We start from the raw sequence: 68855 nt of genomic DNA, 5'->3' as shown, positions 1-68855 counted from the left end.
CTCCCGGGGCGGGGCCGCCCAGAGTCCTGGCCAGAATCCCCTGGCCGCAGTGGGGGGTGGGGGCCCGGGGCGGTGCTCGCGGTCTGCACCCACCCTGAGACCCTGAGGCGCCCCCTCCCTCCCCCCCTCCCTCCCTCCATCCCTCCCTCTTCCAGGGGCTCTGCGAGCTCTGCAGTTGAGGCCTTGGTCTGAGGCAGGAGTCCTGAGGTCACAGAGCAGAGGAGGCGCGGCCGCGTGCCAGTCGGTTGTCCAGGCGAGGTGGGTGCACCCCGCGTGGGGCCGGGGGCTCGCCCATCCCACCCCAGATGGGACCCCTCGGCCCCCAACCCCCACGCGGCCCCGCTCTCAGGCCTGGGAGCTCGGGGTCTGGGTGGGCTGGGCCTCCCCCTGAGGAGCCACCCCTCTTCTGTCTCCAAGGTCTGGCGACCATCATGTCCCTGGGTGAGAGCAGTATGTTCTGCAAGCTGAAGGAGGAGCCAAGAGAGGTCCCACTGCCATGGGATGCACCGCTGCCAGAGCCTGAGGACAGGGAGGTGGAGGAGGTGGAGTTGAAGAAGGAGGAGTTGGAGTTGAAGAAGGAGGAGTTGGAGGAGGAGAAGGTGGAGGAGGAGGAGGTGGAAGAAGTGCATTTGGAGGTGGAGGTTGAGGTGGAGGAGCTGGAGGTTGAGGTGGAGGAGGTGGAACCCCAGGAAGAGGAGTTGGAGGAGGAGGAGGTGGAGGTGGAGTTGGAGGTGGAGTTGGAGGTGGAGGAGGTGGACTCGGAGGAAGAGGAGGAGTTGGAGGAGGAGGAGGTGGAGTTGGAGGAGGAGAAAGCAGAGGAGGAGGAGGGGGGGGTACCCATCTCCCCCCTCCTCCTCCTCCTCCTCCCCTTCCTCCCCGTCCTCCTCCTGCTCTGTCCTCATTCTGGTCCCCCTGGAGGAGGGGTCTGCTGCTGCCGGGTCCCCGAGTCCTCCCCAGAGCCCTCGGAGCTCCTGCCCCTCCCCCAGTGCCATGGCAGGCGCTTCGGGGAGCCAGTCCCACCAGGGCTCCAGCAGCCCCGATGAGGAGGGGTCGAGCACCTGGGGGGCCCCGGCAGGGGCCCAGGCCTCGCTCCCAGATGCGCTCCGCGTGAAGGTGGCCGGCCTGGTGCTGCTTCTGCTCCTCAAGTATCGCACCAATCAGCCGACCACACGGGCGGAGATGCTGGCGGCGGTTAGCCAAGATGACCAGGACCGCTTCCCCGTGATCTTCCGCCGAGCCTGCGAGTATCTGCAGCTGGTCTTTGGAGTCGACGTGAAGGAAGTGGACCCCCGCGAGCGCTCCTACGTCCTGGTCAGCATCCTGGGCCTCAGCTGCGATGGGACGCCGAGTGGTAGGCACGGCATGCCCAAGACCAGCCTCCTGGTGCTGGTCCTGTGGGTGATCCTCCTGGAGGAGGACCGTGCCCCTGAGGAGGCGGTGTGGGAAGCGCTGGGGGTCATGGGGGTGTATGCCGGCAGGGAGCACGTATTCTATGGGGAGCCCAGGGAGCTGCTGACCGAAGTCTGGGTGCAGGAAGGGTACCTGGAGTACCGGCAGGTGCCCGGCAGCGAGCCCGCACGCTACGAGTTCCTGTGGGGTCCCAGGGCGCACGCAGAAACCAGCGCCGTGCAAGTGCTGCAGCACATCCTCGCGGTCAACAGCAGGCAGCCCGGGTCTCCGTGTCTGTCCGAAGAGGCTGTGAGCCATGAGGAAGAGCGGGCCTGAGCCCGAGGGGCAGCCGGGCCCGTTCCCACCTGGGGTCGAGCAGCCTCTCCTGCGGGGCACGAAGCCAGGCCACTTCTCCCCTGCGAGTGCGAGCAGAGCGGGCGCTGGGCGTTGTGAGTAGTGGAGGGCCAGGGCGGCTTGGGGGAAAGCGGGGCCAAGCGCACGTTTGGGTGGGTTCTTGTTCTCTGTCTACGTGGCCTCGGAAATCGATCTTTGTTTCGTCGAGGAAGTTTTCAGATGTTGTTCCTTGTCATAGAAGGTTTCGTGAGCCTCGGGCTCAGTGTGGGAGTGGCACCCACGCCACAGGTGTTCAAGAGTCAGAGTTTTGCCGTTTGGTGCAACGAGCTGGGAACCCTTCCGTCCTCGTTCGGGATCCAGAAGGGAATCGCGGTGCCTGGGCTGGGCACAGACAGGGATGTCTTGCAAACGTGAAGACCTTGGCAGTAAACGGATGGCTTCAGGACATGGAGAAATAAAAGATGTTCGTTCTTGCTTCTTGTCCCTTGTCATCTGTCATTCTGGACAAGGGACATAGAGATGTGTGCCTGCCTTTGCTTGGGTCTCCAAGAAAGGAGGAGACACTCGATCTGAGCAGAGGTCCCCAGCTCACTGGGACATTTGTGGCCGGACATTCGCTGAGCTCTGCTCACTCTCGGAAGGGCCCTGTGTTGGCAGTGAGGACACTAGGAGAGGCAGGACACGTCCCACCCATAGGTGACTATCTAGCAGCTGCGGTCCCCATGGGAAGGCAGGGAAAGGTCCCCTAAGAGGAGCAGAAGAAATGAAAGAAGGCTGAGGCGGTGGGGCTCCAGGGGGGGAGCCCCGCAGTGGAGATGCCCTGCCCGAGCCAGGCTGGCCTGGGATCTCTGTTCAGTGCGATGCTTCTGGGCAGCTCATCACAATGTAGCGGGGAGGGGACCGTGGCTGCGGTGTGCTCCCTGCCTCTGTCTCCAGGAAGTCGGGGAGTGAGAGCCTGGATCTGAGGCGCACAGACTCAGCTGTTCAGATGGCGGGGCACGGCCCGAGCCGGTCAGAGTCAAGGTGAAGATCCCGGAAAGGATAGTGACAGAGGTGGGGCCTCGGTCTTGGATGCCTGGTTCGGGCCGGCAGAGAGAAGGGGCCCGGCCGGGCAGCAAGGCGTGCACGTCGACATGTGAGGGAGCACGGCCGGCCCCCCATCCCGGAATCCAGGTCAGTCCAGCCGGCAGCCCGAGAGCCCCCGGCAGGGTGGTCAGGCGGAGCCCTTCTCCCAGCGGGGCTAAGGGTGGTAGACTCGGGGCCCCAGAGGGACGAGCCCAGGCTCTTCCTGGAGCTGGTGTCTGGACCGAGGGAGAGCGGTAGGGCCTAGTACACCCACCCACCCTGGGTAGAGGCGCTCAGGCCCCGCTGAGGCCGGGGTTTCTGGAGAGGGCGGCCGCAGGCTGCGTCCACTCAACTGTACCTCGGGGGTTTGAGGGAGCTGAGGACCTTGGGGTGAGGGACAGGATCCCAGGTCAGAAAGGGCAGGGGCACGGGCCGGGCTAGGGAGTCCAGGCGGGGACATGGGGGGAGGACCGAAGGACTCAGGTCCCTAGGACACACAGAAGGAACCTGCCGGAGCTTGGGCACCCGCGTCCTTCTGTGAAGGGCCAGGGGCAGGATGGGCATTTGGGTGGACGAGTCGGGCCAGACTTCCACAGCGGAGTCTCACAGACACAGGGTGTGTGTGTGTGTGTGTGGGTTGGGGGAGGCGGCTGGGACACCTCAAGTGGGCAGAGGGCAGGGCCTGGGTCCTGTGGCCATTCTTGGCGAGGATGCAGAAGGAGGACAGAGGGAGCCTGGGCCCCTCAACAGAGTCAGTCTGAGCCTTCTGAATGCCTGCCCCTCCCCCGCTGACATGGCAGGTGCTCCGGGGAGCCAGTCCGATGAGGACCCCAGCAGCCCCGATGAGGAGGGGTCCAGCACCAGAGGGGCCCCAGAAGGAGCCCAGCCCTCGCTCCCAGATGCATTCGGCATGAGGCTGGCTGACCTGGTGGCATTCCTGCTCCTCAAGTATCGCACTCAGCAGCCGACCGACCACACAGGCGGAGATGCTGGCGGCGGTCAGCCAAGATGACCAGGACCACGTCTCCGGGATCTTCCGTCAAGCCTGCGAGTATCTGCAGCTGGTCTTTGGTGTTGACGTGAAGGAAGCGGACGCCAGAGACCACTCCTTCTTCCTGGTCACCATCCTTGGCCTGATATGTGATGGGATGCTAAGCAGTAGGCAGGGCATGCCCACGGCCAGCCTCCTGGTGCTGGTCTTGGGGGTGGTCCTCCTGGAGAACAACTGTGCCCCTGAGGAGGAGGTGTGGAACGTGCGGGCTACCAACTGAGACCTACTCTGATGACAACGTGACCTAGGGGCAAGAAATCAGGACGCGTTATCAGGGCATTACGTGAGCAGCACCAACTAACCAGCAGGATCAGTTGGAAGAGACCAAAGTGGGAAGTGTGTGGCCACCGTGGATAAAAGGGGAGCTAACAACTGAAAAGCAACTCTGAGGACAACGTGACTTGGGGGCAAGAAAACAGGACTTTCTTTTGGGGCTTATCTGAGCAGGACCAACTAACCAGATGGAACAGTTGGAAAAGACCAAAGCAGAAAGTGGGGGGGAGGGGCTACCAACTGGGATCCTACTCTGAGGACCACTTGATCTAGAGGACAAGAAAACAGGACTCTTTGCTCGGGCCTAAATGCGCAGGACCAACTAACCAGCAGGAATATGTGGTGGAGACCAAAGGTGGGAGTGTGTGCTGGGGAGGGGTGGCTGGAATAAAATGGGGGCTACCAACTGGAACCCTACTCTGAGGACAACTTGACCTGGGGGAAAGATAAAAGGACTCATTGTTGTGGCCTATTTGAAGAGGACCAACTAACCGGCAGGAGCACGTGGAAGAGACCGAGGCGGAACTTTGTTGGCGGTAGGAATAAACGGGGGGCTACCAACTGAGAAACTACTCTGAGGGCAACTTGAACTGGGGGCAAGAGAACAGGACTCTTTTTGGGGCCTATCTGAGCAGGAACACCTAATCAGCGGGACCAGTAGGAAGAGACCAAAGCAGAAACTGTGAGGGGGGCAGCAGGAATAAAAGGGGGGCAACCACCTGAAACCATTCTCTGAGTAGAACTTTACCTGGGGGCAAGAAAAAAGGACTCTTTGTTGGGGCCTATCTGTGCCGGAGCAACTAACCAGCATTAACATTTTGAAGAGACCAATGCAGGAAGTGGGGGAAACGAATAAAAGGGAAGGCAACCATCTGAGACCCTATCCTGAACACAATTTGACCCGGTGGCAAGAAACCAGGACTACTGGTGCGTGTCTATCTGAGCAGGACCAACTAAGAAGCAGGAACAGTTGGAGGAGACCACAGCGGGAAGAGTGGGGAAGGGAACAAAGGGGGACTAAAAACTGAAACCCTACTTTGAAGACACCTTGACCTGGGGCATGAAAATAGGACTCTTTCTTGGGGCCTATCTGAGCCGGACCATCCAACCAAAAGGAAGAGTTGGAAGAGACCAAAGCAGCAAGTGGAGGCAATAAAGGGGGCCTACCAACTGAGACCCTACTCTGAGGACAACTTGACCTGGGGGCAAGTCAACAGGACTCTTTGCTGGGGCCTATCTGAGTAAGACCAACTAACCAGCAGGAACAGTTGCGAGAGACCAAAGCGGGAAGTAGGGAGGGGCAGGAATAAAAGGGGTGCTGCCAAGTGAGACACTACTCTGAGGACAATTTGACATAGGGGGCAGGAAAACAGGACTCTTGGTGGTGCCTATCTGAGCAGAACCAACTCATCAGGAACATTTGGAGGAGACCAAAGCAGGAAGTGTGTGTGTGTGTGTGTGTGTGTGTGTGTGTGTTGGGGGGTGGCAGGAATGAAAGTGGGGCTACAAACTGAAAACCAACTCTGAGGACAAATTGACCTGGGGGAAGAAAATCAGTCTTTGTCGGGGCCTATCAGAGCAGGTCCAATTAACCAGAAGGAACTGTTGGAAGAGATCAAAGTGGGAATTGGGGGAGGACAAGAATAAAAGGAGGGTACAAACTCAGACACTACTCTGAGGATAACTTGACCGAGGGGGCATGAAAACATAACTCTTTGTTCGCCCTATCTGAGCAGGAACAATTAACCGGCAGGGACATTTGGAAGAGACCAAAGTGGGAAGTGAGGAGGCAGGAATAAAAGACAAGTACCCCCTGAAACCCTACTCTGAGGACTCCTTGACCAGAGAGCAAGAATATAGGACTTGTTGTTGGGGCCTATCTGAGCAGAACCAACTAACAAGCAGGAATACTTGGAAAAGACCAAAGCAAAATGTGTGGGGTGAGGCTGTGAGTATAAAGGGGGGCTACCAACTGAGACCCTACCTTGGGGACAGCTTCATCTAGGCGGCAAGAAAATAGGACTTTTCGTTGGGGCCTAAGCAGAGCAGGGAACCAGCAGGGACATTTGGAGCAGACATAAGCGGGAAGTTGGGATGTGCAGGAATAAAGGCAGGGCTACTGCCTGCAACTCTACTCTGAGGACAACTTGACTTGGGGGCAAAAAACCAGGACTCTGTGTTGGGGCCTATCTGAGCAGGATGCACTCATCAGCAGGAACAATAGGACGAGACCAAAGCAGGAAGTGCGGCGGGGGGGGGGGGGCAGGAATGGGGGGGAGCTACCAACTGAGAGCCTACTCTGAGGGCAACTTAACCTAGGGGGCAAGAAAACAGGACTCTGTGTTGGGACATAGGTGAGCAGGACCAACTAACTAGAAGGAACAGTTAGAAGAGACCAAATAGGGAAGTGTGTGGGGGGTGGGAATAAAAGGGGAGCAACCAACTGAGACCCGACTCTGAGGACAACTTGACTCAGGAGGCAAGAAAACAGGACTCTTTGTTGTGGGCCTACCTGACCAGGAACAACTAACCAACAGGAGCAGTTGGAAGAGACCAAAGCGAGAAGTGAGGGAGGGGCAGGAATAAAAGGGGGACTACCAACTGAGAACTTACTCTGAGGACAAGTCGTCCTGGGGCAAGGAAACAGGACTCTTGGTTGGGGCCTATCTAAGCAGGACCAGCTAACCAGCAGGAACAGTTGGAAGAGAGCAAGCGGGAAGTGGGGGTGGGGCAGTTATAACAGGGGGGCTAAAAACTGAGACCCGACTCTGACGACAACTTGACCTATGGGACAAGAAATCAGGACTCTAAGTTGGGGCCTATGTGAGCAGGACCACCTAAGCAGCAGGAACATTTGGAAGAGACCAATGCAGGAAATGTGGGGGGGGGGGTGCGGGAATAAAAGCAGGGCTACCAACTGAGACCCTACTCTGAGGACAACTTGACCTAGGGAGTAAGAAAACAGGACTCTTCTTTGGGGCCTATCTGAGCAGGACCAACTAAGCAGCAGGAACTGTTGGAAGAGACCAAAGCAGGAAGTAGGGGGTGCAGGAATAAAAGGGGGCTAACAACTAAGACCTTACTCTGGGGACAACTTGACCTAGGGGGCAAGTAAAGAGGACTCTTTGTTGGGCCCTATCTGAGCAAGACCAAGTAACCAGTAGGAATAGTTGGAAGAGATCAAAGTGGGAAGTGGGGGAGAGAGAATAAAAGGGGGGCTACAAACTGAAACACTACTCTGAGGACATCTTGATCTGGAAAAACAGATCTTGATCAAGAAAACAGGACTCTTTGTTGGGACTATCTGAGGAGGGCCAGCTCACCAGGAGGAACAGTTGTTAGACAGCCCAGCAGAACGTGTGCAGAAGGGTTAGGAATAAAAGGGGAGGCTACCAACTGAGACCATACCCTGAGGACAACTAGACCTAGGGGGCAAGGAAACAGGACTCTTTGCTGCGGCCTATCTAACCAGGCCCAACTAATCAGCAGGAACAGTTGGAGAAGACAGAAGCTTGAAGCAGGGTGGCAGCGTTAAGGTGGGGCTACCAAGTAAGGCCTTACTCTGAGGACCATGTAACCTGGGGCCAAGAAAACAGGACTCTTTGTTGGGGCCTATCTGAGCAGGACCAGCTCACTAACAGGAACAGTTGGAAGAGGCCAAAGTGTGAATTGCAGGGGCAGGAATAAAAGGGGGGCCACCGACTGAGACCCTACTCTGAAGACAACTCGATATAGGGGACAAGAAAACAGGACTATTGGTTCTGGCCTATCTGAGTAGGACCAACTAACTAACAGGAACAGCTGGAAGAGACCAAAGCAGGATTGGGGTCAGGAAAAAAGGGGCTGCCAACTGAGAACCTGTTCTTCAGACAAGTTGACATTGGGGGCAAGAAACAGGGCTCTTTGTTGGGACCTACCTGAGCAGGACCAACTAACCAGCAGGACCGGCTGGAAGAGACCAAAGCGGGAAGCGTGGGGGGAGAAAACAATAGGGGGGCCACAAACTGAAACCCTACTCGGAGGAGAACTTGACCTGGGGCAAGAAGAAAACAGGACACTTTTTGGGGGCCTATCTGAGCAGGAGTAACCAACCAGCAGGAAAAATTGGATTAAACCAAAGGCGGAAGCGGGGGGGGGGCAGGAATAAATGGGGAAGCTACAAACTGAGACCCTACTCTGCAGAAAACTTGACGTAGAGGGCAAGAAAATAGGACATCTTCTTGGGGCCTATCTGAAGACAACCAACTAACCAGCAGATACAGTTGGAACATACCAAAGCAGGCAGAGGGGGGTGGCAGGAATAGAAGGGGTACAACCAACTGAGACCAAACTCTGAGGATAACTTCATCTAGGGGTCATGGGAAATGGACTCTTTGTTGCGGCCCATCTGAGAAGAACCAACTAACCAGCAGATACAGTTGGAACAGACCAACGCGGCAAGTGTTTGGTGGAGGCAATCAAAGGGGGTCTACCAACTGAGGTCCTACTGTGAGATCAACTTGACCTAGTGGGAAAAAAAAAACAGGACTCTTTTTTGGGCCCATCTGAGCAGGACCAACTAACCAGCAGGAAGAGTTGGAAGAGACCAAAGCTGGAAGTGTGTGAGGGGGTGCAGGAATAAAAAGGGGCTACCAGCTGAAACCCTACTCTGAGGACAAACTGACATGGGGGCAAGAAAACAAGACTCCTTGTTGGAGTCTATCTGAACAGGACCAACTAACCAGCAGGAACCTTTGGAGCAGATCAAAGCTGGAAGTGAGGGGAGGCATCAATAAAAGTAGGGCTACCAACTGAGACCCTACTCTGAGGACCATTTGACCTGGAGCAAGAAAACAGAACTCTTTGTTGGGGCTTATCTGACCAGGAACAACTAACCGGCAGGAGCAGTTGGAAGAGACCAGGAAGTGGGGAGGGCAGGTATAAAAGAGGGCCTACCAACTGAGACCCTGCTCTGAGGACAAGTTGATCTGGGGGCGTGAAAACAGGACTCTTTGTTGGGGCCTATCTTAGCAGGACCAATGAACCAATAGCAGCAGTTGTGAGAGACCAAAGCAGGATGTGGGGAGGCGGGAGAAAAAGGGAGGCAACCAACTGAGACCCTACTCTGAGGACAAATTGACCTAGGGGGCAAGAAAACAGGACTCTTGTTTCGGGCCTACATGAGCAGGACCAACTCACCAGCAGGAACCATTACGAGAGAAGAAATGAGGAAGTGTGTGTAAGGGGGTGGCAGGAATAAAAAGGGGGCTACCGACAGAAACCCTACTTTGAGGACAACATGACATAAGGACATGAAAATAGGACTGATTGTTGCGGCCTACCTGAGTAGGACCAACTAACCAGCAAGAACTGTTGGCCCAGGAATAAAGGGGGGGCTAACAACTAAGACCTTACTCTGGGGACAACTTGGCCTAGGGGGCAGGTAAAGAGGACTCTTTGTTGGGCCCTATCTGAGCAAGACCAACTAACCAGCAGGAATAGGTGGAAGAGACCAAAGCAGGAAGTGGGGGAGAGAGAATAAAAGGGGGGCTACAAACTGAAACGCTACTCTGAAGACAACTTGACATGGGGGTAAGAAAACGGGACTCTCTGTTGGGACTATCTGAGGAGGACCAGCTCACCAGTAGGAACAGTTGTTAGACAGCTAAGCAGAAAGTGTGCAGAGGGGGTAGGAATAAAAGGGGTCTACAAACTGAGACCCTACTCTGAGGACAACTTGGCCTAGGGGGCAAGGAAACCGGACTCTGCTGCAGCCTATCTAACAAGGCCCAACTAATCAGCAGGAACAGTTGGAGGAGACAAGAGCTTGAAGCGGGGGTGGCAGCATTAAAGTGGGGCTACCAGCTAAGGCCCTACTCTGAGGACCATGTAACCTGGGGCCAAGAAAACAGGACTCTTTGTTGGGGCCTATCTGAGCAGGACCAAGTTACCAAAGTAGTTGGAAGAGGCCAAAGGGGGAAGTGTGTGGGGGCAGGAATAAAAGGGGGACTACCAACGGAAACACACCTGTGAGGAAAACATGCCCTGGGGGCAAGGAAACAGGAATTTGGGGGGGGGGTTCTGAGTAGGACCAACTACCTGGAGGGAACAGTTGGAAGGGACCAAAGCAGGCATTGTGTGGGTGAGGCAGCAGGAATAAAAGTGGGGCTGCCAACTGAAACCCTACTTTGAGGACAAATTGACCAGGGGGCAAGAAAATAGGAGTCTTTACTGGGGTCTACCTGAGCAGGACCAAGTAAGCAGCAGGAACTGTTGGAAGAGACCAGAGCAGGAAGTAGGGGGTGCAGGAATAAAAGGGGACGCCAACAACTAAGACCTTACTCTGGGGACAATTTGACCTAGGGGACAAGTAATTAGGACTCTTTGTTGGGCATATCTGCGCAGGACCAACCAAGCAGCAGGAATAGTTGGAAGGGACGGAAGCGGGAAGTGTGGGAGAGGGAATAAAAGAGGGCCTACCAACTGAAACCCTACTCCGAGGACAACTTGACTTGGGGGCAAGAAAATAGGACACTTTGTAGGGACTATCTGAGGAGGACCAACTCACCAGTAGGAACAGGTGTTAGACAGCTAAGCAGAAAGTGTGCGGAGGGGGTAGGAATAAAACGGGGGCTACCTACTGATATGCTTCTCTGAAGACAATGTGACCTAGGGGGCAAGAAAACAGGGCTCTTTCCTGGGGCCTATCTTAGAAAGATCAACTAACCAGCCTGAGCAGTTGAAGAGACCACCTAGGGAAGTGTTGGGTGGAACAGGAATAAAACTGGGGCACCCAAAGGAAACCCTACTCTGAGGGAAACTGGGCCTCGGGGGCAAGAAAAGAGGACTCTTTTTTGGGGGCCTATCTGAGCAGGACCAACTAAGCAGCAGGAACTGTTGGAAGAGACCAAAGTGGGAATTGGGTGGGGGCAGGAATAACGGGGGGCTAACAACTGAGACCCTACTCTGGGGACAACTTGACCTAGGGAGCAATGAAACAAACAATACTCTTGGTGGGACCTATGTGAGCAGGACCAACTAACTCGCAGTAACAGTTGGAAGAGACCAAACCTGGAAGAGCGTTGGGGTCAGGGAAAAAAGTGGGGCTAACAGTTGAAACCCGACTCTGGACAATTTGACCTGGTGGCAAGAAAATGACTCTTTGTTGGGGCCTATCTGAGCAGGACCAACTAACCAGGAGGAACAGTAGGAAGAGTCGGAAGCAGGAAGTGTGTGTGTGGGGGGGGAGAAGCAGGAATAAAAGGGGGGTACCAACTGAAACCCTAGTCTGAGGACAACTTGACCCGGAGGCAAGAAAACAGGACTCTTTGTTGAGCGCTATGTAAGCAGGACCAAGCAACCAGCAGGAACAGAGGGAAGAGACCAAAGCGGAAAGTACGTGGGGGGCAGGAATAAAAGGGGTACTACCACCTGAGCCCCAACTCAGAGGACAACTTGTCCTGGGCACAAAAAAACACAGGATTTTTTGTTGGGGCCTATCTGAGCAAGACCAACTAACAAGCAGGAACATTTGGAAGAGACCCAAGCAGAAAGTGTGTGTGTGGGTGGGGGGCAGAAGTCAAAGAGGAGGCTACCAACTAGGACCCTCCTCTGGCGACAACTTGATCTAGGCCGCAGGAAAATAGGATTTTTGTTGAGGCCTATCTAGGTAGAACAAGTAACCAGCAGGAACAGTTGGAAGAGACCAAACCAGAAAGTGTGGGCGGGCAGGAATAAAAGGGGAGGCTACCATCTGAGACCCTACCCTGGGGACAACTTGACCTAGGGAGCAAAACAAAACAAAACAAAACAAAACAAAACAGGAATCTTGGTGGGGCCTCTCTGAGCAAGACCAACTAACCAGCAGGAACAGTTGAAAGAGACCAAAGAGGGAAGTATGTGGGAAACAGGAATAACGGCGGGGGGGGGGGGGATACAAACTGAAACTCAACTCTGAGGACAACTTGAACTCGGGGCAAGAAAACAGGAGTATTGTTGGGGCCTGAGAAGGAACATCTAACGAGTAGGAACAGTTGAAAGACACCAAATCAGGAAGTGTGTGTCGGGGGGTGGCAGTAGTAAAAGGGGGACTACCAACTGAAGTCATACTCTGAGGAGAACTTGATTTGAGGGCAGGAAAACAGCACTTTTTGTTGGGGCCTATCTAAGCAGGACAAACTATCCACCCGGAACAGTTGGAAGAGACCAAAGCAGGAAGTGTGTGGGGGTTGGGGGGGGCGGAATAAAGGGAGGGGGCGACAAACTAAGACCCTACTCTGGGGACAACCTGACCTGGGGGCAAGAAAACAAGACTCTTTCTTTGGGCGTATCTGAGCAGGACCAAGTAACCACAAGGAGAATTTTGGAAGAAACCAAGGAGGGAATTGTGTGTGGTGCAGGAATAAAAGGGGTGCTACCATCTTAAACCCAACTCTGAGGACAACTTACTTTGGGGCAAGAAAACATGACTTATTCTTGGGGCCTATCTGAGCAGGACCAACTAAACAGCAGGAAGTGTTGGAAGAGAACAAAGCAGGAATGGGGGGAGCAGGAATAAAAAGGGAGGCTACAAATGAGAACCAACTCTGGGGACAACATGACCTAGGGGAGAGAAAATAGGACTCTTTGTGGGGCCCTATACGAGCAGGACAAACTTCCCAACAGGAGCGGTTGGACGAGACCAAGGAGGGAAGCGTGTGGGGTGCAGGAAACAAGGTGGGCTACGAACTTAAACCCAACTCTGAGGACAATTTACCTGGGGGCAAGAAAACATGACTTATTCTTTGGGCCTATCTGAGCAAGACCAACTAACCAGCAGGAACAGTTGGAAGAGATAGGAATTGGAGGGGGGACAGGAATGAAAAGGACGCTACAAATGAGACCCTACTCTGGGGACAACATTTTCTAGGGGGCAACAAAATAGGACACTTTGTTGGGCCCTACCTGAGTAGGACAAACTAACCAACAGAAGAGGTTGGAAGAGACCAAGGAGGGAAGCGTGTGGGGTGCCGGAATAAAAGGGGGGCTACCAACTTAAATCCAACTCTAAGGACACCTTGACCTGGGGACAAGAAAATAGGACTCTTTGTTGGGACCTATCTGAAAGGGAACAACTCACCGCCAGGAACACTTGGAACAGACCAAAGTGGGAAGTGGCAGTTGGGAGGGGCATTAATAAAAGGAGGGCTCCCAACTGACACACTACTCTGAGGACAACATGACCTTGGGGGCAAGTAAACAGGACTCTTTTGCGGGGCCTATCTAAGCAGGACCAGCTAACCAGCAGGAACAGTTGTTAGAGACCCAAGCAGAAAGTGTGGGGAGGAAGGAATGAAACGGGAGGCTACCAACTGAGACCATACTCTGGGGAAAACTTGACCTCGAGGGCAAGAACAGGACTCTTTGTGGAGGACTATCTAAGCAGGACCGACAAACCAGCAGGAACAGTTGGAGCAGACCAAAGTGGGAAATGTGGGGGGGACAGCAATAAAAGTGGGGCTACCAATTTACACCCTACTCTGAGGACAACGTGGAACAAGAGAACAGGACTCTTTGTTAGGGCCTATCTGACCAGGACCAACTAACCAGCAGGAGAATTTGGAAGAGACCAAAGAGGGGTGTTGGCTTCAAAGGGGCCTACGGACTGAGCCCCTACTCTGAGGACAATGTGACCTGGAGCAGGAAAATAGGACTCTTTACTGGGGCCTATCTGAGAAGTACCAACTAAGCAGCAGCAGGAGTAGTTGGTAGGGATCAAAGCGGGAAGTGGTGGGGGAGGGAATAAAAGGGGGGCTTCAAACTGAGACACTACCCTGGGGACAATTTGAACTAGGGATCAAGAAAACAGGACTCTTGGTGGGGCCTATCTGAGCAGGACCAAGCAACCAGCGGGTACAGTTGGAGCACACCGATGTGGGAAGTGTGCGTGGGGGGAGCAGGAATCAAAGGGGGTCTACCAACTCAGATCCTACTCTGAGGACAACTTGACCTAGGGGCAATAAATCAGGACTCTTGGGGGGCCTATCTGAGCAGGACCGACTAACCCACAAGAACAGTTGGAAGAGGCCAAAGTGGGAATTGGGGGGGAAGAAATAAAATGGTGGCAACCAACTGAGACCCTACTCTGAGGACAACTTGACCTGGGGGGCAACAAAACAGGAAACTTGGTCTGGGCCTCTCTGAGCAGGATCAACTAATCAGCAGGAAGAGTTGGAAGAGACCAAAGCGAGAAGTGTGGGGGTTCAGACATAAAACAGGGGCAACCAAGTCAGACCCTACTCTGAGGACAACTTGACCTTGGGGGCAAGAAACGGGACTCTTTCTTCGGGGCTATCTGAGAAGACGCACTCACCAGCAGGAACAGTTGGAAGAGACCAGAGCAAGAAGCGTTGTGGGACAGGAATAAAAAGGGGGCTACCAATGGAGACAGTACTCTGAGGGCAAGTTAATCTGGGCGTAAGAAAACAGGACTTTTTGTTGGGGCCTATCTGAGCAGGACCAACTAACTAACAGGAGAAGTTGGAAGAGGCCAAGAAGGGAAGTGTGTGAGGTACAGGAATAAAAGCGGGGGCTACCACCTTATACCCAACTCTGAGAACAACTTGACCTGGGGGCAAGGAAACACGATTATTTTGGGGCCTATCTGAGCAGTACCGACTAACCAGTAGTAAGAGTTGGAAGAGAACAAAGCAGGAACTGTGTGTTGCGGCTGGTGGTGGCAGGAATAAAAAGGGGGCTACCAATTAAACCCTACTCTGAGGACAGCTTGACCTAGGGGCATGAAAATAGGACTCTTTGTTGGGGCCTATCTGAGCAGGATAAAGGAACAGTTGCAAGAGACCAAATTGAGAAGTGGTGGCGGGGGGGGGGAGCTATAAAAGGAGTGCTACCAACTAAGACCCTACTCTGGAAACAACTTTAGCTAGGAGTCAGAAAATATGTTTCTTTGATGGGGCCTATCTGAGCAGTACCAACTATACCAGCAGGAAGGGTTGGAACAGTCCAAAGCGGGAAGTGTCGGGGGGCAGCAATAAAAATGGTGCTCCCAACTGAGACCGTACTCTGAGGACAGCTTGACTCTGGGGGCCATAAAACAGGACAATGTTGGGGGGGCCTATCTGAGATTGATGTCTAACCAGCAGGAACAGTTGCAAGAGACTAATGCAGGAAGTGTGTGGGGCAGGAATAAAAGGGGGGGCTAGTAACTGAGACCATACTCTGAGGGCAACTTGATCTAGGGGGCAAGAAAACAGGGCTCTTTGTTGGGACCTATCTGATAAGGACGAACTAACCAGCAGGAACAGTTGGAAGAGACCAAAGCAGGAAGTGGGGTGGGGAGGGAATAAAAGGGGGACTACAAACTGAAATCCTACTCTGAGGACAAGTTGACTTGGTGGCAAGAAAATAGGACTTTTTGTTGTGGCCTATCTGAGCAGGACCAACCAACCAGCAGTAAACTCTGGAAGGACCGAACCAGGAAGGTGGGGGGGGCAGGAACAAATGGGGGGCTACAAATTGAGATGCTACCCTGTGGACAACTTGACACACGAGGCAAGAAAACATGACTCTTATTGGGGCCTATCTGAGTCGGACCAACTAACGAGCAGGAACAGTAGGACGAGATCAAAGCAGGAAATGGGGAGGCAGGAACAATAGTGGACACCAACTGAGATCCTACTCTATGGACAACGTGACCTGGGGGGGCAAGAAACCAGGGTTCTTCCTTCTGGCCTATCTGAGCAGTACTACCTAATCAGCAGGAAGAGCTGGAAGACACCAAAGCAGGAAGTGTGGGAGGCATGAGTAAAAGGGGGGCTACCAACGAAGACCCTACTCTGAGGACAACTTGAAGTGGGGCAAGTAAACAGGGCTCTTTGATGGGACCTATCTGACCAGGACCAACTAGCCACCAGGAGTACTTGAAGAGACCAAAGCGAGAAGTTTGCCGGGGCAGGTATAAACGGGGGCTACCAACTGAGACCCTAATCTGAGGACGACTTGGCCTGGGGGCAAGAAAACAGGACTCCCTTTTGTGGCCCATGGGAGCAGGACCAAGTAACCAATAGAGCAGTTGGAATGGACCAAAGCAGGAAGTGGGGGGGGGCAGGACAAAAGGGAGGCAACCAACACACACCCTACTCTGAGGACAACGTGACCTCGGGGGCAAGAAAACAGGACTCTTGGTTCGTGCCTATGTGAGCTGGACCAACTAACCAGCAGGAACAGTTGGAAGAGACCAAACCAGGAAGTGTGTTTGGAGGAGTGGCAGGAATCTAAAGGGGACTACCAAATTAAACCAGATGCTGAGAACAATGTGACCTAGGGGCATGAAATTAGGACTGTTTCTTGCAGCCTACTTGAGAAGGAACAATTAACCAGCAGGAACACTTGGAAGATACCAAAGCAGGAACTGGTGGATCGGGAATAAAAGGGGGCTGCCAACTAAGACCCTACTCTGGAGACAACTTGACCTGGGGGGAAAGAAAACAGGAATCATGGTGCAGCCTATCTGAGCAGGGCCAACTAACCAGCAGGAAGAGATGAAAGAGACCAAAGTGAGAAGTATGGGGGGGGGGAGCAATAAAAGGGGGCCTACAAACTTAAACCCAACTCTGAGGACAACTTGACCTGGGGCCAAGAAAACAGGACTTTGTGTTGGGCCTTACCTGAACAAGACCAACTAATCAGCAGGAGCAGTTGAAAGAGACCAAACCAGGAAGTGTGTGTGTGGGGGGGGCGTGGTCAGCAGGTACAAAAGGGGGGTGCCAAATTAAACACAACTGTGAGGACAACTTGTCCTAGGGGCAGGAAAATAGGATTCTTTGTTGAGACATATACAAGCAGGACAAACTAACCTATAGGAACAGTTGGAAGAGACCAAAGCAGGAAGGGGGAGGCAGGAATAAAAGGGGAGGCTACCACCTGAAATCCCACTCTGAGGTCAACTTGACCTAGTGGAATAAAAATAGGACTCGTAGTTGGGGCCTATCTGAGCAGGACCAATTAACCAGCAGGAACAGGTTGAAAAGACCGAAGCAGGAAGTGTGGGGTGGGCAATAGGAATAAAAGGGGGGGCACCAACCGACTCCCTACTCTGATGACCACTTGACCTGGGGGAAAGAACATAGGACTCTTTGTTGGGCCCTATCTGAGCAGGACCAAGTAACAAGCAGGAACCGTTGGAAGAGACCAAAGTAGACAGAGTGGGAGGGCAGGCAAAAAAAAGGGGGGCTACCAAGTAAGACCCTACTCTGGGGACAACTTGATCTAGACGGTAAGAAAACAAGACTGTTTGTTCGGTCCTATCTGAGCAGGAGCAAATAACCAGCAGGAGCCTTTGGAAGGGAACCAAACGGGAATGGGGGGGGGGATAAGAGGGGGGCTGCCAAATGGGACCCAATTCTGAGGGCAACTTAACCTGGCGGCAAGATAATAGGACTCTTTGGGGGCCAATCTGAGTAGGACCAACTAACCAGTGGGAACAGTTGGAAGAGGCCAAAGCAGGAATTGGGGGGCAGGAATAAAAGGGGGGCTACCAGCTGAGACCATACTCTGAGAACAACTGGACAAAGCGGGCAAGTAAATTAAGACTCTTTTTTGGAGCCAATCTGAGTAGGACCATCTAACCAGCAGGAAGAGTTGGAAGAGACCAAAGCAGGAAGTGTGGTGAGCAGGAATGAAAGGGGCCTAGTAACTGAGACCCTACTCGGAACACTACTTGACCCAGGGGGCAAGAAAACAGGACTCTTTATTGGGGCCTGTTGAGCAGGACCAACTACACATCAGGAATCGTTGGAAGAGACCAAACCGGTAAGTGGGAGGGAGCAGGAGTAATAGGGGGGCTGCCAACTGAGTCCCTACTCTGAGGACAACTTGTGTTGGGGACAAGGCAACAGGACTCTTTGCTGGGACATAGCTGAGCATGACCAACAAACCAGTGATTACAGTTGGGAGAGACCAAAGCAAGAAATGTGTGTGGGGGGGGGTGCGGCAGGAATAAAGGGGGGGGGGCTACCAACTACAACAGTACTCTGAGCACAACTTGACATGGGGTCAAGAAAACAGAACACTTTGTTGGGGCCCTGTCGGAGCAGAACCAACCAACCAGCAAGAACAGCTAGAAGAGACCAAAGCAAGAAGAGAGGGGGGAGGAATAGAAGGGGGGCTACCAACTGAGACCCTCCTCTGAGGACAACTTGTCCGAGGAGCAAGAAAACAGGAGGCTTTGTTCAGGCCTATCTGAGCAGGACCAAGTAACCAGCAGGAACAGTTGGAAGAGAGAAAAGTCGGAAGCGTGTGTGGCGGGGCGGCAGGAATAATAGGGGGGACGGGCCCAGGCTCTTCTGCAGCAGGTGTCGGGACTTCATGGAGATCCGCAGGGCCCATCCCGCCCCGGGGAGAGGAGATCAGCCTGGGCCGCGGTGCCGGGGTACGTGTAGAGGGTGGCCGCAGGCCCCGTCCACTCAACTGTGCCTCGGGGATCTGAGGAAGCTGAGGACCTTGGGGTGAGGGACAGGATCCTAGGTCAGGAAAGGGCAGGGACACAGGACGGGGCCACGGTGTCCAGGTGGGGGTCAGAGGGAGGACTGAGGGACTCGGGTCCCCAGGACAGAGGGGACGTCCCAAAGTTCAAGACCTCAGGCCTTCTGAGAAGGGCCCTTGGGAGGCATGGGGACTCGCGGAGGAGAGTCGGGCCAGACTTCCGCAGCAGCCGGGTCTCAGAGACACCGGAGGAGGCGCAGGGGGCGGGGGGGGGGGGTGGCTGGGCCACCTCAGGTGGGCAGAGGGCAGGGCCCGTGTCCCGGGGCGATTCCTAATGAGGAACAGAGGGACCTGCAGGCAAAGGAGCCTGGACCCCACAACAGAGTCAGTCCGCGCAGGCCCCCGGGAGGGATGGGGACACTGGGCGAGGCTGGACTTGGGCATCCGGGTCTCGGATCACCTGGACGGGGGAGTGGGGGTCGGATGGGTGAGCTGGGCAGAACCTAGGACCCGCTGTCTGTCGGGAGCAGCCGCTCCGGTGGGCAGACGGGAGGAGGGCCCAGGTGCTGTCAGGAGACCAGGTCCACCCCAGCCCAGAGCTACGAAGTCAGTCCGTGCCGCAGGCCCGGGGAGCCCCTGCATCGGGTGGCCAGAGGTGGCGGGCACCCCGTCACTGAGCCTGGGCGGTGCGTCCCAGAGACCTTCGGACCCCGGTCTGAGGGGCACGAGTTCCCATCGTCAGGGGCCACGCGCACAGGCCAACCCCGGGGTGCAGGAGGCCACCTAGGGAACACCGAGAGAGGGACTCTGGCCCCCAGAACGCAGGCCCTGGCCGGAAGGCGACCCCTAGCGGCAGCCTAGGGAAGCCCCTAGTGGGAATGAGGCCCCGCGGGGTGTCTGGACTTCCGCATCCGGGTCTCAAGAGACTGGCGGGGCGGGGCGGGGCGGGGCGGGGCGGGGCGAGGGGGGGCTCGGCGTGGGCGCCGGCGAGGGCGTCGGCGTGGGCGTCGGCGTCGGCGTCTTCCGGCCGCGCCTCGAATCCCGTCAGGCGCGGCAAGGGCGCAGAGCCTCGTGGGCTTCGAGGTGAGGCCCAGAGGGACGAGCGAGGGAGCCGGGACCCAGAGGGGAAGGAGTCCGGCGGGTGGCGGCGGCGGTGGAGGCCGCAGGGTGGCGCGACCACGACGACTGTGACCAGGGCGTGAGGCGTGGGCGGACTCGGGCTCTGGGTCCCAGCCCGACTGAGAGCTGGTTGCGCGCGAGGAGCCGGCGTCAGGCGGCAGAGCCCGAGGCCCAGGCCGCCCAGGGAGTCCGGATGGGGTCGAGAGGATAGGGCTGAGGGACCCCAAGGAAGCCACGTGAGCCCCCCGCCATCGGCCCCGGGCCTCCCCGGACTTGGTCGCCTCGTGCGACGCCAGCCGCCTTGGCCCGGACCTCGCCGGGCCGTGAGGGTTCTGGTGGGAGGCAGCGGGCCCGGGGCTCCCCGGGAGAGCCCTGCGGGAGGACGGCCGGAGGCCCCTTGGACCCCAGCCCCGGGGCCGCCCTCGGAAAGCCGCCCCCGCGGTGGGTCTGGGCGAGGGGAGGGCCTTGGTGTGCGGGGCTGGACCCCGGTCAGCCGAGGCAGGATCCCGGGCCCTGGCCGGGGTGCAGGGGAGAGAGGAGGCGCTGCGTCCCAGCCCAGGACACCTGCGTAGGGCCCAGGCCTGCCCTGCCGCTCGGGTCCGCTCTGGCTGTCAGCGGAGGCCCAGAAGGGGCAGGCCCAGGCCTGATGGGGGGTGGGGGGGGTGGGGGCTCCCGGGGCGGGGCCGCCCAGAGTCCTGGCCAGAATCCCCTGGCCGCAGTGGGGGGTGGGGGCCCGGGGCGGTGCTCGCGGTCTGCACCCACCCTGAGACCCTGAGGCGCCCCCTCCCTCCCCCCCTCCCTCCCTCCATCCCTCCCTCTTCCAGGGGCTCTGCGAGCTCTGCAGTTGAGGCCTTGGTCTGAGGCAGGAGTCCTGAGGTCACAGAGCAGAGGAGGCGCGGCCGCGTGCCAGTCGGTTGTCCAGGCGAGGTGGGTGCACCCCGCGTGGGGCCGGGGGCTCGCCCATCCCACCCCAGATGGGACCCCTCGGCCCCCAACCCCCACGCGGGCCCCGCTCTCAGGCCTGGGAGCTCGGGGTCTGGGTGGGCTGGGCCTCCCCCTGAGGAGCCACCCCTCTTCTGTCTTCAAGGTCTGGCGACCATCATGTCCCTGGGTGAGAGCAGTATGTTCTGCAAGCTGAAGGAGGAGCCAAGAGAGGTCCCACTGCCATGGGATGCACCGCTGCCAGAGCCTGAGGACAGGGAGGTGGAGGAGGTGGAGTTGAAGAAGGAGGAGTTGGAGTTGAAGAAGGAGGAGTTGGAGGAGGAGAAGGTGGAGGAGGAGGAGGTGGAAGAAGTGCATTTGGAGGTGGAGGTTGAGGTGGAGGAGCTGGAGGTTGAGGTGGAGGAGGTGGAACCCCAGGAAGAGGAGTTGGAGGAGGAGGAGGTGGAGGTGGAGTTGGAGGTGGAGTTGGAGGTGGAGGAGGTGGACTCGGAGGAAGAGGAGGAGTTGGAGGAGGAGGAGGTGGAGTTGGAGGAGGAGAAAGCAGAGGAGGAGGAGGGGGGGTACCCATCTCCCCCCTCCTCCTCCTCCTCCTCCCCTTCCTCCCCGTCCTCCTCCTGCTCTGTCCTCATTCTGGTCCCCCTGGAGGAGGGGTCTGCTGCTGCCGGGTCCCCGAGTCCTCCCCAGAGCCCTCGGAGCTCCTGCCCCTCCCCCAGTGCCATGGCAGGCGCTTCGGGGAGCCAGTCCCACCAGGGCTCCAGCAGCCCCGATGAGGAGGGGTCGAGCACCTGGGGGGCCCCGGCAGGGGCCCAGGCCTCGCTCCCAGATGCGCTCCGCGTGAAGGTGGCCGGCCTGGTGCTGCTTCTGCTCCTCAAGTATCGCACCAATCAGCCGACCACACGGGCGGAGATGCTGGCGGCGGTTAGCCAAGATGACCAGGACCGCTTCCCCGTGATCTTCCGCCGAGCCTGCGAGTATCTGCAGCTGGTCTTTGGAGTCGACGTGAAGGAAGTGGACCCCCGCGAGCGCTCCTACGTCCTGGTCAGCATCCTGGGCCTCAGCTGCGATGGGACGCCGAGTGGTAGGCACGGCATGCCCAAGACCAGCCTCCTGGTGCTGGTCCTGTGGGTGATCCTCCTGGAGGAGGACCGTGCCCCTGAGGAGGCGGTGTGGGAAGCGCTGGGGGTCATGGGGGTGTATGCCGGCAGGGAGCACGTATTCTATGGGGAGCCCAGGGAGCTGCTGACCGAAGTCTGGGTGCAGGAAGGGTACCTGGAGTACCGGCAGGTGCCCGGCAGCGAGCCCGCACGCTACGAGTTCCTGTGGGGTCCCAGGGCGCACGCAGAAACCAGCGCCGTGCAAGTGCTGCAGCACATCCTCGCGGTCAACAGCAGGCAGCCCGGGTCTCCGTGTCTGTCCGAAGAGGCTGTGAGCCATGAGGAAGAGCGGGCCTGAGCCCGAGGGGCAGCCGGGCCCGTTCCCACCTGGGGTCGAGCAGCCTCTCCTGCGGGGCACGAAGCCAGGCCACTTCTCCCCTGCGAGTGCGAGCAGAGCGGGCGCTGGGCGTTGTGAGTAGTGGAGGGCCAGGGCGGCTTGGGGGAAAGCGGGGCCAAGCGCACGTTTGGGTGGGTTCTTGTTCTCTGTCTACGTGGCCTCGGAAATCGATCTTTGTTTCGTCGAGGAAGTTTTCAGATGTTGTTCCTTGTCATAGAAGGTTTCGTGAGCCTCGGGCTCAGTGTGGGAGTGGCACCCACGCCACAGGTGTTCAAGAGTCAGAGTTTTGCCGTTTGGTGCAACGAGCTGGGAACCCTTCCGTCCTCGTTCGGGATCCAGAAGGGAATCGCGGTGCCTGGGCTGGGCACAGACAGGGATGTCTTGCAAACGTGAAGACCTTGGCAGTAAACGGATGGCTTCAGGACATGGAGAAATAAAAGATGTTCGTTCTTGCTTCTTGTCCCTTGTCATCTGTCATTCTGGACAAGGGACATAGAGATGTGTGCCTGCCTTTGCTTGGGTCTCCAAGAAAGGAGGAGACACTCGATCTGAGCAGAGGTCCCCAGCTCACTGGGACATTTGTGGCCGGACATTCGCTGAGCTCTGCTCACTCTCGGAAGGGCCCTGTGTTGGCAGTGAGGACACTAGGAGAGGCAGGACACGTCCCACCCATAGGTGACTATCTAGCAGCTGCGGTCCCCATGGGAAGGCAGGGAAAGGTCCCCTAAGAGGAGCAGAAGAAATGAAAGAAGGCTGAGGCGGTGGGGCTCCAGGGGGGGAGCCCCGCAGTGGAGATGCCCTGCCCGAGCCAGGCTGGCCTGGGATCTCTGTTCAGTGCGATGCTTCTGGGCAGCTCATCACAATGTAGCGGGGAGGGGGACCGTGGCTGCGGTGTGCTCCCTGCCTCTGTCTCCAGGAAGTCGGGGAGTGAGAGCCTGGATCTGAGGCGCACAGACTCAGCTGTTCAGATGGCGGGGCACGGCCCGAGCCGGTCAGAGTCAAGGTGAAGATCCCGGAAAGGATAGTGACAGAGGTGGGGCCTCGGTCTTGGATGCCTGGTTCGGGCCGGCAGAGAGAAGGGGCCCGGCCGGGCAGCAAGGCGTGCACGTCGACATGTGAGGGAGCACGGCCGGCCCCCCATCCCGGAATCCAGGTCAGTCCAGCCGGCAGCCCGAGAGCCCCCGGCAGGGTGGTCAGGCGGAGCCCTTCTCCCAGCGGGGCTAAGGGTGGTAGACTCGGGGCCCCAGAGGGACGAGCCCAGGCTCTTCCTGGAGCTGGTGTCTGGACCGAGGGAGAGCGGTAGGGCCTAGTACACCCACCCACCCTGGGTAGAGGCGCTCAGGCCCCGCTGAGGCCGGGGTTTCTGGAGAGGGCGGCCGCAGGCTGCGTCCACTCAACTGTACCTCGGGGGTTTGAGGGAGCTGAGGACCTTGGGGTGAGGGACAGGATCCCAGGTCAGAAAGGGCAGGGGCACGGGCCGGGCTAGGGAGTCCAGGCGGGGACATGGGGGGAGGACCGAAGGACTCAGGTCCCTAGGACACACAGAAGGAACCTGCCGGAGCTTGGGCACCCGCGTCCTTCTGTGAAGGGCCAGGGGCAGGATGGGCATTTGGGTGGACGAGTCGGGCCAGACTTCCACAGCGGAGTCTCACAGACACAGGGTGTGTGTGTGTGTGTGTGGGTTGGGGGAGGCGGCTGGGACACCTCAAGTGGGCAGAGGGCAGGGCCTGGGTCCTGTGGCCATTCTTGGCGAGGATGCAGAAGGAGGACAGAGGGAGCCTGGGCCCCTCAACAGAGTCAGTCTGAGCCTTCCGAATGCCTGCCCCTCCCCCGCTGACATGGCAGGTGCTCCGGGGAGCCAGTCCGATGAGGACCCCAGCAGCCCCGATGAGGAGGGGTCCAGCACCAGAGGGGCCCCAGAAGGAGCCCAGCCCTCGCTCCCAGATGCATTCGGCATGAGGCTGGCTGACCTGGTGGCATTCCTGCTCCTCAAGTATCGCACTCAGCAGCCGACCGACCACACAGGCGGAGATGCTGGCGGCGGTCAGCCAAGATGACCAGGACCACGTCTCCGGGATCTTCCGTCAAGCCTGCGAGTATCTGCAGCTGGTCTTTGGTGTTGACGTGAAGGAAGCGGACGCCAGAGACCACTCCTTCTTCCTGGTCACCATCCTTGGCCTGATATGTGATGGGATGCTAAGCAGTAGGCAGGGCATGCCCACGGCCAGCCTCCTGGTGCTGGTCTTGGGGGTGGTCCTCCTGGAGAACAACTGTGCCCCTGAGGAGGAGGTGTGGAACGTGCGGGCTACCAACTGAGACCTACTCTGATGACAACGTGACCTAGGGGCAAGAAATCAGGACGCGTTATCAGGGCATTACGTGAGCAGCACCAACTAACCAGCAGGATCAGTTGGAAGAGACCAAAGTGGGAAGTGTGTGGCCACCGTGGATAAAAGGGGAGCTAACAACTGAAAAGCAACTCTGAGGACAACGTGACTTGGGGGCAAGAAAACAGGACTTTCTTTTGGGGCTTATCTGAGCAGGACCAACTAACCAGATGGAACAGTTGGAAAAGACCAAAGCAGAAAGTGGGGGGGAGGGGCTACCAACTGGGATCCTACTCTGAGGACCACTTGATCTAGAGGACAAGAAAACAGGACTCTTTGCTCGGGCCTAAATGCGCAGGACCAACTAACCAGCAGGAATATGTGGTGGAGACCAAAGGTGGGAGTGTGTGCTGGGGAGGGGTGGCTGGAATAAAATGGGGGCTACCAACTGGAACCCTACTCTGAGGACAACTTGACCTGGGGGAAAGATAAAAGGACTCATTGTTGTGGCCTATTTGAAGAGGACCAACTAACCGGCAGGAGCACGTGGAAGAGACCGAGGCGGAACTTTGTTGGCGGTAGGAATAAACGGGGGGCTACCAACTGAGAAACTACTCTGAGGGCAACTTGAACTGGGGGCAAGAGAACAGGACTCTTTTTGGGGCCTATCTGAGCAGGAACACCTAATCAGCGGGACCAGTAGGAAGAGACCAAAGCAGAAACTGTGAGGGGGGCAGCAGGAATAAAAGGGGGGCAACCACCTGAAACCATTCTCTGAGTAGAACTTTACCTGGGGGCAAGAAAAAAGGACTCTTTGTTGGGGCCTATCTGTGCCGGAGCAACTAACCAGCATTAACATTTTGAAGAGACCAATGCAGGAAGTGGGGGAAACGAATAAAAGGGAAGGCAACCATCTGAGACCCTATCCTGAACACAATTTGACCCGGTGGCAAGAAACCAGGACTACTGGTGCGTGTCTATCTGAGCAGGACCAACTAAGAAGCAGGAACAGTTGGAGGAGACCACAGCGGGAAGAGTGGGGAAGGGAACAAAGGGGGACTAAAAACTGAAACCCTACTTTGAAGACACCTTGACCTGGGGCATGAAAATAGGACTCTTTCTTGGGGCCTATCTGAGCCGGACCATCCAACCAAAAGGAAGAGTTGGAAGAGACCAAAGCAGCAAGTGGAGGCAATAAAGGGGGCCTACCAACTGAGACCCTACTCTGAGGACAACTTGACCTGGGGGCAAGTCAACAGGACTCTTTGCTGGGGCCTATCTGAGTAGGACCAACTAACCAGCAGGAACAGTTGCGAGAGACCAAAGCGGGAAGTAGGGAGGGGCAGGAATAAAAGGGGTGCTGCCAAGTGAGACACTACTCTGAGGACAATTTGACATAGGGGGCAGGAAAACAGGACTCTTGGTGGTGCCTATCTGAGCAGAACCAACTCATCAGGAACATTTGGAGGAGACCAAAGCAGGAAGTGTGTGTGTGTGTGTGTGTGTGTGTGTGTGTGTGTGTGTGTGTGTGTTGGGGGGTGGCAGGAATGAAAGTGGGGCTACAAACTGAAAACCAACTCTGAGGACAAATTGACCTGGGGGAAGAAAATCAGTCTTTGTCGGGGCCTATCAGAGCAGGTCCAATTAACCAGAAGGAACTGTTGGAAGAGATCAAAGTGGGAATTGGGGGAGGACAAGAATAAAAGGAGGGTACAAACTCAGACACTACTCTGAGGATAACTTGACCGAGGGGGCATGAAAACATAACTCTTTGTTCGCCCTATCTGAGCAGGAACAATTAACCGGCAGGGACATTTGGAAGAGACCAAAGTGGGAAGTGAGGAGGCAGGAATAAAAGACAAGTACCCCCTGAAACCCTACTCTGAGGACTCCTTGACCAGAGAGCAAGAATATAGGACTTGTTGTTGGGGCCTATCTGAGCAGAACCAACTAACAAGCAGGAATACTTGGAAAAGACCAAAGCAAAATGTGTGGGGTGAGGCTGTGAGTATAAAGGGGGGCTACCAACTGAGACCCTACCTTGGGGACAGCTTCATCTAGGCGGCAAGAAAATAGGACTTTTCGTTGGGGCCTAAGCAGAGCAGGGAACCAGCAGGGACATTTGGAGCAGACATAAGCGGGAAGTTGGGATGTGCAGGAATAAAGGCAGGGCTACTGCCTGCAACTCTACTCTGAGGACAACTTGACTTGGGGGCAAAAAACCAGGACTCTGTGTTGGGGCCTATCTGAGCAGGATGCACTCATCAGCAGGAACAATAGGACGAGACCAAAGCAGGAAGTGCGGCGGGGGGGGGGGGCAGGAATGGGGGGGAGCTACCAACTGAGAGCCTACTCTGAGGGCAACTTAACCTAGGGGGCAAGAAAACAGGACTCTGTGTTGGGACATAGGTGAGCAGGACCAACTAACTAGAAGGAACAGTTAGAAGAGACCAAATAGGGAAGTGTGTGGAGGGTGGGAATAAAAGGGGAGCAACCAACTGAGACCCGACTCTGAGGACAACTTGACTCAGGAGGCAAGAAAACAGGACTCTTTGTTGTGGGCCTACCTGACCAGGAACAACTAACCAACAGGAGCAGTTGGAAGAGACCAAAGCGAGAAGTGAGGGAGGGGCAGGAATAAAAGGGGGACTACCAACTGAGAACTTACTCTGAGGACAAGTCGTCCTGGGGCAAGGAAACAGGACTCTTGGTTGGGGCCTATCTAAGCAGGACCAGCTAACCAGCAGGAACAGTTGGAAGAGAGCAAGCGGGAAGTGGGGGTGGGGCAGTTATAACAGGGGGGCTAAAAACTGAGACCCGACTCTGACGACAACTTGACCTATGGGACAAGAAATCAGGACTCTAAGTTGGGGCCTATGTGAGCAGGACCACCTAAGCAGCAGGAACATTTGGAAGAGACCAATGCAGGAAATGTGGGGGGGGGGGGTGCGGGAATAAAAGCAGGGCTACCAACTGAGACCCTACTCTGAGGACAACTTGACCTAGGGAGTAAGAAAACAGGACTCTTCTTTGGGGCCTATCTGAGCAGGACCAACTAAGCAGCAGGAACTGTTGGAAGAGACCAAAGCAGGAAGTAGGGGGTGCAGGAATAAAAGGGGGCTAACAACTAAGACCTTACTCTGGGGACAACTTGACCTAGGGGGCAAGTAAAGAGGACTCTTTGTTGGGCCCTATCTGAGCAAGACCAAGTAACCAGCAGGAATAGTTGGAAGAGATCAAAGTGGGAAGTGGGGGAGAGAGAATAAAAGGGGGGCTACAAACTGAAACACTACTCTGAGGACATCTTGATCTGGAAAAACAGATCTTGATCAAGAAAACAGGACTCTTTGTTGGGACTATCTGAGGAGGGCCAGCTCACCAGGAGGAACAGTTGTTAGACAGCCCAGCAGAACGTGTGCAGAAGGGTTAGGAATAAAAGGGGAGGCTACCAACTGAGACCATACCCTGAGGACAACTAGACCTAGGGGGCAAGGAAACAGGACTCTTTGCTGCGGCCTATCTAACCAGGCCCAACTAATCAGCAGGAACAGTTGGAGAAGACAGAAGCTTGAAGCAGGGTGGCAGCGTTAAGGTGGGGCTACCAAGTAAGGCCTTACTCTGAGGACCATGTAACCTGGGGCCAAGAAAACAGGACTCTTTGTTGGGGCCTATCTGAGCAGGACCAGCTCACTAACAGGAACAGTTGGAAGAGGCCAAAGTGTGAATTGCAGGGGCAGGAATAAAAGGGGGGCCACCGACTGAGACCCTACTCTGAAGACAACTCGATATAGGGGACAAGTAAACAGGACTATTGGTTCTGGCCTATCTGAGTAGGACCAACTAACTAACAGGAACAGCTGGAAGAGACCAAAGCAGGATTGGGGTCAGGAAAAAAGGGGCTGCCAACTGAGAACCTGTTCTTCAGACAAGTTGACATTGGGGGCAAGAAACAGGGCTCTTTGTTGGGACCTACCTGAGCAGGACCAACTAACCAGCAGGACCGGCTGGAAGAGACCAAAGCGGGAAGCGTGGGGGGAGAAAACAATAGGGGGGCCACAAACTGAAACCCTACTCGGAGGAGAACTTGACCTGGGGCAAGAAGAAAACAGGACACTTTTTGGGGGCCTATCTGAGCAGGAGTAACCAACCAGCAGGAAAAATTGGATTAAACCAAAGGCGGAAGCGGGGGGGGGGGGCAGGAATAAATGGGGAAGCTACAAACTGAGACCCTACTCTGCAGAAAACTTGACGTAGAGGGCAAGAAAATAGGACATCTTCTTGGGGCCTATCTGAAGACAACCAACTAACCAGCAGATACAGTTGGAACATACCAAAGCAGGCAGAGGGGGGTGGCAGGAATAGAAGGGGTACAACCAACTGAGACCAAACTCTGAGGATAACTTCATCTAGGGGTCATGGGAAATGGACTCTTTGTTGCGGCCCATCTGAGAAGAACCAACTAACCAGCAGATACAGTTGGAACAGACCAATGCGGCAAGTGTTTGGTGGAGGCAATCAAAGGGGGTCTACCAACTGAGGTCCTACTGTGAGATCAACTTGACCTAGTGGGAAAAAAAAAACAGGACTCTTTTTTGGGCCCATCTGAGCAGGACCAACTAACCAGCAGGAAGAGTTGGAAGAGACCAAAGCTGGAAGTGTGTGAGGGGGTGCAGGAATAAAAAGGGGCTACCAGCTGAAACCCTACTCTGAGGACAAACTGACATGGGGGCAAGAAAACAAGACTCCTTGTTGGAGTCTATCTGAACAGGACCAACTAACCAGCAGGAACCTTTGGAGCAGATCAAAGCTGGAAGTGAGGGGAGGCATCAATAAAAGTAGGGCTACCAACTGAGACCCTACTCTGAGGACCATTTGACCTGGAGCAAGAAAACAGAACTCTTTGTTGGGGCTTATCTGACCAGGAACAACTAACCGGCAGGAGCAGTTGGAAGAGACCAGGAAGTGGGGAGGGCAGGTATAAAAGAGGGCCTACCAACTGAGACCCTGCTCTGAGGACAAGTTGATCTGGGGGCGTGAAAACAGGACTCTTTGTTGGGGCCTATCTTAGCAGGACCAATGAACCAATAGCAGCAGTTGTGAGAGACCAAAGCAGGATGTGGGGAGGCGGGAGAAAAAGGGAGGCAACCAACTGAGACCCTACTCTGAGGACAAATTGACCTAGGGGGCAAGAAAACAGGACTCTTGTTTCGGGCCTACATGAGCAGGACCAACTCACCAGCAGGAACCATTACGAGAGAAGAAATGAGGAAGTGTGTGTAAGGGGGTGGCAGGAATAAAAAGGGGGCTACCGACAGAAACCCTACTTTGAGGACAACATGACATAAGGACATGAAAATAGGACTGATTGTTGCGGCCTACCTGAGTAGGACCAACTAACCAGCAAGAACTGTTGGCCCAGGAATAAAGGGGGGGCTAACAACTAAGACCTTACTCTGGGGACAACTTGGCCTAGGGGGCAGGTAAAGAGGACTCTTTGTTGGGCCCTATCTGAGCAAGACCAACTAACCAGCAGGAATAGGTGGAAGAGACCAAAGCAGGAAGTGGGGGAGAGAGAATAAAAGGGGGGCTACAAACTGAAACGCTACTCTGAAGACAACTTGACATGGGGGTAAGAAAACGGGACTCTCTGTTGGGACTATCTGAGGAGGACCAGCTCACCAGTAGGAACAGTTGTTAGACAGCTAAGCAGAAAGTGTGCAGAGGGGGTAGGAATAAAAGGGGGCCTACAAACTGAGACCCTACTCTGAGGACAACTTGGCCTAGGGGGCAAGGAAACCGGACTCTGCTGCAGCCTATCTAACAAGGCCCAACTAATCAGCAGGAACAGTTGGAGAAGACAAGAGCTTGAAGCGGGGTGGCAGCATTAAAGTGGGGCTACCAGCTAAGGCCCTACTCTGAGGACCATGTAACCTGGGGCCAAGAAAACAGGACTCTTTGTTGGGGCCTATCTGAGCAGGACCAAGTTACCAAAGTAGTTGGAAGAGGCCAAAGGGGGAAGTGTGTGGGGGCAGGAATAAAAGGGGGACTACCAACGGAAACACACCTGTGAGGAAAACATGCCCTGGGGGCAAGGAAACAGGAATTTGGGGGGGGGTTCTGAGTAGGACCAACTACCTAGAGGGAACAGTTGGAAGGGACCAAAGCAGGCATTGTGTGGGTGAGGCAGCAGGAATAAAAGTGGGGCTGCCAACTGAAACCCTACTTTGAGGACAAATTGACCAGGGGGCAAGAAAATAGGAGTCTTTATTGGGGTCTACCTGAGCAGGACCAAGTAAGCAGCAGGAACTGTTGGAAGAGACGAAAGCAGGAAGTAGGGGGTGCAGGAATAAAAGGGGATGCCAACAACTAAGACCTTACTCTGGGGACAATTTGACCTAGGAGGCAAGTAATTAGGACTCTTTGTTGGGCATATCTGCGCAGGACCAACTAAGCAGCAGGAATAGTTGGAAGGGACGGAAGCGGGAAGTGTGGGAGAGGGAATAAAAGTGCCTACCAACTGAAACCCTACTCCGAGGACAACTTGTCTTGGGGGCAAGAAAATAGGACACTTTGTAGGGACTATCTGAGGAGGACCAACTCACCAGTAGGAACAGGTGTTAGACAGCTAAGCAGAAAGTGTGCGGAGGGGGTAGGAATAAAACGGGGGCTACCTACTGATATGCTTCTCTGAAGACAATGTGACCTAGGGGGCAAGAAAACAGGGCTCTTTCCTGGGGCCTATCTTAGAAAGATCAACTAACCAGCCTGAGCAGTTGAAGAGACCACCTAGGGAAGTGTTGGGTGGAGCAGGAATAAAACTGGGGCACCCAAAGGAAACTCTACTCTGAGGGAAACTGGGCCTCGGGGGCAAGAAAAGAGGACTCCTTCTTGGGGCCCATCTGAGTAGGACCAACTAACCATCAGGAATAGTTGTAAGAGACCAAAGCAGAAAGTGGGAGGAGGCAGAAATATAAGGGGGGCTATCATCTGAGACCCTACTCTGAGGACAACTTGACCTAGGGGGCAAGAAAAGAGGAATCTTTTTTTGGGCCTACATGAGCAGGACCAACTAACCAAGAGGAACAGTTGGAAGAGACCAAAGCAGGATGTGTGTGCTGGGCAGGAATGCAAAGGGGGCTTCCAACTGAAAATCCACTCTGAGAACAACTAGCCCTGGGGGCACGGAAACAGGACTTTTTCTTGGGGCCTATCTGATCAGGACTAACTAACAAGCAGGAACAGCTGGAAAAGAACAAAGCATGAAGTGTGGGAGGGGGCGGTAGGAACAAAAGGGGTGCTTCTAACTGAAACCTTACTCTGAGGAGAGCTTGATCTGGGACAAGAAAATAGGACTCCTTGTTGGGGCCTTTCTGAGCAGGACCAACTACCCATCAGGAACAGTTGTTAGAGACCAAAGCAGAATGTGGGGAGGCAGGAATAAAAGGGGGGGCTACCAACTGAGACCATACTCTGGGGAATACATGACCTGGGGGGGGGGGGAAGAAACAGGACTCTTTCTTTGGGGCTATCTGTGAAGGACCAACTAAATAGCAGGAACAGTTGGAAGAGACCAAAGCAGGAAGTGGGGAGGCAGGAATAAAAGTGGACACCAACTGAGATCCTACTCTATGGACAAGGTGACCTACGGGGCAAGAAATCAGGGCTCTTCCTTCTGGCCTATCTGAGCGGTACTATCTAATCAGCAGGAAGAGTTGGAAGACAGCAAAGCAGGAAGTGTGGGGCAAAGGCAGCAGGAATAAAAGGGGGGCTACCAACTGAAACCCTACTCTGAGGGCAACATTACCTGTGGGCATGAAAATAGGAGTCATTGTTGGGGACTATCTGAGCAGGACCAACTAACCAGCAGGAACAGTTGGAATAGACCAAACCAGGAAGTGTGTGTGTGTGTGTGTGTGTGTGTGTGTGTGTGTGTGTGTGTTGGGGGGGGGGAGTGGTAGGAATAGAAAGGAGGCTACCATCTGAAATCCTACTCTGAGATCAGGTTGACCTAGGGGAATGAAAATAGGACTCACAGTTGGAGCCTTTCTGAGCAGGACCAACCAACCAGCAGGAACAGTTCGAAAACACCAAAGCAGGAAGCGTGGGGTGGGTGGTAGGAACAAAAGGGGGTCCACCAACTGACTCCCTACTCTGATGACAACTTGACCTGGGAGAAAGAAAAGAGGACTCTTTATTGGGCCCTATCTGAGCAGGACCAACTAACCAGCAGGAATAGTTGGAAGACACAAATTGGGAAGTGCGGGAGAGGGAATGAAAGGGGGGCTACAAACTGAAACCCTATTCTGAGGACAACTTGACCTGGGTGCAAGAAAATAGGAGTCTTTCTTGGGGACTATCTGAGGAGGAACAACTCACCAGCAGGACCAGGTGTTAGACAGCTAAGCAGAAAGTGTGGGGAGGGGTAGGAATAAAAGCGGAGGCTACCAACTGAGACCGTATTCTGAGGACAACTTGACTTAGGGGGAAGAAAACTGGACTATTTGTTGGGGCCTACCTAAGCAGGAGCAACTCACCAGCAGGAACAGTGGAGCAGACCAAAGCGGGAAGTGGGGGAGGGGCAGAAATAGAAGTGGGGATACCAACTAGGAATGTACTCTGAGGACAATTTGACCTGGGGCAAGAAAACAGGACCCTTTGTTGGGGCCTATCTGAGCAGCACCAACTAACCAGTGGGACAGTTGGAAGAGACCAAAGCAGGAAGTTAGTTAATGGGTCCGGAATAAAAGGGTGGGCTAGCAACTGAGGCCCTACTCTGGGGACAATTTGACCTAGGGGACAATACAAGAAAATGGGACCCTTTCTTGGGGCTTAGCTGAGCAGGAGCAACTAACCAGCAGGAGCAATTGGGGGAGACCAATGTGGGAAGTGTGGGGGTGCGGCAATAAAAGGGGGGCTACCAACTGAGACTCTACTCTGAGGACAACTTGACTTAGAGGGCAATTAAACAGGACTCTTTGTTGGGGCCTGAGCAGGACCAACTAACCAGCAGGAACAGTGGAAGAGATCAAACCAAGAAGTGGTGGGGGGGCCAGGAATAAAATGGGGCTACCAACTGAGACCCTACTCTGAGGACAACTTATTGTAGGGGGCAAGAAAACAGGACTCTTTGTTGGGACTTGTCTGAGCAGTAACAACTAACCAGCAGGAATCTTTGGAGGAGACAAAAGCAGTAAGTTGTGGGAAGGGCGACAGGGATAAATGGGGGGCTACCGATTGAAACCCTATTCTGAGGACAACTTGACCTAGGGGCACGAAAACAGGACTCTTTGTTGGGGCCTATCTGAGCAGGAGCAACTAACAAGCCCGAACAATGGAAGAGATCAAACCATGAAGTGGGGGGGGGGGGTGACAGGAATTAAAGGGGAGGCTACCAACTGAGACCCTACTCTGGGGACAACCTGACCTAGGGGGCAAGAAAATAGGAGTCTCTTTTGGGGTCTATGCGCAGGAGCAACTAACCAGCAGGAACAGTTGGAAGAGACCAAAGCGGTGAGTGTGGGGGGGGGCAGCAGGAATAAATGGGGGGCTGGCTACCAACTGAAACCCTGCCCTGAGGACAACTTGACCTGGAGGAAGAAAATAGGACTCTTTGTTGGGGCCTATATGCGTAGGAGCAACTAACCAGCAGGAATACGTGGAAGAGACCAAAGCAGGAAGTGGGGGGGCAGGAATAAAAGGGGGGCTCATCAACTGAGACCCTACTCTGGGGACAACTTGACCCAGGGGACAAGAAAATAGGACCCTTTGTTGGGGCCTATCTGAGCAGGACCAACTAACTAGCAGGAACAGTTGGAAGAGACCAAAAAGGGAATTGTGTGGGGGCAGCATAAAAGGGGGCCTAACTGAGACCCTAGCCTGAGGACAACTTGACACAGGGGGCATGAAAACAGGACTTTTTGTTGGGGCCTTTCTGAGCAGTACCAAGTAACCAGCAGGAAATTTTGGAAGAGACCAAAGCAGTAAGTATGGGGGGGGGAGGGCAGGTAGGAATAAACGGGGGCTACCAAGTAAGACTAGGACAAGTCCTCTAGGGATTGCCATCTTCTGAGAGGTACCGACCCCAAGGGTCCATCTGACCCAGGCAGTCTTGGGGGCAGCCCAAGCCAGGACTAACCAGGGCCTGGCTCTTGACCAAATCTGAGAGACCAGCAACTTGTCTCCCCCATCCCTGGAGTGGGAGTGGACCTCGGATCATGGTTTCTCTTCCCATCCAGGGCCTGGTCCCATGAAACAATGTTCCTGGCTGCAGACAGGAGCCCTTCCTGGGAACTCAAACCAGATGTTTGCATATACTTTTGGAAAAGAGAGAAGCTGGGGGCCCTGTGCCCATCCCCTCCCCCACACTTGGCCAGTGCTGCCTTGCCAGATCAGCTGTGAGCCACCTTTGTGACATCACATGACAAATAAAGAGGTGATGACTTAGGTAGCTGGTTGCCTCACTACGAGATTCTAGAATTTTGTGGACGGTATATATTGGGCATCCCCATACTGACCGAAGGCATTTGCGACTTGAGAGGTCAGTGAGACATTCTCATGGCAAAAGTGCTCTTGGTCTAGACTAGCTCCATGGCTAGTCAGAGTGCTAAGGAGATACCCAAAGGGAAGCTGGCCCCATCTGATGATGGAGAGCCAGCACCAGAATTACCATCTAGTTCATCCCAGGATCCAAATTTGGATTCCGGGGAGATTTTGGTGATGAATAGGGACCAAGCAGTGATCCAAGATCCAGGCCCCCAAGACAACCCACAACCACAGGCCCCAAACCAAGGCGCCGCCAACGTGGGAGAAAACAACAGTATTCTTGGGCTCTCCTTCCCAAGAAAGCTTTGGATGATCCTGGAGGACGACACCTTCACGTCGGTGCGCTGGAACGATGCCGGGGACACCGTGATCATCGACAAAGACCTTTTCCAGAGGGAGGTTCTTCACCGCAGAGGCGCGGAGAGAATCTTTGAAACTGACAGCTTGAAGACTTTCATCCGCCTGCTGAACCTGTACGGCTTCAGCAAAATACGCGCAACCAACCCTTGGGGGATTCAGTCCCCAGGGAATAAGACAATGCTGGTAAGTAGAAAGTCCTTGGTTTCCCATGTTTTCTGTCTTTTCAGCACCTTCCTAGTAGACCCCAGATGAATGATCTACTGAAAGGGTTTAATTTCCGAGGACAACTTTCTTTCTCGAGAGACATTATGGAGAGATGAGAAAGTCTAGGCTTTCCTATTAACCTACAACCCCCTTAGATGGAGTGTGCAGGTATGACTAAACATTCAGAGGCCAGGTAACGTCAAATAGGTATGTGAATCCCTTCAACTGGGCTTTATGTGTCTTTATTCAGTGAGTTTAGTTAGGTCCCAGGGCATAGTGAGCCTTGTAGACAACTTAAAAGGAACTTTTCTCCATAGTGGAACCAGACCATTATGACTGCTGTGGGAGGGGCCGGGGGCAGGGAGTGGTGGTGGGGGGATCCAGGGGCAGGGAGTGGGGGGGTAAGGGGGGAGGGGGAATGGGAGGAGGAGGGGGAGGGGGGAGAAGAAGAGGAAGGAGAGAGGTGGAAGGGGATTGTGGGGGGAAGAGGAGGGAGAGGGAGGCAAGGGGGAGGATGGGGGAGAAGGGGAGGAGGAAGGGGGAGGGGGAGGGGAGGGGGAGGGGAGGGAGAAGAGGGAAAGGACGTGGCAGTCTCGGTGGCAGCAGACACAAATCTTCCCTCCCAGAATGACTAAAACGATGAATCTCGCATCTCGTTTCAGATTTACCGCAACGCCAACTTTCAGAGAGACAAGCCTTTCCTGCTCAGGAACATTCAGAGGAAAAGTGACCTGAGAGTCACCACCACCTGGCTAGGCACCAGTGCACCAACTCCAAAGAGAAAGAAGCCAGTGGCAGCAACAAGACAGTCCCCACGAATCCATCACGAGGAACCCGCCAACGACGACAAGACGGTCCTCGGCGCAGCCCCAAATGCTCAGGGTCCCAGTGGCAGCCAGTCTTTCGCCTTCTCTGGCATTTGGTCTCTGAGCAGCGCAGCCGGGTATGCCATGGCAACTCATGGCCCGAGTGAGCCAGGTGGCCTGAGTGGGGAGGGCACCTCCAGGAACATGATGTTTGTGCCCCTGGCTACTGCCAGAAGGGATGACACAGGGGAACTGCCCATCAGCCCCCCAGTTTACCCCGACTATGGTACGGTGATGTCTCTGTATAACACCTGTTATTCCATCCTGCTGGCAGCCCTGTCAGTCATGTCCCCAAATGAGGCCCCCAGTGAGAACGAGGAGCAGGAGGGCTCCTCAGATTACAAGTGTGCCCTCTGTGAACATTTCAAGGAAAATCCGGGTCCCTAGGCTCACAGGCCACTGATGACAGCTAAAAACTCACCACTGTAACCGTCAATGTATTTTCGGCTTTAATGGAAACAAACACAACTCCGCGGGAGTAAATAAACAGTCTGACTAGAACGGCGAATCTGTGTTCTTTCTCACGTATGATGCTACACACACCTTATGCGATAAGCTCGGGGAGGCTGGGAATCCTGGCCTGAGACAGGTTCTGGCCCCCTACTGTCCTCTGTCCTTCGAAGCGGCAGCGTTTTTGCAGCCTCGGCCAAGGACCTGGCTAGGGAGCATGGAGGAGGCAAGCCCAGGCAGATCTGGTCCCCTGAGCCTCGCCCGCGGGTCAGGAGACAGAACCGCCTCACTCCTGACCTTGGGGGTGTCACCTCGTATCATTCGTGTGTTTGAAACAGGAGGGCTTTTCCTCACGGGTGCCCCTGTGATGCCGGGAAGTTTCTGATCAGCAGCTGAGCGCCTCTAGCCCAAGAGCCAGGGGCCTGCCAAAGAGGCCCACCTAAAAGCAGGGCCACCCCATCTGCCAAGGGACGTGGGGCTACTTTCTTGTTGCTCAGAAGAGACGGGCCATTCTAGTCAATGCCTGGGGGTTGGGGGGAGGGACAGCCCATCTTCCCCATCGGTAAGGACCACCAGAAACTTTGCTAAGAAAGCACACAACGACAACAAAAGATTTCCCACAGAATACACAACACGACTTAATCATTTTCCCATCAGTGCTGTATTTAGGATCCTTCCTTTGGCCATGAAGTAGCTAGCTGTGGGATGTGTCGAACACGCATACTTCATGGGCCAAGGGACGCTTTGACAACAGAGCAAGAGTCATTTGTAAGAACAGACGGATGCTGTGTCTCAGTCTGATGCTGTCGTCATGGTGAACGGGGGCACCCGTGGCTGGCCACCCCTGCACACCCCTTTAGCGCCCGCTCCCAGCCTTCCCACAAGGTCCCCTGGATGCTGTTCAAACGTCCTATGAGTTCTGAGCAGAACAACGAGAGGAGGAAACACGAACCGGTCGTCTTCAGACCTATGTCTTTGTACGACCCGGAAGTCAGAAGGACTCAAATAGTGGCGGCACCAAGACATTTACTGGCCGCTTCCCCTTTATCCCGAACGTCGAAGTCCTGGAGACTGCCGGCGAGCCCAGACAGGCATCTCACGAGGAAAGTCCCGCTGCCCTGTCCCCTGCATCTGAGTGGAGAGACCTGTTTCCACGAACAGCACACAGTGGCAGGGCCGATTCAGACTGAACCTGGCTTGTAGGTCTGCGGCATGACGGTCAGTCGATGGGTCACGATTTAGCCGGTTTCTCGGTAACCTTCCGCACTCGCCAGGCGTCCTGCCCCAAGGGCATCAGGTGCTCTGGGATGTCTACCTGGAAGATATCCTTTCCGCCTTTCCTGGGTATGGGCTCCAGTAACCACCTGGGGTTTGAAAGCACGGTGAGGTACTTCTGCTTCAGGCTGGTCAGTACAGCTTGATTCTCCAGCGCCACAACCTCATCAGGAGCTAAGTCCTCTGGGCACTGCACAGTTTCCCCAATGTCAACAAGCCCTGAGCACAAAGAGAAGCACACGATGGTTTTTCCTTCCAGAAACCAAGGCCCGCCTGTTGGAGAACGTGATTATTCAAAGTTACAACCACCAGAGACCAAGAGGGTCTCCCCAAGGGGACACCGGGTACACTGGGCCCCTCGGACTGAGCATGCCCGACACGCCAAAGTCTGCTTAGGGAGTTCTGGGTGAGGCCGAGGGAGGGAGCGAAACGGAGTGGAGGGCCTCGTCCTCAACGACCACCCCCAAATAATGGGCTGGCCCCAGCCAGAGAGCTTAGGGCAACAGGCAGAGGTCAGACCAGAAGGGCCCCAGATGCTGGGCGGAACAGGCACTCAAGGTCCCCGAGCACTTCAGCAGGTGGCAGGTGCTCGTGTGGGACCTCCCCCACCGAGGGCTTAGGGGACTCACCCAGGATGCAGGGACAGTGGGGGTGGGGCATCACACAGGAAGCCCGGCAACAGCCCGGGGTCTGGAGTCTGCCCCGACCCACTGTGTGCACCGTGCTGCCTCCACGGTCTCTGTCGCACGCACGCACGCGGGCACACACGCACAACCGTGAGCGAAGGTCACATGCACACTTGGAACCTGTCCCGGTCTCTCAGGTCAGAACCGGGCACTGAGGCCCAGAGCGGAAGCAGGGTTCACCTGAAGTCGTGGGACCTCAGCAACTCCCCCCATCCCCAGTCCCAGGGCCCCCTGCTGCCCCGCCGAAGGTGTGCTGCTTAAAGAAACCACGGCCCCCACACCAAGCAGCTCACACAAGGGAACAAGGCACAAAACTCCTGAGCAAGGTCCTGGGGAGTAGCCCTTGGGGGTGTCTCAGCAGCATGCGGCTTCTCATCACTTGCCAGCGATCACGCCACGGCCATACTTTTCCCCTTCCAGAAGCAAGGCCTGAATCTGAGCAGGGGTCATTCCAAGCCTCTCCGCCAGCAGCTCCCTCCATGCGGTGTCTTCCCAGTCCCTGTGAGCAATGTGGATGGCGATGGTACGGTTCCGGTGGCTGCTCAGCAGAGGACGCCAACGCGTCTCCAGGGTCTTGACCCCGTTTAAGACAAAACCTGCATAAGGCTGCCGGAAGGAGAGGCAGCCGAACTTCATCTCCCCAGAGCGCCTTGGGCCTCACCAGGCCTGCGGAGACACAGAACCACGAAGGTCAACAGGCATCGTGCCCAGCGCTCCAAGCTCATGACCTGGGGGCAAGACCTCTCCCCAGGGTCCTCCGGGGGGTGCCCTGACACCCCACTGACCTGGACAGTGGGGGAACGGAGAGCCTTGGCTCCTCCTCCTCTGTCACTACACGGTCAGCTGACGGGCACAAAGGAAGGGGCCGGCGGTCAGGATGACGTGTCCATCACATGGAGTCGTTGGGGACCTCAGAGAGGAGGGCGGGGATAGCTAGAGAAAGGCATGGCCAGGACAGCCTGTGGTCAGTTCTACATCGGAGGTCACTGAGCCCCAGGAGAGCACAGATGGCGAGGGGCCCCTCGGCTGGACGGCTCAGTGAGCTGGCTCTACCCCTCTCCCAGCACAGACAGGGACACCCTGGGCTTCGCCACCCTGGGGCTGCTGAGCGCAAACCCTTGGTATCCGACCTCAGCTCAGCGCTGAGGGCGCCCTGTGATCGCACATGGTCCTGGCAGCTGTCTCCTCCCGACCCCTTTGGGCGCCACTCTCCTCTGACCCCTTCCTGCCCCACTGCTCTCCACCATCAACAGACACCCCCCGACCCTGACCCGGGCCTAGAGAAACCAGGAACCAGAGCAGGAACAACTGGTACCAGGGTGCACGCACGGTCTCCATGCCAGGCACTGGGGTGGGCACAATCAACACATCACAGGATTCGATCCTCACATAACCCAGTAAGGCAGCGCTTCGTCACCCTGCTCTATAGCTGAGAAGGAGGCGCCGAGGGATACAGAGACAGCCCACGATTGCAGGGGACCTGAGTGCACCTACCCCTTGTCCTTGCACCTGGACGAGGGGGTCCCTCCTCCTCGCGCATGGCAGAGCTGTGCAGTGGGAGGAGCACCACCCCGAGCCTCAGCTGGGTCCTGGCACCTCAAGGAGCCCCAGTCTCCATCGGGGCCGCGAGGACCGGGGACAAAGTGCAGGGGCACCTAGCCCGGCATGTGGCACCTAACAGGACAGCCACAAACAGTGGCCGCCCCTCATCATTATCATCATCCTCATCACAGGGCCTGGGGCACTGCGCTGCACTCAGGAGCACCCCGAATCTGGATCATCTCTCCTCCCAGTTCTCAAAGGACATAAACCTGGCCTCAACCCCTCCTCTCGTTTAAGAGAACACATCTACTCTCAAAGATAAGGCCCTGGGATCACCCCTTTCCCAACCCACCGTTCTGCCGCCCTGGCACCACACCCCCTGCGTTCCCTCTGTCTGGGGCTGAGCCGCGCGGCCACCTGCCCTCAGCTGTGCTCTGGGCCAAGCACAGTCCTTCACTGGAGGACCTCACCCCGTCTGTTCTTGCTCAGGCAGCCCTACTCCCCTCCCCTGTGAGTAGATGGTCTCCCTTTCAGAAAGCCACACCTGTACACCCCTCACTGCAGGGACAAAGACCCCCCCCAGCCCCTGAGCCCGCACGTGTCTCCAGCACCTGCCAACTTGTCTAAACCTCTGCATAGCAGAGGCCCCAGGAGCAGCGGTCTACACTCACAGTCTCTACTTCTTCGCCTCGCACTGCCCGCCCCCCCTCCATGAACACACCGGTTGCCGCAGGCACCAGCGACCTGCCCCCTGCCTGTTCCAGCTTCATGGAACTCACGGCCGGACAGCCCTGACGCGACTGACACCCCTCCTTCACTTCTCAGCCTTCCACGTTGCACCTCACTCACGGGTTGGTTCTGCTAACCACATAAGGCCCCAGCCGGCAGCAGAGAAAACCATTTCATGTAAGTGGCTCGTGTTCTCACAGCCTAGCAGACCCGTATCCAACAGGAGAAAGAGGACACCAGGCCCTTACACTGTCACACGGGAAGGATTTGGGGGCCCTACAGTCCAGTTCCCCTCAATCAAATCCTGGAAGCCTCCCCCCCCCCCCCGGGAGGAGTGCCAGGGGCAACCGGCTGAACCCCGCACAGCCGGTGGCCTCGGTGAGGTCGCGGCCCTAAGGGCCCAGCGGGAGGCGGGGAGGGCCGGAATGACTGCGTGCGGACCGGTGCCCGTGCAAAGGTATGGTCGCGTTTCTCCGCGCACATGTACGTCGCGGGCATGTGACGGTGGCGGGAGGAGGGGACAGGGAAGGGTGTCCGCGGCCGCTCTGCGCTTGCTTCCAGACCTCTGGTCCGGGAACCCCCAGCCCAGAGGCACCGTCCCGCCGAGGGTCGAGCAGGCCGCAGCCGCACGGGCTTCCTGGCTCCCTTCGCGCGTGGCGGGTCTCCCCGCCTCGGCCCCGCCCCCGCCCACCGCAGGCGCGCTGGGCCGATTCGGCTGCGGCCACCGGGCGGGACCGTCCGCTTCCCGTGACCCTGCGAGGCCACCAGCGCCGGGACGACCGCCTCCCACGCCCAGGCGAGGAGACGACGCGGTCCACCGAGAGAGGACAGAGCGCCCGGTCCGCGTCGTGGCTGTCCCGCCATCGCCGCGGCCCGACACCAGGAACCGCTGACAGGTGCCGGGCGCCGGCGGCCCCTCACCTGACGCACCCGCACAGACGCTGCCGCTCCTTTTTTGCGGGGCATACGCCGGCTCGTACCCACGTAGTTACGTACGCACACGGAGGTACGCAGCACGCCAGGGCGAAAGCCCGTAGGCACGCAGCCAACCAGTTACGTGGACACGCACTTACGTACACACGCACATAGGCCCGCAGGCCCCGGTCGCTAGGAGACGTCGTTGGACTCAAGGGGCCGGGAGGCGCGCGGGACCATCAGGCTTGATAGGGAGCTGGCGCTGGCGGCTGGAGCGGAACCGGAAGGAGGATAGAAATGGGGGTGGGGCGTTGGGGGGAAGGGGGCGGGGCGAGTCGAGTCTGGGGGTGGGGCTGTGGGCGGGGCGGCGGGAGGCGGAGCTGGGGGAGGAGTAGGTGGGGGCGGACCTGTGGGTTAGGAGCTGGGGTAGGAGGAGCTGTGAGACAGGGCTGTGGAAGAAGCTGGCGCCAGTTGTGGGAAAGAGTTGGGGCAGGACCTAGGGCAATGAGCGGGAAGGAGCAGGACGGAGATGGGAAAGCTGCGGAGGAGTAGCTGTGGGAAGAGCAGGGTGGGCCTGGGGAGGTGTAACTGGGGGAGTTGCAGGGGGGAGCTTGGGGTGGAGCCAAAGGGGAAGCTGGGGGACCACTGGGGAGGAGGGCAGAGCTGACAGGAGGAGCTGGAGCAGGGGCAGGATGGAGCTGGGGCAGTGGAGGCGGAGCTGGGAGAAACTGTGGGGGATAGAGTCAGAGGAGCTGGGGACCCCTGGGGGGAGGGCCCTGGGAGGAGCTGAGCGGAGTTGAGAAGCGGAGCTGGAGAGGGGCGGGGTGGAACTGAGGAGGTTGGGTAGGCGGAGCTGGGGCAGGAGGGGGCGGAGCTGAGAGAAAGCTGTGGTGGGGGGGGTTCAGGGGAGGAGCCAGGGAACCCATGGGTGTGGGGGTGGGGAGGAGCAGAGCGGAGCTGAGAAGGGGAGCTGGAGAGGGGCGGGGTGGAACTGAGGAGGTTGGGAAGGTGGAGGTGGGGGTGGAGATGGGCGGAGCTGGAAGAAAGCTTTGGCGGGTGGTGGAATCACAGGAGGAGTGGGGGAACCACCGGGTAGAAGGAGGTAGGGTGGAGCAGGATGGAACTAAGGGGAGCAGGCGGGGAGGAGCGGGGCGGAGCTGGCGGACGAGTGGGACGAAATTTAGGAGACGGAGGTGGAGCCATGGGAAGAGCTGGGGAAGCACAATGGATGAGCACCTGGGGAGTAGCAGGGCCGGGCTGGGGGACCCTCCAAAGGCAGAAGTGGGGGACTAGGAGGGCGTGGCTGGTGGCAAGTTAGGAGAGAGAGGTGAGGATGAGCCGGGCCGGTCTGGGGGAAAGGTCGGAGAAGTAGTAGCTAGCGCCGGGGGTGGGGAGGGTGGCACGGGGATGGGCAAAAGCTGGGAGAAGGTGGGGAGGTGACAAGCGGGGCTGGGGTTGAGTAGAACGACGTGGGCGGGGGAAGCTCGGAGCAGAAAATGGGGAGGAGTGGGGCGGGGCTTTCGAGGCTCGAAGTGGACTGGTGAGATAGCTGGGAGGGGGGAACAGGGCGGGGCTGTAGAGAGGCTGGGCGGGACTGCTAGGATAGTTCGGAGGAGGAGCTGCGGAGGGGCTGGTGTGGAGAGTAGCAAGGTTGGACTGGTAGGGTATCTGGAAGGTGAAGCTGGGGTGGAGCAGGGTGGGACTGGTGGAATAACTCGGGGGAGGAGCTGGGGTGGAGCAGGGTGTGGTAGGGGAGGAGCGGAGCGGGACTCGTGGAATAGCTGGCGGGGAGGGGCTGGGGTTGAGCAAGGCTGTGCTGGTGTAGTGGCGGGGAGGAGGAGCTGGGGTGTCGCGGGGCGTGGCTGGGGTGGAGCTACGGTGGAGGAGGGCGGAGCTGGCAAGGCCGGAATGTTGGACCTTGGGAACCGCGCGGGGCTTAGCAAAGGTGTGCCAGTGGCGCAGACCAGGCAGTGCCCTTTATAAGCGTCCAGTCCGCGCCGCACTCGTAGGCAACAAAGTCCTCAGCGACCTGAGGTGACCCTTAAAATGGACCCCGGAGAGCACGGAGGCGGGAAGAGGGTGGTACCCGCAGGTTGAATCCCGCACCTCCGGGCTGAACGCCCAGGCACCCTGGGATGGCCAGTGGGGTCCTGAGGGACGGACTTTATATGAACGTATTTTGCAGGTGAGAAGAAAAATTCCTACTCTGTTTCCTGCTGCCCCTCAGACCTGACATGTGCCAGACAGAGTCAACCGCCCTGTCAGAGCTGTTTCCTGCCCTCTACCTCTCAGTCAGGGACCCAACACACTCCCTGTCGCCCTGCTTTGTTCCTGGGGTTCCCTTACCCTCACCCTCCTTCCGCGTTTGCTTGGTGACCAAATCCGGTGTCCCTGCCTCCCAAATGCCTGATCAGAATAGATGCTCCTCTTCTTGTCCCCACTGCTACTTCCTGAGTTCAGGTCTGAGGTCTGGGGCTTTTTACCTGAGCCTCCACACCGGCCTGGATGCCTCCTGTCTTTCTTCCTCTGTAGGGGTAAGTTCAAAAACATTCAGGTCACCCCTGGTACTTCAGAGTGGCCTGCAAGTGAGCTTTTTTTTCCTGAACACTTTTTTCAAAGCACGAGAATCTCTTTTACCTCAGCTACCCTGCTCTCACTCAGTAACCCACCCCTGCCAATGGAACAAAATCCGAAAGGAGAAGTAGAGGGACTACAGATAGAATCCTTAAGGAAACAAAATTTCTGGAAGAGTGTCCTGTATCTCTGGTGTTTCCTGAATTCTCTCATAGCTAGGGGCTTTTTTCATATGACTCAGGCAGATTTTTAACCCCTCTCTGGCCCTCGTGTAATCCCAGCCAACCCTGTAGCTTAACCATGCTTCCTAAAACACAACTTTGCCCAGAGGTGGCCCTGGCTCCTAATTCTTGGCATTTAAGTGCCTGAACCTCTCTGGCCTCAGTTTGTCCAGGTGTCAAATGAGGATAATATAAACGATCCTCAGGTTGTGAGATTACTATGAGCACTGAATGAGCCCAGCTCAGCCATACATAACATGGCCTTGTTCAAGGGAGTCCTCCTGTCTCCTTGGGCATAGCTGCCCCTCTAGTCTCACTGCCTGGACCCTTCCCCAGTTCCCAGCACTCGGTGACTGTGCCCTCCACACTGCTCTCTCATGGCAGATACTCTCCCTCACTTCCTGTGTGTGTCCTCATGAAGCCTCCCCTAACAGTCTGAGCCGGGTGTCAGGGCCTGCTCCTTCTTCCTGACAACTTTCCAGAATCCTGTCTATGGTACTCCTTTTGTGCAAGGTTACCTTGGGCTTTTAATGTTTTGCATGTGTATGTGTGTGCCCAGTTACTGCAGCTAGACTGGAATCTCTCTGAACAAGGACTCTGTCCACTTCACCTTTGTGCTGTCCCCAGAGCCTGCCTCTGCCAGAGGAGACACTCACTAGATGTTAATGATGGCAATAAACTGTCCAGTTTGAATCATCCAGGATTCATCGACTCTCTACCATGATGAGCTACTGTACCACACTAGGCTTCAGCAGATGAGTGACATAGGCCCTGACCCGGAGTCGGTGCATGCTAGTTGGATAAGAAAGGCAAGTATGTCAGTAACTCTCATTTGAGGTAGGACCAGACACTGTCCACAGAAAGAACTGTGAAGTGCTACAAGGCCTCAGGAAAGGCCAGGATGCACCTCACTGGGAGATCAGGAAGTTTTCAGAAGCAGGCTGGTTCTGAGCTGCGCACTGAAGAATAGGCAGGGTTTGGAAGGTGGTGATACAGAATCCAGTCCTGGGAAGTCAGCTTTAGACTGGGAAAACAGGAGATTAGAGGCAATAAGGAAGAATTTCCCAGGTAAAGGTGCTTCTCGCATCCTGTCTCCTCTGGTCCTCGAATCAACCTGGCAAGCTAGGTGCTGATAGATCCACTTGATGGATGAGGAAACCAAGAGCACAGAGGCCAAGGGACTGGGCTAAGATCTCTCATTCGGCTGGGGTGGGGGAGAGTTGGGATTTAAACTCAGGATCGGCCAACCCAGAGTCCACGTGGCCACAAGACAGGTTGGGAACACAGGATGCACACTCTGAACCTGGTGCTAAGGCCATCAGCCTGCTACCCTGAGTTATGCTTCTGAAGTATATGGCTGATCCTGAGCCTTGCGTGTATTCTTATTTCCCATCTGGAAGGCAAGGGGCTCAGCCTCTGACCACTCCTACTCCTTCCAGCTCTTGTGCAGTGTGATTCAGGGACTTTGAATTATTTCACTTGCCTGTGAGCTGGTCTACTCCTTTTAGATCACAGGAGGGAGTATTGCACTTGAATCAAGATAGTATGCATTTCACAGAATGTACTTTATGGTGGCTGTGAAAGAGTCAATTCTGTTTACTCAGCTATGGCTGGTGCTCTCTGGAGTGCAAGGAAAGACCGAACCAAAGGGAAGATTAATGGCTTGCTGTGCGACATAGCCACCCAAAGGCACTGTCCTTAGATTTTCATCCCCATTTGTGTAGCTGAGAAGTGTCAAATCAGGCATATGCATTTAGTTCTGCACTTGAGTTTCCTGCTGATGGATTCTGCAGAATGACTCAGGGTAGCAGAGTTTCTGTCAAATCTATTGCTTGCTTCTGGGGATCTGTGTGGTCCAGAGCCAGGTGACTTTACCATATATGTCTTCCTACCAGGATAGAGCAGGGCTTGGACAAGGGCTGGTATGGAGGTGAGAGACTACAAGCGTCATCTGTAGTCCTACAAATCTGCCCTCTGAGACATTTTTTTATTCTATTTTTTTAATGTGTACTTATTTATTTATAGGGGAGGTGCAGAGAGAGAGAGAGAGAGAGAGAGAATCCCAAGCAGGTTCCGTGTGTCAGCGCAGAGCCTGATGCGGGGATCGAACTCATAAACCGTGAGACCATGACCTGAGCTGAAACCAAGTCAGATGCCTAACTGACTGAGCCCCCCAGGTGCCTCTGCTTCTTCAGACCTTGAAATGCTTGCCTGTGTCCTCTTCTCCTTCCTTCTCCAGTCCTAGCGAAACTACTTTTTGGAGTCCATCCTATTTGTAAAATGACTGTTATTCATATCGAATTAATCCCAAAGTAGTACCATCAATTTCCCTCTAAAATACCAACAAGACCACCGCTTTAAACTGTTGATACACGAGGGGGCGCCTGGGTGGCTCAGTCGGTTAAGTGTCAGACTTCCACTCAGGTCATGATCTCACCATTCTGGAGTTCGAGCCCAGCATCGGGCTCTGTGCTGACAGCTCAGAGCCTGGAGCCTGCTCTGGGAGATTCTGTGTCTCCCTCTCTCTCTCTGCCCCTCCCCTGCTCATGCTCTGTCTCTCTCTTTCTCTCTCAAATATAAATAAACATTAACAAATTTTAAACTGTTGGTACATGAGGGAGAGAGAAGAGTTGGTGAGAGTCGGCGTGTTCTGAGCGTTCACACCGTATGCAGAGAGGTAGTTTGCCGCAGCTCCTGTGCTGCCGTTTCCACTGTGGTAAAACAAAGCTGGCATTCCCGCCAGGCTTTGCAGTTCATAGCTTGCTTACCTGTGGGTCCTTAGGAAGAAAGCCCCTCTGGGTCCTTTTCCTCATCCTAGTACCACATTGGATTCTCCTGGGGCTTCGGCGGTGACATTATCATTCTCTTCACTTTAGAGATGAGGCACCTGAGATTCAGAGAGAGGAAGTGATTTACCTCCAGATGCACAGTGAGTGACCGAGGCAGGACTGCTTGAGTCCAACTATGGTGACCTGCTTCCCCTACCCACGGAGGGTTGTGGTTGAATATGCTACCTAGAAGGCCCTTTCGAGCTTGAGCAACATTTGATGCTGTGAGTGTACTGTTTGGGAATTCAGTCTTGACCCATTCAGACTTATTTCTTGGCTGCTTCTCTGGTTCCTGGCCTGCTCAATTTGGTTCTGTACCTGCCCAACACAGTTGCTCTCCGCCTGTGGTTCAAGAAGCCCAACTCTTCTGAAGTAATTCTTCCACTGCACTCGGTGTCTACCCCCACTCATGCTAGACTGTTCATGTCGGTCATGGGAGAAAGACACTCTGTTATTTGCATACTTGTGTTGGGGCCCAGCTCAGGCTGTCTTCTCATTCCTACGTCACATGCTAACCACTCATTCCCAAGTACTTTGGCATGCTGGTTATCTGGAATTCATCCTGGTTTCCTTGTCCTTGCTTCTACTTATATACACTCCTCCCTTCTGCCACATTATCTGGGTCCCAGGCCTTTTCTGTGTTTGATTTTTCTTCTGTAACTCCCTGGGCTAGACACAGAGGCACAGTGAAGCTAATGAAGTTTAAGACTCAGCTTCAGGGTCACTTGCTTGTACAGGCCTGGGAGAGACCCTAACGTTATGGTTTATGCCAGTCATACGGCTTATAAAATCCACAGAAAACGAAATTTTAGCTGCTCAGGGCACCTGTCTTTCCATTCTGTTGCCTTCATTATTCTTGCTGTTGTGTTGGGTGGCAATGCAGCGGCCTTGGGCATATTGAGAATCTGACTAAGGAGATGCTAAATGGGGATATACTTAGTGTGCATTTGGAGAGTCCTATTTAAGGGGCTCACAATCAATTCCATACATATTTGGGTTATTGCTAGCTGCCCTATATTGAAGTAACTTTCAGGGATACCTATGCTTTCTGTACCTTGGCACACAGTGTCAGGAAAAAAGGTATGAGGTTGTAGAGGACTGGGTGTCGTGTCTTGGAGAGCTCAGTGCTGAAAGTGTGTCGGCAGTAGAGGAGAATCAAGGTTCACGGTGGACCAAGCCAGAAGCTGGTCTGTGGGAAACTCTTCCAGTCACAAATCAGATCTGTAAAATCGACCAACACAAGTTCCATCCTGTCAGGAAAATTCTCAGTGTGCAGTGTATGCAATCATAAACACAGCACGCATTATGTTAACATTTGGACGGGCCTGTATGAAGTGGAATTTTCCAGAATTCTTGTGACTGTGAGGCACACACCTGTATCAGAACTACAGACATTGAGCGGCATGCCGAAAAGAGTTCATGTAGCTGGACTGAGACTGCTGTCCTTTCAAAAGGTCTGCTTGCAAGGCTGGCTTCTGGGGAATTGGCCTTCAGAGGGTGTCCAGGCAATAGTAAACTGATAAGAAGGCTCACTGTGTGCAGACTGTTTATACAAACTACATGGTTTATGCTGAACACCTACACTTTCCTTCTGGGCGTCTGAAATTTTGGTGCATGCTAGCTAGGCAGACAGTTCCTATGTGACCAGCCCTGACTACAACCCCAGGGCACTGAGTTTGGGCTTCCCTGGGCAGAAATGTCACATCCGTGTCACTGTATGTTCATTGCTGAAGGAATCATGTGGTCTGCGTGGCCCCTCATGAGAGGGATAGAGAATAAGGAGTCTGCACAGGAATTCCTCCAGGCTTTCCTTGTGTCTTTTCCTCTTGCGATCTGCCTGTGTGTCCTTACTATGTTGCTGTAATGCATTTTAGGTGTGAGTACAACTGTATTCTAAGTCCTGTGAGTCTCCCACTATGATAGACAAGAAAAGTAGGAATAACGTATTGCAGAAATATGTCAGGCAATTATTTAATAAAATATACTTTTATTTATTGTGTCATTTTTTTCTGAATTTTGAGATGTGCCTCACGTTTGTTGACTTTTTCAAATGTGTATTCCATTGTATTTCTTCTCTCATTTAAAAAATTTTTTTTTCAACGTTTATTTATTTTTGGGACAGAGAGAGACAGAGCATGAACGGGGGAGGGTCAGAGAAAGAGGGAGACACAGAATCGGAAACAGGCTCCAGGCTCTGAGCCATCAGCCCAGAGCCTGACGCGGGGCTCGAACTCACAGACCGCGAGATTGTGACCTGGCTGAAGTCGGACGCTTAACCGACTGCGCCACCCAGGCGCCCCATCTCATTTTAAATATTCACTTCTGTTACCAATCCTGTATTGATATTTTTGTATTCTTATCCTTGGAGAGGGCCCCAAGTGTTATAAGCTTCTGTCTGGTTCCACAGAACCTGGATCTGCCTCTGTTGTGGATACAAGACTTGTGACTTCTTGTTGATTTTGTTATTGTCACCCCATATTTCACAGGTGGGAGATTAAAACTGAAAGGGGGAAGTCAAGTATATGTGGCAATACTGGGACAGGATCCAGGTCTTCCAACTCCCAATTTAACGCTCTTTTCCTTCCATTCAGTAAAGCGTTTTGATGATTTATCTGTAAACAATGGTCAGGGTGCATTGGACATAGACTGGGTGGCACTTGGAAGACTGAAGTTCTACTCCCTTCTTTCAGTAGATGGGTCATCTTGTATGAGTCCTTCCCTTCCTGGGACATATTTTCTGCTTTTGTAAAACAAAGGCACTAGAATAGATGCTCTTTAGAGTAGAGGCCTTTCTCTCTTTGATGTTCTGTGAGTCTGTCATTCTAGAAACGCTGGAGTCACGCAATCATAGTTGAAACCATTTATCTTCTTGTCCTTGGGTCTTTATCTCTAAAACAGAAGTAAAATACCTACGTCTCTCAGTTGTTGTCAGCTCCCTGGCACCATTCCTGGTAGAGCAGGTGATCAAAAGTTGCTTCCATCCTTTGGTCCAGTCAGGAACAAAGGTTGTGGTGTATAATTCTCACTCCTCCCCTTTGGAATCAGAGGATCTTTGATCAGCAAACCAAATTAAAAAAAAAAAAGAAATACACACACACACACACACACACACACACACACACTCTGCTTCTGAAACTTTTAAAAATGGAAATATAATTTGCAAACAGAAAAAAAAAGCACAAATATTAAGTGAATAGATTAGTGGATATTCACAAAGTTAACACACCAGTAACCTACATTTATATTAAGAAATAGAACACTGCTAGAACTGCCTTGTGATCTCCTCCAGGTCACTCCTTCTGCCCAAAGGTAACCACCACTTTGGCTTGTTACATCTTGTGGAATCCTACATTATGTACTGTTATTATTGTCTGGATTCTCAACACTTAATATTGTTTGTGAGATTCATCCGTATTGTTGCATGAACAGTATCTCCTTGATTCTCGTTGCCATACAGTATACCGGTTTATGACTACACTGTGATTTATCTATTCCACTGTTTGTGGACATTGGCATGGTTTCCAGCCTTTTGTTGTTACGAATAAAGCTGCTAGGAATATCCTTGTATTTACTTTCTTTGGCAAATATATGTTTCTGTTGCATATATGTCTAGAGGTGTAATTGATGATTTATAGGATGTGACCAAGTTTAACTTTAGCAGATACTGCCAAATAGCTTTCCAAAGAGGTTGTAGCAACTTCTATACTACCACCAGCAGGGTGTGAGTTCCAGTTAGTCTCCATCCTTGATAGCACACGTTGTCACTTAGGTGGGTTGCAGGGGGATCTTATTTTGGTTTGTTTGTTTACATAGATCAGACTTCTGTGGTGTACGATTTCATGACTTTGGACAGAAGCACAGAGCCATGAATCCATTACTACCATCAAGATACAGAAAAGTTCCCTCACCCACACCCCCCCCCAAATGGCCTGGCACCACCTCTTTGTGTTCTACTCCTCCCCCATTCTCAGACCCTGGCAGCCACTGGCCTGATCTCCATCCCTATAATTTTACCTTTTCCAGATTCTCGAGTAAATGGAATCAAATGGTATATAGTCTTTTGGATCTGGCTTCTTTTACTAAGCAAAATGCCTTTGAGTTTCATCTGTGTGGTTGTTGTGTATCAGTAGCTCACTGCTTTTTATTGGTGGGTAGTCATCCATTGTATGGATGCACCACATTTTGTTTATCTGTTCAACAGTTGAAGGACATTTGGTTTGTTTCCAGTTTTTGGTCTATTGTTGTAAATATTCATATAGAGGTTTTCGTGTGGATATAAGTTTTCATTTCTCCTGAGTAAATATCCAGAGGTGGGGATTGCTGTAACTTCCACCACCAGCAAGGTATAGAACTGTACCATCACCACATCATCCTCATACCTCATGGTACCCCTTTATATCCTCACTCACTTCCTACTCCACATCCCTTACCCTTGGCGACTACTATTTTATTCTGCATCTATGTCGCTGTGCTATACCAAGAATGTTATTTACATGGACTCATATGGCACAGTATGTACCTTTTGATAATGGCTTTTTTTTTTCACTCAGCATAATTCCCTGGAGGTTCATTCAAGTTGCTGCCATGTATCAATAGTCCACTTCTTTTTATTGCTGGATAGCATTTAATAGTAGTGATGTATCACAATTTAACCGTTTACACACTTCAGTAGTTTTCATTTTTTGGCCATTTAATGAATAAAGCTGCTATAAACATTCATCTACAGGTTTCTGCACTAACGTAAGTTTTCATTTCTCTGCAATAAATGCCCAAGAATGTGATTGCTGGGTCATCCAGTAAATACATTTTTAGTATTTAAATAAATTGCCAAACTAATTTTCAGAGTAGCTGTACCATTTTATATTCTGACCATCAATGTATGGAGATCCATTTTCTTGGCATCCTCACTAGCAATTTGGTGTCACAGTTTATTATTTTATTCACTTGGATAGGCTTGTAGTAATGTCTCATTATGGTTATAATCTGCATTTTCTTCAAAGGCTAATGATGTTGAATATCTTTTCATGTGCTTCTTTGCCTCTGTGTGTCCTCTGCAGTTAAATGTCTCTTCATGTCTTTTGCTCATCTAATAGAATGAGTTTTTTGATGCTGAGTTTTGAGATTCTTTATATACTCCAGATACAAGTCCTTTGTGGGACATAGAATTTTCACACTTTTCTTCCAGTCTGTAATTTGTCTTTTCATCTCCTCTTTAGTGTCTTCTATATATCGGAAGGTTTTAGATTTGATGAGGCACAGTTTATCAATTTTTACTTTTGCATGTCATGCTTTCAATCCATTGGGCATCTTTGTGTAGGTATATTCTGTATTCTCTATTGTCTTCTGCTGATGTATGTGTCTCTACCTCCCCCAGTACAAGACTTTATTATTGTTATTGTTGAATTTGGAGAGTTGTTCATATGTTTTGGATATAGACCTTCTTCAGCTATGTCATTTGCAAATATTTTTCCCAGTCTGTGATTATTCTTTTCATTCTCTTAAACAATGTTCTTTACCTTTTTTTTTTCTATTGATTTCTAGCATGGCCTGAGACCATACATTTAATGATTGCTGTTACTTAAAATTCATTGAGGTTTTTTTCTATGGCCCACACAATAGTTGATCTTTATGAAGTTTCCATGTGCGAGAAAAGAATGTGCTGGGTGGGATTTTATACACCAGTTTCGTCAGATTGGTTGCTGTGCTGTCCAGGTAATCTGCAACTTTACTCATTTTTTGCCTGTATGTTCTGTCAGTTTCTGAGAGGAGTGTGGAAGTCTCCAACTGTAATTGAGTATTTGTCTTTTTTCTCCTTATAGTAGTGTCATTTTTAGTGCATTTTTAAGCTCTGTTAAGTGAGCACATTTTTATGATTTTTATCTTATTGGAGAGTTGACCTCTTTCTTGTGTAATGTCCCTCTTCATTTCTGATAATATTCTTTATTCCGAGGTTTTTGTCTGATGTTACTCTAGCTACTCCACAATATTTTGCTACTGTTATTGCTTTATACTTCTCTTTTAGATCAATTAAATATAGGAAAAATCTGTTTTACCTTCATTTCTTTCTTTTTAGCACTCTTGATTTGTTTGTGAAGATCCATGTTTCAGACTAATGTATTCAGCTTGAAAAGTTACTTCAAATTTTTTGTTGAGTAGGACTACTGGCTATGATTTCCATCATTATTTGTGGTCTTCTGAGAAAGTCTTTATTTCTCTGTCATTTTGAAAATTAGCCTTATGGAGATATAATTTACATACTGTAAAATTCACCCTCTCAAATGTATACTTCAGTGACATTTGATCAATTTGCAAAGTTGGGGAACTCTCACCAAAATCCACTTTTAGAACATTGCTATCACCCCCAGAGACCCCTCATACCATGTCAATCATCTTCTCACCCCCATTTCAGGCAACCACTAATCTGCTTTCTTCCCCCTTCCAGTTTTATTGAGATATAACTGACATACATCATTGTTTACATTTTTTTTTCTGTTTTATTTTAGAGAGAGAGAGAGAGAGAGCACACATGAGTCAGGGAGAGGGGCAGAGGGAGAGGAAGAGAAAATCCTAAGCAGGCCCCACGCTCAGCACAGAGCCTAACGTGGGGCTCGATCCCATGACACTGGGACCATGACCTGAGTTGAAATCAAGAGTCAGACACTCAACCGAGCCACCAAGGCACGCCCATCATTGTATACGTTTAAGCTGTAGAAATCTGCTTTCTATGCCTATAGATTTGCCTTCTTTGGAATTTCCATATAAATTGAATTATACAATACTGAGTCTTCTGCATCTGGGTTCTTGCACTTACCATAATGTTTTTGAGGTTCATCCATGTTGTAGCAGGTGTCAGAATTTTGTTCCTTTGTGTTGCTAAATAGTATCCCGTTGTATGGACGTAGTATATTTTATCTGTTTACTAATTGATAAACATTTGAATTGTTTTCATTTTTTGGTTCTATGAATAATGCTGTTATGAACATTTGCTTACAGGTCTTTGTGTGGGCATATGTTTTCATTTTACTTCTTACCTAGAGCATACATAATTGCTGGTTCACATGGTAAATTTACGTCTAACATTTAAAAATTTTTTCAAAAAACATTTTTTTTTGTTTTAGTAAGTTAAAATATTTTTAGAAGAGATTGAATACACTATTTAAGAGATACTTGAATAATGCTATTCTGTATTTTGTTCAAGGTGATACTTTTTAAAACGTGAAGCTACTCTTGTGTCATTAGATTATTATGCCTTTTACATCAGAACTAAAGTACATTATGTTATACATTTTAAGGAACTAATTGTCAAACTGGTTTCCAAAGTGGCTGTACCAGTTTACATTGACACCAGTTCATTTCTAAAGATAATTTTTTCTGGGTATAGAATTCTGAGTTGCATGGTTTCTGATGAGAAATTTCATGTAATTCTTATCTTTTTATTCTATGTAATGTTTCTCTTTTCTCTGGCCGCTTTCAAGATTTTCTTTAACTTTTGTTTTCAGCAGTCTGACTCTGATATGCCAAGGGGTGATTAACTGGAGACCCTGAACTTATATCTGTGCTTTGGTGTCATTTAATTTCAGGATATTCTCACCCATTATGACTTCATAAAAATTTTTAAAATAAATAATTTCCCATCCCCCTGTCTTCTTTCTGGGATTATACTTATCTTTTTTTAAAAAAAATTTTTTTTTCAACGTTTATTTATTTTTGGGACAGAGAGAGACAGAGCATGAACGGGCGAGGGGCAGAGACAGAGGGAGACACAGAATCGGAAACAGGCTCCAGGCTCTGAGCCATCAGCCCAGAGCCCGACATGGGGCTCGAACTCACGGACCGCAAGATCGTGACCTGGCTGAAGTCGGACGCTTAACCGACTGCGCCACCCAGGCGCCCCGGATTATACTTATCTTAAGGCTGTTTTATATATTATCTTGGGTATTCTTTTCTGTTTTTATTTCTAATTTTTCTCCTTGATTTCAATGGGGGTAATTTCTATTGACTGATCTTCAGGTTCACTGATTCTTTCCCTGGCTGTGTTGACACTGGTGGTGAGCCCACTGAACATATTATTTATCTCCACTACCATGTTTTTCATTTCTAGCATTTCCATTTGGTTTTTCTCTTAGAGTTTGTGTTTCTCTGCTGCAATTACCTTCTGCTCTTGCATGATATCCACTTTTCCCATTAGAACTTTTAACGTGTTAATCATAATGGAAGTTCCTTGTCTGATTGCCACAGTGTCTGTGTCATAGCAGATGCTGGCTCTGATGATTGCTTTGTTTCTTGGGAGTATGATTTTCCTTGCCTTTCTGTGTGTCTTAATTTTTTTTGTTTGAAGCCATACATCTTGTGTGGGACAATAGAGACTGAGGTATATAGTTTTTATGCCTGGATGTGAGCGTGAATTTCCTTCTGCTAGATCTTTAGAACAGGGTGTTGAGTTACCCTGATTCGGAATTGGACTGAGTTTGAGGTTGTCCTTGCAGAAACCTGTGCACCACAGGTTTCAAATTCCTGTAGCAATTCCTCGTACTTAGGGGGAGAGGTGGTTTTCCAGAACATTTTGTCAACACTGAGCTTTAGGTCTTCCCTTCCCACTGCTTCAGGTGGTCTCTTTGCCTACTCTTCCTCTTCTGTCCCTTTCCCAGCACTATTCTGCTGTTACCAGTTACTGGAACTTGGTTGCTTAGTGGTGTGGGGGACTGGGAGGGGGCAGTTTCCGTTCTTCTGCTTGAGCCTCAGTCTTAGGTCCTGGGTCCCTTGGTCTCAGGAGTGTGGCCTTCATAAGTCTTTTGCCCCTGTCCTTGGTCATTGTGGGCCCAGCACACATTTCTGCCCTTCTCCTAGGACTCGTTGTTTTACTTGTTTTCCTGTTTTCTTCTCCCAGTTGGCATGGGTTGCTACCGCGCAGTCTGTGGTCTTTGCCTCCACAGAGAAAGGCGTTTTCTTCCTGGAGGAGATAAGGGAAATGCAGAGGTGAGGATTCATAGCCCTCCCTAGTGTTCTTCTCTTCAAGGTCTGCATTTCAATGGTCCCTTCTTAGTGTTCTTTCTGATCTTTTCTGAGAGCAAAGCACCCAGTAGAGTTTCTGGGGTAGGGACTCCCACAGTATCTGAGGCTCTCAGAGGCTTCCCTCTGCCCTGCAGGTTTATATTCTGCATTCACCAAGTCATCTATGGTTCCAGCTGACCTCTTCTTCCTGGTTTTCAGTTAGCTAAGCCCAGATGAGTGAGTGCTTACATCTTTTCTCCTGTAGAAATGGTATCTCCTCGGGTTTGGGGCAAGTTTGTTGCTCTGTGGCCACAGTTCTCCAATGCATTTGAAAACATTGATGAATTTAAAGTTAGTCTGGCTTGTTTTTTGTCTTAACTATGGGAATGATACTTCTTCCAGCCTACTGCATCCCAGAGTAGAAGCTATCTCCTGGCTGATCAACTTTAGATTTCTTTGAGCTCAGACTGTCAGCCCCTCACACCCCTTATTGTTATTCATATATTGTAATGTGCAGAACATTTCCTTCTTATGATTGTTGCTCTCAAAATATTCTGCTCTGCTTTGCAGTAAATGCCTGTTGACTATTTTGTGGTATTCCTATTTTGGGGTATTTCAGATACCCCATTTATTCCTTCTGCTTCCCCCTAGCAGATACTGCCTGGTCCTATTTTGGGTTTCATTGGAATATCTTTTCATCTAGTTTTGTTGTAGATGTTGTTTATGGGGTTTTGTTGTATTATTCTAGCACTCCATCTGTTTTCAGTGGGTGATTCAGGGAGACAGAAACTATGATGCCGCTGTTAACATTTTCCTCCTAAAGTCTTGCCTTTCTTTTTCAAAGGATATTTTTGCTAGGCATAAAATTCTACTTTGACAGACATTTTCTTAGTCTATTGGTGAATGCAGTTTCAGAACTCAGTAAATACCCTGAGGGAAAACCTGGCGGAATACTGCACCATTTTGCCCTCTTCTTCTCACCAGAATCCTGGCTCTTCAAGCCTCGAATAATTTTTCTCCATCCCACAGAGACCACCCAAAGCTCTGCTGCTTTCTCTCGTCTTGGTAGAGGCTCTCAGTGTAGGCCTTTACTCCTATCCCTACTCATTTACCTCATGCCCAGAATCAGCAAACGTTCTGAGGAAAAAGTGGCTGCAGGGTGTCATTGCCTCTCTTTTCCAAAGTCCTGGTTGCCTAATCATTACTCTAATGCCTTCCAATAGATGTTTTACATTTTGATGTGACTTTTCTAGTTATTCTTTGCTACAGGCTACTCCATGGCATTCACACAAGTCCACCCCCACACTAAGTAGTTTCACATGAAATCTTCTCACGAACTGAAGAAATTGCTGAAGGGCAATGTTTTAGGGGGTTCCTTCTCAGATAAATCCATCACTGCTCTTCAGGAGGAAAGACTCTCAAAGATGAATAAAAATGGCTGAGACTGAGGGAGACTGTTGTATTATCGCATCATTTCCATGACCTCTGTTTTTGGCTGGTAAAGGTAAGGAATTCTTTAAGTTAGCATGAGTTGATTAGGTTAGAAAACTAACTTTTCACAAACACAGCAAATGATACCAATCCTAACTTACACACTTATAGGATCTGAATGAATGAGGCCCTGCTACCTTCTGTCATTATGAGACCCGCAGCACAGCTACCACTCAAAATTATTTCCTTTTGGTATGTTAATTGTTCTTGTAAAACACAAATAATCTTCTGTCTACTTTTCAAGGACTCAGGCATAGGCGCTCACAATAAATCATAGGTGAAATGCCTGTCTTTGGATATAGAGAGCTCCATGCTGTGGAATCTGCCAGAGAAGATGAACTCCCTTGAGAGTAGAATTTACTCTGCTAATTATCATGCTTCCTGCCACAGTGCCACAGCCTCCCTTGACTGTATATCCCACAGCTGTGCAGAGTGTTTCAGGCAAAGATTAGATTGCGTCTTCTGCAAGGTCTTCATCCTGGAGACTCTCCAGAAGGGGTGATAGGGCCATAGAAAAACAGAAAACTGTTTTCTGTTCATGGGCCCCTTATTGCCATGAAAGCAGTATTCGGAACTTAGCTCTCCTATGCACCAGCTGCATGACTCTGAGTCACCGACTTACCTCTATGTGCATAGATTTCCTCATCTCTAAAATCATCCTAACAACCTTGGCTTCATAAGTCTGTTGTGAAGACCAACTTTAATAATGGGGCAGAAGTTATTTATCAGTTTCAAAGTGCAGCATACCAATTAGGGGCTGGTGTGATCGCTGTTGCCTTATCTCATTTTAGTGCTGCTGGAGTCCTAGGGCTGGAAGACGTCTAATCCCACATTTCAGCCAATGCAATAATCTTCAGTGTCCCAGACAGATGGCCTTTTAGCTTCTGCATGCAGAGCTGTTTCAGATGTAGGATAGATTTCACTTATGCTTGTATTCCAGTCCATATGTTGGGTCCTGGGAGTTCTGGAGCTTCTGATCTCCCGTGACTGGGGAGGGAAGGGCAGCGAAGACTTCAGAAGCCCAGAGCCATGCTATGTGTTTTGTTTTGTGTAGCTTCCAGTTTGGGAAGGTGGTAGCCTCCTGTTGGGATATCTAGTCAGTTCTGGAAGCGGGTTGGGTTTAATCCAGACCACCTTCTCTAAACACAGGGGAATTTCTAGGGGAAACCAACTGCTAGCCCATCCCTCGAGGTTTTCTTTGGGTCTTTGGAATGGTTCTTCCTCTGAAAGGACAAAATCACCTGTGATTCTGATAAGAGCTGGAGGCACCTAGTGACCTAAGCCGGTACTCAATGGGATGGAGAAGAAGAAGTACTAGAGAAATAGGAGGGAGTCTTCAGCACTTTCCGGTTATCTAATGGACTAATTTATGCTGACCTTTTTTTAATATGTAAAAAAAATAGTCATAGAATCTGGAAAGGTGATTTAATCTTATTATTTGAGATCATGCACATGTATTGTTTATTTCACATTAGTTGTTTTCATCGGAGGTTACCAAGAGATACCTTCTTAACATTAGACCTATATAAAATTAGCATAAACCTTTGTTCTCTGCAAGAAGGCTACAGCAAATGATCTCTAGAAGTCTCTTCTGTTTCTAAGATAGGTCTACCATTCTTGGATTCTTTCTTGTAATGCTTTTAGAATGACGTGGACTCTTCCAGTCTACTTGGGATAGCCTTCTTCTTACACAGCCTGCATGGTCTGTCACCCTCTCTTTGGTCTAAAACCCTCTGGTGACTTGTAGAACTCTTATTTGTAGTTACAGTTATAGTCTGGTATTGGAATTCTCTATAGACTGCTGCTTGGAGAAGTTCAACATCTTAGGGATGGTTTCAATGAAAGAATTCTATCAAAAAGAATTTGCTGAATTGTGATTGCAAACAAAATAGTTGTGTGGGGACAAAATGTACTCCTGACAAGGGAGCCTTATGTTTGTTTTCCAGCCTCTCCTCCCAGTGCTTCACTTCTAATCTCTCTGCAGAAAGAAACATTTCAACAGAAAACCCTGTGGAAATTGAGACAAGTTATCTTCTCAAAGTCCTGAACTCCCATTCCTACTTCAGAAGGAACTCCTCTGTTCACAGCAGCTAAAGCTAGCCCGAAATTCAGTTCCTTCCCAAGGAAATTCTGTTTGGATGTTGGATGCACACCTTTCCAAGCATTGTGTTCTTCAAATGTAAGTTCAATGGCATAAATGTCTTTCTGTGGCCTGGAAGAACTTTATATCTTTGTGTTTCAAATAATGTGATAGTATAGTGTCTCATATTTTGCTGGCGCTATTTAGAAAATTCTGTATCATAAGGGGATTTTAGAGTTATGACTGCCTTGTTTTATCTGGATTATATATGGCTCCTTCATTCTGGGGAAAACCAAGTTCTTCATATACAGCATGTGTTTTCCCAACACCCAGGCTGAGAGACTTGGGAGGGAGTAGGAGCTGGCTCTCGTTCTGTAGGTGGTAGCAGTAAAGCACCGAGAGGCAAATGTACTTGCCAAGACACCGATTCTCAATTCCATTTGGGGGACATTCAGGGTGTCTCACAGGATCTCAAAATGCCTCACAAAACAACTCGAAAATTCTCAAAGCCAAATTCATCTTAGTTGACTTCAATTTTTTTGGAGTTACAGCATTTTAGGGTAGAGGTGGGTGTGTTTTACAAAAAAAAAAGTAATACAAAAACAGCCGCCCCCCCCCCACCAACCAAGTAAAGCCAATAAAATGTCAAAACTCAAAAAACCTTTGGGAAGCAGTGGACTAGTCAGTAAGTACCAGAACAAGCATTAAAATAACCCAGGTCAGGTAACGAGAGGTATAAATTCTTGACTCATCCTCCATGGATTTGTACTTAAATACATGTCTTGTGTGATGGCGTGTCTGAAGATACTTTTCTGGGCAGGCTTTCTACAGCACTTGGGGACAATCCTAATGGTCTTTTGGGGTGACCTGATTTTTTTTCACTGCCTTTGAAAGGTGAAAAAATATATATGGATACACTTGCACAGTGAGCAATTTAATGTCGCTGGAGCACAGGCTTATAATGGGAGAATTATGCAAACATGTTTCGAAAGGTTGGCTGGGGCCCCATTTTTGAGGGCCTTGAATTCAGCTTTCTTCCATAGGTAATTTGGAGGCACTGCAGGTCTTTGGACAAGGACTAAAGGAGAAATATGAAATGGCCAGAGTTAGACTCTAAGGATATTAATAAGGCTGGAATGTGTAGGTTTCACCAGATCGAGACAAGTGAAGACAGAGAGATCAACCAGAAATTTTCAACAGTCTGGGATGAAAGGTGTTATTGAGGTTTTCCAATTTTATTGTGAGCTCTGTTATTGTGTTGGTGTGTAAAAGCTGATGAAGTGTTACCTACCTCTTGGGATTCCATAGACTTTCTAGTTAATGCTGGCTAGGATTTCTCCTGGCTCAAATGAAAACAAAAGGACCCTTTGCCTTGCCTTTCGAAGGTACTCATTCAGAATGGGGTTCTCAAGCCACGTATCGTACTCTTGGCATCATGAAGTTTATGTGGTTCCATGGAGCTCCAAGTTCGGATAGACTGCAGCTTATTGTGTTGAAAGAGGGGACGTCACATAGACCAGGTGTGAGGTGTTTGACCCACATGTGCTCTCAGACTTGTCACGCGTGAGCTTGAATGGTGGGGCTTCATTTCATTCTGATGTTAGAGGAGATGGAGGGATTTCCCTGCACTCGGTTTGACAGCCACTATTTGGCTTATGTTTCAAGGGGGAAATATAAGGGTTGTGCAATACCAGACCTGAGTTTTTCTGCCCCTAAAAGCTGTTTTCTAAGAACAGGAGTTGGTGGCTTTGGATGCCTAGCAAAGGTTTAAAGGAAAATTTGTCTTAATGAAAAAAAGGTATTTTCCATACCTTTTGTTATGTGAACTTGTAGCAAAGGAGACTTCCCTCTTTACATATTTCTTATGATACTACAATTCTATCTTCTTCCCACCAAGAGAAATAGTGGCTGAAAAGTGGTAGAATAATTTTAAAGTTATAGGAGTACTGTAGCATCCACAGGAACCTTGGCACTTAAAGTTCATACGTAAGCCCTTGGCAGTGAGATGGGACATATTTCCTTGCTTTGAAACAAAGGAAACCTGTTGCATCACAGGTAAGTTGGTATATTAATGTGATATTGACTTTGTTGCTGTCATGCCCTTACACAGACTGTTCATCTGGTCCCCACTGTTCCACATACTGTGATGATGTGTATATTTTTATTTCAAAGAAGATCTGAACCATTTTATTTCTATGTTGACCTGCTTTCATCACTGCCCATGCCTACCCCATTCCACTAGGTGGCGATCTTACCCATGAGACTGCTGCAGCCGTGCGCACCGCAAAAAAACGGCCAAGCAGTAGGCTGGGTGGTGCTTTCCTGTTCGGATGAAACATTTGTGGGTTGCCTTGTCCCTCTATTCCCATCAGCAGCAAGATGCTGTTTCATACCTGCCTGCTTTTCAAAGTCTCCTAAGTGTTATTTAGTACCCACTCTATTCAAGGTGCTATGGTAGGCACAGAGGCAAGATTTGAGTCAAACAGCTGTCCAGGCCCTCCAGGAGCTCACAGTCTAGTGGCAGGGGACAGATGGCCTAGAGCTACAGTAGAGGGCCATGGCAGGGGAGTGAATGCTTCAGACTGGAGGCTCTAAAGGCCTAGTGGTCCATGACCCTGGTTTGTGGGACTGTTGGCATAGGATGAGGAGTTCCCTACCATATACTGGAAGGGAGAGACGGGCACTGTTGCATTATTTCACTGGTAGTGACCCTGTTCAGCCCCAGAGGCCAAGGCAGGAAAGCAGTAGCCATGAATGCTCCCTCCTATCCCAGGAACAGACTGGGCTTTTCCCCAGTCTCAGAGACAGATGATCAAATGTGTTCCCATTGCTCTGGGACCACTGAGTGCAAACATGTATGGCTCTCTCATTTGGTTTTATTATGTAATTTTTTTATTTTTGGAAAATAAAAAAAAATAGAAAATAACACCCATAAAAGTAGCCATAACCCATATTCCTATCAACAAGAATTAAACCATCTTAACATCTTGATATATCGATTTCCAAAATTTTCTATGTTTATTTTTTAACCATTATGCAGACAACATATTAATATATTGCCCCTTTTCTCATTTGTCTTAACCTGTGTTCCTCCCATTCTTACAGGGCCTATTCTGGGATTCAGTTTTAGGGTGCCAATGTGCCCTGACATAAACGCTTCTCAGCATGATGGCAGCAAAGAGAATTTTTATGTTGTTCTACCTTTTCTCTCTCCTTCCCCCTCAAATGCAAACTGAAATTTTTTTCTGGAGTTTAAAATTACAATTTAGAAAATGTGTAAAATGCAGATAGATGAAAATAAACAGGGGCGCCTGGGTGGCGCAGTCGGTTAAGCGTCCGACTTCAGCCAGGTCACGATCTCGCGGTCCGTGAGTTCGAGCCCCGCGTCGGGCTCTGGGCTGATGTCTCAGAGCCTGGAGCCTGTTTCCGATTCTGTGCCTCCCTCTCTCTCTGCCCCTCCCTCGTTCACGCTCTGTCTCTCTCTGTCCCAAAAATAAATAAACGTTGAAAAAAAATTAAAAAAAAAAAAAGAAAATAAACAAACCACCTGTGGTTCCTCCACTTGGAGAGAATCGTAGTTGATGTTCATTTTGGTACATTTTCTTCCAACCTTTTTTCTACGAGGTTTTTTTTTTTTAGAATATTAGCTTTTTATCATATTTAATATTTTATAATTTGCCTTTTCAGTGAATTGTTTATATATTTAGATATTCTTCTACCTCATGATTTTTTTTTAAATTTTTTTTTATTTTTTTTTTCAACATTTATTTATTTTTGGGACAGAGAGAGACAGAGCATGAACGGGGGAGGGGCAGAGAGAGAGGGAGACACAGAATCGGAAACAGGCTCCAGGCCCTGAGCCATCAGCCCAGAGCCCGATGCGGGGCTCAAACTCACGGACCGCGAGATCGTGACCTGGCTGAAGTCGGACGCTTAACCGACTGCGCCACCCAGGCGCCCCATTACCTCATGATTTTTAGTAGTTGCCCTGTATTGCATCCTATAGCTATAACATGCTTGATAATTACTATTGCTAGATATTTAGTTGGCCTCCTTTTCTTTTGTGATTATAATAATGTATGTTCTCAAATATAAATCTGTACATGAATGTGTGATCATCAGGGTAAATTTCTAGAACTGCAACTTCTGAGTTAACCAGTGTGAACATTAGAAGGCACTCTTTCATTGTATCTTTCTTTAGCAAAGTCACATGTTTATTATAGACCATGGAGACTGTGGAGACCGCACAGATATACAAAAAGGAGAATATAAAAGTCACTCATATTCTTACCACTCAGAGGTAACCACTATTAACCTTTTATCACAACTGTTCACTCTTCTTTTCTCTATTTTCTTCATACTCTTCTGTTAGTTTTTTTAGTTAATATATTCTGAAGAATCTTTTAGGTTCCTTATTCTCCTATGCATTCAGTGATTACATAGCATTCCGTTGTATAGAAATACCGTAATTTATTTGACCAACTCGCTACTGTTGGGCAATTAGGTTATTTCTGTTTTCCATGCTGGAAACAATGCAGAGATGAGCTTTCTGTGGCCAAGTCTGTGCAAAAATCTTTGGTTGTTTCCTTTGAATAAATTCTAGATGTGCAGTTGTTGGTTCCTACATGTATGCACATTTTTAAGCTTGTGATTGGTATTGCTAACTGGCTCTATAAATAATTCTCATCTTAGAGGCAGAGTGTGGGCATGCCCCTTTGCCCCTTTTGTCTGAATTCTTGATTGTCACTGAGTTTTTTGACAATATGATTGCAAAGAATTAGTGCCTTATTTTAAAATTTACGTTTACTTGATTGCTAGTGAAGCTGAACTTTTTTTTCTTTTCTTTATCCTTTGCCCACTTTTCTGTTCTGGTATAGATATCTTTCTTATTTACAAAGAGATTTTTTTCTAAAGGTTATATATTTTTGAGAGAGAGCATATGCATGAGCAGGGAAGGGGCAGAGAGAGAGGGAGAGAGAGAACACCAAGTAGGCTCCATGCTGTCAGCATAGAGCCCAATGAAGGGCTCGATCTCATGATGGTGACATCAGGACCTGAGCCAAAATTTTTAAGAGTTTTATGCTTAACCAACTGAGCCACCCAGGCACCCCTACTGAAGAGATTTTTAAAATAAATTTAAAATATCAATTCTTTGTCATCCATGCTGGTTTTCTCTTTTGGCTATTTGTTGTGATGAACTATATGTCTAGATTTCCTAATACAAGTAAAACCTTAGTTTGCAAGCATAATTCGTTCCAGAAATATGCTTGTAATCCAAAGCACTTGTAGATCAAAGCGAATTTCCCCATAAGAAATAATGGAAACTTAGACGATTTGTTCCACAACCCAAAAATAATGATATAAAAGTGATTACAATACTATAACATAATACAAAATAATAAAGAAAATACAAAATATAAAGAAAAATAAACAAATTAACCTGCACTTACCTTTGAAAACCTTCGTGGCTGGTGTGAGGGAGATGAGAGAGAGGAGGGTTATTGTGTAGGACGACTTTCACTATCAGTAATGGAATCACTGCTATCTATTGGCTCAATGGAGCCTTTTCCTGCATGAGGCCATTGTATATGCTTGCACGGATGTTGACTACAGTGCAGTATTAATAAACTCTTGTCATATACTGTATTTAATGTAACGGGCAATAAGGCAGCAGAGGAAAGGGTCTCTATCTGCAGGCAGCCTGACCTAGAAGGAAGCAAAGCATTCCTAAGCTTACTCTTGTGTGCAAAAGCAAAGGACTGTCCATAGGTGCTTTGAAGTGACAAAAAATACTCTAGTGCCAGTTGTGGACACCTTCCAGAGTTCTGAAAAATTACTGATTTCTGCCAAACACTGTGGCCTGAGACCGAGCATCCGAGCATGAGAGATGATCACCCACAATCCCACAGCAAGAGAGAGAGAGAGAGAGAGAGAAGAACCATTGGCTCAGTTGTGATCATGTGACATTTGGCATCACATACTACTTGTATTGCAAGACATCACTCGTTTATCAAGGTAAAATTTATTACAAAATTTTGCCTGTCTTGAAGAACACTCACACAATAAGTTACTCTTAATCTAAGGTCTTACTTTAAATTGCAGTCCTGGAAATCCCCTTTTGCTTATGGTGTAATATTCTTGTCTTACCAGGTTTGGTTTGCTGGCATTTTATTTAGGATTTTTGCATCTCTATTTGTAACTGTTAGCTTTCAGTTTTCTCTCTCTGCGTGTTTGTGTGTGTATTCACCAAGTTTTATGGACAGGATAACTTAGTTTTATAAAACATATGGGGCTTTTTTCCTTCTATTTCTGTATACCAGGAACTACTTTCAGAGCATGGAAATTATTGGTTCCTTGTAAATTAGAAAGAACTTGCCCATAAAACTATCTAGGTGCTGTAGTAACCATTGGAGGAAATGACTTCTAACAACATGGTTTGCCCCATGTTCTCTACTTCTTTGTGATTCCAATTTGCTGTTTCCTAGAAAAACATCCATTTTATTAAGATTTTCAAACTTATTAGCATTTTTCAAGCTTCAGGGAGATATAATCCCCATGCCATACACTTCGTCCGTTTTAAGGTAGTTCCTAGTATATTCAGAGTTCTATGACCATCACCACAATTGCCACCGTAAATTTTAAAACATTAAAAAAACAACAACAACAACAAAGAAACTCCATAGCCATTAGGACTCACCCTCCGTTTCCTGTTAGTCCTACCAGCCCTAGACAGCCTTTAATCTGTTTTCTGTCTCTCTACATGTGCCTACTCTAGACCTTTCATATAAATGGAATCACACAATATGTGGTCTTTTGTGACTGCCTTCTCTCACTTAGCATCAAGCTTCCAAGATTCACCCAGTTGTAACGTGTACTAGTACTTCATTCTCTCTCTCTTTTTTTTTTAATAGACCTTTATTGTTTTAGAGCACTTTTGGGTTTGCAGATAATTGAGCAGAGAGTATAGTGTTCCCATATACTTTCCTCTCCCATATGCTCTCCTGACCATAGTCTTCCCCACTAACATCTTGCATTGGTGTGATACATTTGTTATAACTAATGAGTCAATGTTGATATTATTAACTAAAGTTCACAGTTTACATTAGGGTCCACGCTTTGTGTTGTAGTTCTGTGAGTTTTGACAAGAGCAAAATGTCACGTACCGTCCATGACAAGTATCCTATAGAGTAGTTTGATGAATAGTTGGAGTACAGGCGATTTATAGTGCAGTCCTTCCCTCCTCTGCCAGAACTTCTAGCCACCACTGCTCTGTTTACTGTCTCCATGGTTTTGCCTTTCCCAGAATGTCATGTAGTTGGAATCATACAGTATGGAGCCTTTTCACATTGGTTTCTTTCACTTGGTGGTATGCATTTAAGGTTCCTCCATAGTCTTTTTCATGGCTTGAGGGTTCATTCCTTTTTCGGGCTGAATGATATGCCATTGTCTGGATAGACCATAGTTTATTTTGTCCATTCCCATACTGAAGGAGATCTTGCTTGCTGCCAGGTTTTGGCAACTCTGAATAAAGTTGCTCTAAACATCTGTGTGCAGGTTTTTGCATGGACCTAAGTTTTCAACACTTTTGGGTAAATATCAAGGAGCACAATTGTTAGATCATATGGTAAGAGTATGCCTTGTCTCGTAAGAAACTGCCAAACTGTCTTCCACAGTGGCCAAAGCATTTCACATTTTCTCTAGTAAGGAATGAGAGTTCCTGTTGCTTGGCATCCTTGCTAGCATTTGATGTGTCAATCGTTTGGATTTTATCCATTCCAATAGGTGTGTAGTAGTATCTCATTGTTTTAATTCGCAATTCACTGATGACACATAATATGGAGCATCTTACCATCTGTATATCTTCTTTGTGAAGTTTTTGTTCAGATCCTTTGCCTATTTTTAAATTGGGTTTTTTGCTTATTGTTGTGTTCAGCGTTCTTTGTATATTTTAGATATAGGTCCTTTATCAGATATGTATTTTGCGAATATTTCTCGTTTCTTTTTTCATTCTCTTAACAATGTCCTTTACAAAGCACAATTAAAAAAATTTTTTTTAATTTTGTTTCTAAGTAATTCTACACCCACCATGCAGCTTGCACTCACAACCCCTAGATTTAAGAGTCACATGTTCAACCAACTGAGCCAGCCAGGTGCTGCACCTGTTTCTAGTTTCTCGCCATGCCCCCACAACCCCCTCTACTCTGTCTACTGACACAAAGTGGTTTTCCAAACTGAACATTTAGTCATGGCATTTCACTGCAAAGAACAAACAAAAACAAAAACAATAAACAACAAAATAAAAACAGGAAAAATTTCGAATTTCCCTGGTGGTGCCTCACTTTCCTAAAGGTATATAGTTCCAGCTCTTTAGCCTGGCATATCCATGTGCTTCTTACTTACTTCTTTACTTTCATTTCACCTTATTCTCCCACCCGCATCTTATCTTAGGCTCCAGCAATATTCCAGGATGTTTAACATGTTCCCTGTGCTCAGACTCCTTTGCCTGCCTTGTCTGCTTTTGTTCTTCAAAAACCCTGTCTGGGTGTCCCCTACTTGGAAAAGCCTTTTTCCAGAACAATGAACTACATCCAGCTCTGAGATTCTTCTGTACTTCACATAATGTCATATCA

General features: G+C 51.1%; 5 protein-coding genes across 11 annotated transcripts; 4 read left to right on the top strand and 1 right to left on the bottom strand.

Annotated features, from left to right (window-relative positions):
• The first annotated feature begins 872 nt into the window (after positions 1 to 872).
• Positions 873 to 2217, top strand: LOC124525382 (melanoma-associated antigen 8-like). Of its 2 annotated transcripts, none has more exons than XM_047097767.1 (3): positions 873 to 1311; positions 1534 to 1838; positions 1985 to 2217. In XM_047097767.1, exons 1-2 carry the CDS (start codon positions 991 to 993, stop codon positions 1723 to 1725), a joined length of 513 nt encoding a protein of 170 aa, XP_046953723.1. In that variant the 5' UTR covers positions 873 to 990; the 3' UTR covers positions 1726 to 1838; positions 1985 to 2217. The 2 variants fall into 2 exon arrangements, with proteins under 2 accessions (XP_046953723.1, XP_046953722.1); XM_047097766.1 differs by having other exon boundaries at positions 1982 to 2217.
• Positions 2218 to 21252: 19035 nt separating this feature from the next.
• Positions 21253 to 22597, top strand: LOC124525381 (melanoma-associated antigen 8-like). 2 transcript variants are annotated; one of them, XM_047097764.1, is made up of 3 exons: positions 21253 to 21691; positions 21914 to 22218; positions 22365 to 22597. In XM_047097764.1, exons 1-2 carry the CDS (start codon positions 21371 to 21373, stop codon positions 22103 to 22105), a joined length of 513 nt encoding a protein of 170 aa, XP_046953720.1. In that variant the 5' UTR covers positions 21253 to 21370; the 3' UTR covers positions 22106 to 22218; positions 22365 to 22597. The 2 variants fall into 2 exon arrangements, with proteins under 2 accessions (XP_046953720.1, XP_046953719.1); XM_047097763.1 differs by having other exon boundaries at positions 22362 to 22597.
• A 1148-nt stretch (positions 22598 to 23745) lies between these two features.
• On the top strand, positions 23746 to 24481 carry LOC124525358 (melanoma-associated antigen 10-like). Its single transcript, XM_047097730.1, is given in 2 exon segments — positions 23746 to 24156; positions 24158 to 24481. Coding segments are annotated over 2 exon segments (714 nt in total). The 3' UTR covers positions 24461 to 24481.
• A 10577-nt stretch (positions 24482 to 35058) lies between these two features.
• HSFX4 (heat shock transcription factor family, X-linked member 4) lies at positions 35059 to 36994 on the top strand. The gene is made up of 2 exons (XM_047097756.1): positions 35059 to 35556; positions 36240 to 36994. The coding sequence occupies exons 1-2, from the start codon at positions 35059 to 35061 to the stop codon at positions 36828 to 36830; spliced, it is 1089 nt and encodes a 362-aa protein (XP_046953712.1). The 3' UTR covers positions 36831 to 36994.
• Positions 36995 to 37535: 541 nt separating this feature from the next.
• EOLA2 (endothelium and lymphocyte associated ASCH domain 2) lies at positions 37536 to 42989 on the bottom strand. 5 transcript variants are annotated; one of them, XM_047097760.1, is made up of 4 exons: positions 42199 to 42989; positions 39640 to 39787; positions 39238 to 39520; positions 37536 to 38387 (listed from the first exon to the last, which is right to left on the bottom strand). In XM_047097760.1, the coding sequence occupies exons 3-4, from the start codon at positions 39488 to 39490 to the stop codon at positions 38125 to 38127; spliced, it is 516 nt and encodes a 171-aa protein (XP_046953716.1). In that variant the 5' UTR covers positions 39491 to 39520; positions 39640 to 39787; positions 42199 to 42989; the 3' UTR covers positions 37536 to 38124. The 5 variants fall into 5 exon arrangements, with proteins under 5 accessions (XP_046953716.1, XP_046953713.1, XP_046953718.1 ...); XM_047097757.1 differs by having other exon boundaries at positions 42203 to 42989; XM_047097762.1 differs by having other exon boundaries at positions 42211 to 42989.
• Between the last annotated feature and the right edge of the window lie 25866 nt (positions 42990 to 68855).

Source organism: Lynx rufus, unplaced genomic scaffold, assembly GCF_022079265.1.
Source record: "Lynx rufus isolate CCGP_SWC_20201006 ecotype Redwood Valley unplaced genomic scaffold, mLynRuf1.p SCAF_40, whole genome shotgun sequence".
In the NCBI taxonomy this organism is placed as follows: Eukaryota; Metazoa; Chordata; class Mammalia; order Carnivora; family Felidae; genus Lynx; species Lynx rufus.
Note: the sequence above shows the minus strand (reverse complement) of the source record. Positions and strands in the feature narration are given on the sequence as shown.

Bases quoted from the DNA above. Each gene is read 5' to 3' on its own strand.
- LOC124525382 (XM_047097767.1), top strand. From the start codon at position 991: ATGGCAGGCGCTTCGGGGAGCCAGTCCCACCAGGGCTCCAGCAGCCCC. The intron at 1,312-1,533 runs GTCAGCATCCTG...GTCTGGGTGCAG, and splicing joins GCGAGCGCTCCTACGTCCTG to GAAGGGTACCTGGAGTACCG.
- LOC124525381 (XM_047097764.1), top strand. From the start codon at position 21,371: ATGGCAGGCGCTTCGGGGAGCCAGTCCCACCAGGGCTCCAGCAGCCCC. The intron at 21,692-21,913 runs GTCAGCATCCTG...GTCTGGGTGCAG, and splicing joins GCGAGCGCTCCTACGTCCTG to GAAGGGTACCTGGAGTACCG.
- HSFX4 (XM_047097756.1), top strand. From the start codon at position 35,059: ATGGCTAGTCAGAGTGCTAAGGAGATACCCAAAGGGAAGCTGGCCCCA. The intron at 35,557-36,239 runs GTAAGTAGAAAG...ATCTCGTTTCAG, and splicing joins CAGGGAATAAGACAATGCTG to ATTTACCGCAACGCCAACTT.
- EOLA2 (XM_047097760.1), bottom strand. From the start codon at position 39,490: ATGAAGTTCGGCTGCCTCTCCTTCCGGCAGCCTTATGCAGGTTTTGTC. The intron at 38,388-39,237 runs GCAAGTGATGAG...CTTTGTGCTCAG, and splicing joins TGGCCGTGGCGTGATCGCTG to GGCTTGTTGACATTGGGGAA.